Source organism: Vicia villosa, linkage group LG1 (genome assembly GCF_029867415.1).
Source record: "Vicia villosa cultivar HV-30 ecotype Madison, WI linkage group LG1, Vvil1.0, whole genome shotgun sequence".
Taxonomy (NCBI): Eukaryota; Viridiplantae; Streptophyta; class Magnoliopsida; order Fabales; family Fabaceae; genus Vicia; species Vicia villosa.
The window spans coordinates 122,734,123-122,806,211 of record NC_081180.1 but is presented as its reverse complement, the minus strand read 5'-3'; the positions used below and the strand labels follow the sequence as shown (position 1 = coordinate 122,806,211).

Genomic DNA, 72,089 nt, shown 5'->3' with positions numbered 1-72,089 from the left:
CAGTAGGCACGCAGATAAACAAGGTGAAAATTAGAACATGTTTCTCATAAACAACAAAGAAAGGTAAGCTATCAACCAAATTTAAGATAGATGCAGAAATCAAAGAGATGAGAAGTACCAGGGGAAAGATAATAACCACCACAACAAATTGGGAGAAAACCTTGACATCCATGGAACTCACCACAACTACACCAATCTACAAAACAACAAATATAAAAAAAAACCTAAAGTTGACCTTGATGAAAAGAAATCTAATAAGATCAGAGAAAACATGAAAAGAAGTAATAATCTTAAAAATATAATGAGGCATGATCATAAGAGGATAACATACAACAATACTAATGAAAACCTACCAAAAAAAAACAATTGGCATAATAGTAATAACAATATGGTTCACAGTGTTAAAATCCATAACATAGACCATCATCAAAGTACTTGGAGGGATGACAATTTATTTGAAAATCGACCATCTCCAAATTGAGGCTAGGAAAAATGCCTAGTAGAATAGGATTATGGAGTGAGAAGAAAACATAGAGAACAAATATCAAAATTTTAAGACAGAAAATCAAAATAATAAAGAAAATGATAAAGGAAAAAACAAGGTTAACCTTTATGACATAAGTTACCAAGAGCTCTTCAATATTGGCCACATTAATAACCACCTTTAAAATAACATGGAACATGAAATTAATAGAAACAAAAGGCCTTACAAAGTAGACCAGGAAAAAACCCATATTAATACCTCCAAAGACCAAATCGGCTAGCATCAAGACGAAAGCTCTTATAATAGGATTATATTAGAAAATGATAGATACACTATATAAAACAACTACAATCGCAATAATCACAAGGCTCAACTCTTCGATAATAATATCTACAATCGCAATAATCACAAGGCTCAACTCTTCGATAATAATATGCATTAGGAGATCAACCATCTTCATCGTGAAACTAACGTACAAAAAGAGAGCAACCAACTTCACCAGATCAACAATAAAACCTGAAAAAACAACAAAATCACCATAAATACAAACACTAATCTATCTATAGAAAGAGAATGGAACACAAGAGCAATTTTCACAAACGAAGAGAATACCATCATTGCTGAGGTGACCTAGATTCAAAGAGGATATCTCAACTTGATAGCAGCAGAAAGTCAAGCAGTCCTTAATATTATGGAAGGGGCGAAGAAGATAAAACGCACAACATTATATCATTAACTGATTGCAAAATCATTGTTGATAAGGTAGTGAAAGAGATGAAAACCAGAGTTAGGGTTTAGAAGAAAAGAGAAGATAACATGAATATGAAAGGCAATAAAAGAAGTGATGAAGCTAATGTAGATCATTCATACATTGAAAGAATGATTGAAAAAACCAATAAAACTTTAACAGATTTTTCTAATGTTGTGTCACATTCATAGAGAGAAAAACATTAGTGACCGTCCAAAAAGCAATACATGATAAAAATAAAATCTAAATTACTAAAATAATTAAACTTCATATAAAAAGAGTTTAATGGTTATGAACTGACAGTGTAAAAAAGTTTTACACTGTCATCCAATTAGAATATAACGTTCTGCCATGTCATACAAGTTTTTTTTAAATTTTCAGTCTAACTTGTCCTGATTCATGATCGTCATTGGTTGACAGTGTAAAATTATTTTACACTATCAGTGCATATTCTTTTTTTTCATATAAAAATTATCAAAATTAATAAATTACTATATTTTAATAATTTTTTAATATTTATAATTTTTTAATAGTTTTGAAAATAATTTTTATACCTATTTTAGGTAGTTAACCATTATAAATTACAACCGTATATCTCACACAATTTTTAAGAACCACAAAAAGCTAGTTATGCTTTTCTTAACTAAGGTCCAATAAAAAAAGTCGGAACCGTGAAAACTTGAACAACATAACTCTATTCTCTCAAATTCATTTCTTTAATATTTTTCTTTCATTTAAAAATCTCTCTCCTCTTTCCAACACAGCATAAGACAAACAACCTTCAAGTGCAGAAAATAAAAACCGACAACGAGACTGGGGCCCCACACTCAAACATCCCGCGCGTGTCATTCACTCTCGAAAGATATCGCGAGAAACCGCGAAAGGCGAGAACATTTAACAGGAGGCAGAGTTAGGTAGACACATCAATTCAAACCGAAAGTGACAGCAACGAAAAAACAAGCGGACGTGTGTGACGAATATTCACTAGATTTGAATTTCTAGTTTCGAATCCGCAATGCTTCTCCTTATCGTATCACTCACGAAATGATAATAAGCTAGTCTGATTATCTGATAAGTTAACGTACTTTTCTCTGAAGGTGTTAAGTAGAAAAAGAAAGACTCTCTCTTCTCTGTACAACGCATCGAGGATAGCGAGTTTCTTTCTTCATTCTCTTTCCTCTTTCTTATTCTTATCCTAAACCTTTCCAAGTTCAAACCCTAGAAATTCTTCGATTTCAACAACCAATAAACTTGATTTTGTAATGTAATCTTCGAGGCTGTGAATCTATTGAGTCTGTGTGAGTTTCGATTGAGTGAGTACTAAGGTGGAGGAAGAGATTCGTTGTGTGGTTTTCAATTTTCTTCTCTGATTTGTCGGTGGTTGGTTGAATTAGAGTTTTGTGGTGGTTTTGTTGGTGTTTGAAGATCGGTGGTGGTAGATCGGAATTATTGGTGTGGTTTTGGATTTGAGGTGGTGAAATGACTTCTTTGAGTAGAGAATTGGTGTTTCTCATACTTCAGTTTCTGGAGGAGGAGAAGTTCAAGGAGTCTGTGCACAAGTGAGTTTTTTTTTTTTTTTACGAACTTTTTTCGTTTTTTCTCTTTGCATGTTGTCTGGTTGGTTGGGATTTGGTATGTGTCAGAGATTAGGAATTTTAGTGCTTTATATTCTGGTTGTTAACAATGTTTATGTCTATAGTTTCAGTGAGCCGAATAAGAATTGGAGTGAACTCATGTTTCAATTTTGCTTGAATGGTTGATTTGTGTTTTTTTTTAAACAGCATATATACTCAAAACAAATGTGACACCTTTTGTAATTAAAAGTGAAAAACAGATAATGAAGCACATTAAATGCTTTAATGAAGCGATGTGCATTTTCAATTTTATGTTTCGATTTCCTATCATGGCACCAAAGTTTTCACGTGTGAGTGGTCATTGGTCATTCCTTGATCGCTTCTTTGCGTTTGAATTGGTGGATCTTAACTTGATAGGCCTTTGATTTATGGGGCTTTGGAGGTTTAGTTGGTTTATAAGAGAATTGGAGCCATTGGACTGTGTTGAACCCTTCTCGTCCATAACGGCTTAGGTTACAATTGATGCACCTCGAGGGACAGTGCAAACAGAACGAGGTGTAAGTAGTTGAGTTAGAGCACAACGTTTGGTTTTGTGTGCTATGTGGTAATCAATACGGACGAACAATTGTGTAATTTTCTATTTTTGGAGGATCGTATGGTTTAATGAATAACAGATTTTAAGTCATTTTTCTATGCTTTACAGTTTATTTTGTCCTGTTCCATGATTGTTTTTAAAATCAAACTCAGAGCAATTGAATTTGTAGTATTTAGACCTTCATTTTCAGCTCAAACTCATCCTAAGTTTAGTAATATTCTTACGTGGAAATTGGAACTTAAAAATAAATTACCTCTGGATGAGGGTTATTTTCCCCCCATCTAGCAGTCGTTTCATTGTCTTTAGGCATCTTTTTGACTTTCAGTTTCACTTTTTTAAATGCCTCTTTTATGCATGCAGGCTCGAGAAAGAATCAGGGTTCTTTTTCAACATGAAGTACTTTGAGGAAAAAGTGCAGGCTGGTGAATGGGAAGAAGTTGAAAAGTATTTATCAGGGTTTACCAAAGTTGACGATAATAGATACTCAATGAAAATATTCTTTGAAATTAGGAAGCAAAAATACCTGGAAGCTCTTGATCGGTATATGGAACTTTCTGTTCTTTTAAGTTCTAAATCTTTTTCTAAATAAATTTGCGCTCATTATAAAACTTTACATTTGTTTTGTCTCTGGTGTTATTTAAATTTTAGGCAAGACAAGCCAAAGGCTGTAGAGATATTAGTGGGTGATTTAAAAGTGTTTTCCACCTTCAATGAGGAGCTATACAAAGAAATCACCCAGCTGTTAATTCTTAATAATTTCAGGTAATATCTATAATATGTAATCTAATGTTTGTTTCATCTGTTGGGTGGATGGGAATGTGCATCTGAATCACACCTCAAATAATCTTGATTCACAACTCAGACTAATTAAGTGGTAATCATGACATCTGAGTTAAATTTTATTTCATATGATAGGGAGAACGAGCAACTGTCCAAATACGGTGACACCAAAACTGCTCGAAGTATTATGTTGATAGAGCTAAAAAAACTCATTGAAGCAAATCCTCTTTTCCGTGATAAGCTTGCCTTTCCGACCCTTAAGTCATCAAGACTGAGAACTTTAATCAATCAGAGGTATGTGATTAAGCAAGTTAAAACCTTCTACTGGTTCTCTCTTTTATTTGATTCACATGTTTCATGATCTTGATGCCATTCTGAGGCAAATGAAAAGTTAATCACATGGCTTTTTCTCTTTGGATGTGTATAACTAGCATATTCGTATTTTGCGTGAGGTCTTAGCTCCCTGTATGCTGTCAGTTTATTTGGTAAAATAAGAAGAATTCAAAATTTTTCTGCACCTATTTCATTGTAAATTTGGATTATTAGTTTGCTATGCATTGCCATTTAATTTTTGATCAGTTAATATATTGGTCTCTCTTTATCAATGCAGTTTGAACTGGCAGCACCAACTTTGTAAAAACCCAAGGCCAAACCCAGATATAAAGACTTTATTTACAGATCACACTTGCTCACCTTCTAATGGCCCACTGGCACCTACACCTGTCAATCTTCCAATTTCTGCAGTTGCAAAACCTGCTGCTTACACTTCACTCGGAGTCCATGGTGTATGATACCTTGCTTTCCAGTCAACTGGTTACTTATGTTTCCAATTGATTAATAATCTAAATGTTATCGTGTTAGTTAATTGATAATTTTTCTGGTATTTATTGTTATAGCCCTTCCCTCCTGCCGTTGCAAATGCCAACGCCAATGCTTTGGCTGGTTGGATGGCCAATGCCTCAGCTTCATCATCTGTTCAAGCAGCTGTTGTCACATCGTCAACCATACCAGTCCCTCAGAATCAAGGTTAAATTACTGCCGATTTTCTCGCAAATGTATTATTCCTGTCTTCATGATTGTTATTGTATTTACATGGCTAAGTAATCAGGAGAATATTTTCTTGATGTGGAATTTCACTTAAATAATTTCATAAGATGTCATGTCTTAAACACTCTACTCATACTTTTTGAAACAGTATCTATCTTGAAACGTCCTAGAACACCTCCGGCAACTCCAGGGATCGTTGACTATCAAAATGCAGATCATGATCAGTTAATGAAAAGGCTTCGTCCCGTTCATTCTGTGGAGGAGGTAATTTCGTTTGATTTCTGTTCAATTAAGATGTTTATTCACATATTTCACGACATCTAGATTTTTTGTTGTTTCTGACTATGTAATGGTTGGTGACCCATATGACTACAGTTCATTTATATAATTTCAGGTTTCATATCCTGTGGCTCGACAAACCTCCTGGTCACTGGATGATCTCCCAAGAACAGTGGCTATGACTTTGCATCAAGGATCCTCTGTGACAAGCATGGATTTTCATCCCTTGCACCACACCTTACTTCTTGGTATTGTTTATTATGATTGCTTCATGTATAGTACGCGACTAATATCTCAGTTGCTAAAATACCAACAAAAAAATATATTTTTTCTTCTAACACTGTTTATTCTGAATGAGCAGTTGGTTCTAATAATGGTGAAATAACCCTCTGGGAACTCAGTTTACGGGAAAGGTTGGTCTCAAAGCCGTTCAAGATATGGGATGTGTCGGCGTGCTCATTACCATTTCAGGTTTCATATAGTGCAATATTTCTTGTTCTACCGTATTGTCTGTTGTCAATCGGAACTAGTGTATGCTATAATGGCCACCGTATTATTATGTTTGGCCATTAGTCTTGATGATTGAAAACTCAAAACCTTTGGAATTTATAGTTCAGAAATTTGCAGGCAGCTGCAGCCAAGGAGGCTCCTATTTCTGTTAGTCGTGTCACATGGAGCCCTGATGGAAGTTTTATTGGTATGTAACTTAATGTGTCTGAAACCATTTTGAAGCTTTTAGCAGGATATCTAACTGTTTGCTTTGTTTTAGGTGTTGCGTTTACTAAACATCTGATTCATTTATATTCATACACCGGCTCAAATGAGCTAACCCAGCGTATAGAGGTGACATTCTTCTCATGATGAACAAACCAAAATTTTGATTCCAGTTTGTTTTACATTTCTTTGTTGATGCAGGTTGATGCCCATGTTGGTGGTGTGAATGATTTGTCATTTGCTCTTCCTAATAAACAGCTGTGCATTGTAACTTGTGGAGATGATAAGTTGATAAAGGTGCATAAAATCTAGTAATCATCTTGTTGCAATTTCGGTTTTAAAAAAGTTATCTATTTTTCAGAAGATGAAACTCTCAAGTCTTAATAGGTGTGGGATGCAAATGGACGAAGACTATTCACTTTTGAGGGGCATGAGGCACCGGTATATTCAATCTGCCCTCATCACAAAGAGAACATTCAGGTAATAAAGTAGATATCATTATTGAGGTACTTAATAAATTTCAATGTTTTTCTTTGGAAGTTTAGATGTAGATTTCACTTACTATAATTTGTAAGATCTATATAAGCCACAGCTGAAGTAGAAAAAATAAGAACTTGAATGCCGGTTGTAAATAATCAAAGGAACATAACAGGTATAGGAACTACACAAGGTACCAACAAAACAACAACAACTAATTCATGAGCTAATATATGTATGCACAGTTATTTTTGCATTATTATTTATAATGGTGGTGATAGAACTCAGAAAAATAAACACTGTATTATTTACTGCAAATGATTGAGCTTAAAGCTCTTAGTATGGTGGGAAAGTGGCAAAGGAAAACAGAGAATGTCACCGGAGTTGCAAGAACTCCTAGACCAGAGCAGAATTGCTACTAAGCCAGAGAGAGTCTCTCTTAACACTGATTCTAACAAATTTTCTAAATGAATTACTCCTTACCCTTCCCTTTTATATCAGAAAATTTCCTAGAAATCAGCAGTACTAATTAACTCCTAATCTCTCAGCTTCTACAACCTAGAAGCTGTAAATGTGTGAGGTGTGACTTGGGCCCAACGAACGAGTCATCAAATCTATTGGGCCGTGGTGTTCTATCATGTGGCTTTCAGTTATTGTAGTCTTAGAAAAGTACAGCTCCCATACTATTACACATATATTGGCCCTTTTACATAAGCATGTGAACTGTTCATCTTCTTGCAAGCTATATGTACATATATACGAACACACACACACTAAAGGTTGTTAATGTATCTTTGCAGTTCATATTTTCAACAGCCATTGATGGGAAAATAAAGGCCTGGTTATACGATAACATGGGTTCTAGGGTGGACTATGATGCTCCTGGTCATTGGTGTACTACAATGCTTTACAGTGCTGACGGAAGTAGGTAGGTTCGACTTTGAAAAGAGTGATTATTCATGAAGTGGCATGTTTATTTTCTAAAAGTATCTTATCACACTTGCTGATGTATTTTCCTCATCTTTCCCAGATTGTTTTCTTGTGGGACAAGTAAAGATGGAGAGTCTTTCCTCGTTGAATGGAATGAGAGTGAAGGAGCCATTAAGAGAACATACAATGGATTTAGAAAGAAATCTACTGGTGTTGTGCAGTTTGACACAACCCAAAACCGCTTTTTGGTTGCCGGTGAAGATGGCCAAGTGAAGTTTTGGGACATGGACAATATTAATCCTCTAACAAGCACTGATGCAGATGGTGGATTACAGGTCAGGATTTAATAGTTAACTGTTTGAGGTCTTCTGGAGTATAACCACACGCTACAAAACATCCCTTATCTGATTGTATGAATCTATTCAGGGCCTTCCACGCTTGAAATTCAATAAGGAAGGAAATATTCTCGCAGTCACTACTGTGGACAATGGATTCAAAATACTGGCAAATGCTACTGGTCTTAGATCCTTAAGAACAATTGAAACTCCAGCATCATTTGAAGCATTGAGGTCACCTATTGAATCTGCTGCAATCAAGGTAGTAATATAGTTCTTTAAACTTTTGAGTGGTTCCTTAAGTTAAGATCAAAATGTGTACCGTCCACATTGTTTATGCTTTACAGGTATCTGGCTCTTCTACTGTTAATGTTAATCCGGTCAACTGTAAAGTGGAAAGAAGCTCTCCTGTCAGGCCGCCTCCAATTCTTGTAAGAACCTGACCCTGTAAATTACTCCTTCTATATTTTGATGTTAGCATGATGGCACTGATATATTCATTTTTGCACACAGTAGACACACTTGACACTTGCATACTAGCATGTAGACTATTTTGGTTCTTTTATTCTTATGTAGTTTGCTTAATTCTTTTATGCAATACCTTTGCATTACCATAAAGGACCAACAATTTAATTCTTATGCTTTCCACTTTATGGTGAGTTTTCATATTATAAGCTTACTATTAGATTCAAAAGGTGTACGTAAATCTATTTTACTTTATAATCTGGTGTTTGTTTTTCCGTTTTGGATTAACTTTATTAGCTGTCATTCTATAAAGGACTAACAATAGTACTTTTGCTTACTATTAGATCCAAAAGGTATACATGAATCTATTTTACTTTATAATCTGGTGTTTGTTTTCTGTTATGGGTCAAGTTTGTTAGCTGTCATTTATCTCTTGTAAGTTACTTATGAATTATTTACTATATCATAATACTTATTTGAATCATATGGAATGGTTTTGGCTTTTTCAATCAAGAATGGAGTTGATCCCATGAGTCGAAGTGTAGAGAAATCAAGAACTGTGGAAGATGCATCTGATAGAACTAAACCATGGCAATTGTCTGAAATTCTAGATCCTGTCCAATGTCGGTCAGTTACCTTGCCTGACAACACAGACTCTTTCAGCAAGGTCTGTATACTGCTGAATTTATTAGATTACCATTATTCTATTGCAAACTTTGTATTCTTCTATTCTTTAATTTAATGTTCTGATTGGTGTATAGGTTGTACGACTTCTATATACAAATTCTGCTGTTGGTGTTTTGGCCCTTGGTTCAAATGGCGTTCAGAAGCTTTGGAAATGGGCTCGCAATGAACAGAATCCTACTGGGAAGGTTGTTTTAAGCAAATAAATTATTTTATATATTTCCTGGTTCAATATTTTTTTTTATTTAAAATTTATACTTTTCGTTAGCCTTTTACCTTTCAATAGAATACAGAAGTCTGAAGTTAACGTTATTACAGGCAACTGCCAGTGTTGTTCCACAACGTTGGCAACCTAACAGTGGTCTTCTTATGACTAATGATATTGCGGGTGTCAACCTTGAAGAAGCTGTCCCTTGCATTGCACTCTCAAAAAACGACTCATACGTAATGTCTGCCTGTGGTGGAAAAGTTTCACTGTTTAACATGATGACATTCAAGGTGTGTTTCCAGTTATACGGCCCGATTTTTGATTAAGAAGCTAGTTTATTAGTTATTGATAATCTACCTTTTTTTAGGTAATGACAACATTCATGTCACCACCTCCTGCCTCTACCTTCCTAGCATTTCATCCCCAAGATAACAACATTATATCCATTGGGATGGAGGATTCAACCATTCATATCTATAATGTTAGAGTCGATGAGGTGATTCCCCACTATTGCTAATTTTTATTTAAATAATTGCATTATTTTTTAAAAATATTTATCTCTCAAGCAATTTTTTTTCCTTCTTTTGGGGGTATTTTCCAGGTGAAATCAAAATTGAAGGGTCACCAGAGACGAATTACTGGTTTAGCTTTTTCAACCAATCTTAACATACTGGTTTCATCTGGTGCTGATGCTCACGTAAGTCCTTTAGCCATCTTTCTGAAAAGATTCTGAGTGGCATGGGAAATCTTTTATGTAAATCAGTTTCGTGCCTTATAATTTGTTTTGGAGATTTGATCCAAAAAAATTGTTTTGGAGATTGTTTTGTTGGTTATCCTACTTCCCACCGTTTGTAATTATCCTTCTTTTGCTAGATATACTTTTCAATTTAAAGACTATATTGCTCGCAAATTTGGACTATTAGATAACAAAAAATAGGAAGGTTGGCTTCATTGGAATTATTTTTCTTATTCAGTTCTAAATGTCTCTCCTATAAGAATTTTATGATTAGCTGAGAAAAGGTTGAAGAGTTCTGAATGATGACTGGATGTACATACTCTTGAGTTGCTAGATTGTTGAACTTAAATTTGAGGATTTTTATTTGGCCTCTGTGGTGCTTAAGTTGAAGTATCTGCCTTTTACAGATATTTGTGCCTCCACCAATCACTTTTAGCAATTGCTTTGTTCTCCCATTAGGAAATGTGGCCTTTTGCTATGTTTTTGCCTTTTTTTTTTTTTTAAGAATTTCTACGTGTTGTACAGCTGTGTGTATGGAGCATTGATACATGGGAGAAAAGAAAATCAATCCCAATTCAACTACCTGCGGGAAAGCCACCTGTTGGTGATACACGTGTTCAGTTCCATTCTGACCAACTTCGCTTATTGGTAGTCCATGAGACTCAATTGGCAATATATGATGCCTCCAAGATGGAACGCATTCGGCAGGTAAGATTTTTCTCTCCATATTCGTAAAGAACTGCTGGTTGCTGACAAAATTGGAATCAAGAAATGCTCATAAATTCTTTTGCTGCAGTGGATTCCCCAAGATGTTCTGCCTGCTCCCATATCATATGCTGCGTATTCCTGCAACAGTCAGTTAATATTTGCTTCATTCTGTGATGCAAACATTGGGGTTTTTGATGCGGAGAGCTTGAAACTAAGATGTCGTATTGCCCCGTCAATATGCTTGTCATCAGCCGCTTTAAATAGGTAAGTTTCAGCTTAGTGGACTGCACTCTTTAATGTTTTGTAATAAATGTTAAATATTTTTTTCGAGAATTGGGAAAAAAATATCTATGTAACTTGATGCTTGCTGGTGTGGTTGTGTATTGCAGAAGCCAAGCTGTGTATCCTCTTGTGATTGCGGCTCATCCACTAGAACCTAACCAGTTTGCTGTTGGGTTGAGTGATGGGTCTGTCAAAGTGATAGAACCAAGTGAATCAGAGGGTAAGTGGGGATCTTCTCCGCCTATGGACAACGGAGTCTTGAATGGTAAGGCACCATCCTCATCTGCAACTAGCAACCACACTGCCGATCAGGCCCAACGATGAGATTCATTCTATTTAATTATGTAGCATAGTTCTTTCTATTTGTAATTTTATCAGCCTAGGTTTTTAGGTTTTGATTCACCAATTTGTCCATCGTCTATATCTGGTCGTTGGACATATACCTTTCTGTATACCTTAATTAATTCTAGTTAACCCAAATTATGTTTATATTTCGTTGTAATGTTATCAGTTCTTGCAAACAATGGGCGTGTCCCAACCACCCTCTCATTATGGTATGTATAAAATCTGTTGACAATTTGTCACTAATGAATTGGAATTAGATGTCTGAGAACTCCACCCCCAAATTGAAGACTCAATATTTATATATTGTTGGTAATCCTGTTATTGGTGGTAAGTATCCATCGATTTTGTATGCTACTCTTTCGCAGTTGGTTGAATATCTTTATTGGGGTTTCCTCTTTCGACTATTTTTTTTTTAAATCTTCATAAGGAGTACTTTTATCTTGTACAAAGGTAAGTTGTGCTACCTTGATACGAAAAGAAAATTTCTTTATAGACTCCCATGCCTTGTTGCCAACCCCTAGCGAAATTTGATAAATGTCTCTATAATTCGGAGATGCATATCTAAAAAAGAATTAGTAGATGCATTTACGAAATTAATTTTTTTTTGAAAAAAAAAGTGTCTTCGGAGATGTATCTCCGAAATAATGCAATCAATTTTTTTTTGAAAAAAAAGGTGTCTTCGAAGATGTATCTCCGAAATAACCCTTTTTAATGTCTTCGGAGATGCATCTTCGAAATATGCTGCGTTTTTATGTTATTTCAAAACAGCCACCCCCTTCATTTCATTCTACTCAAAACATCAAAATTTCATCACCACACCCATTTTTCCAAATTTTTTACACAATCTAAAGTTGCTCTACAATATCAAAGGACTCAAAGACTTATTCAAAGGCACATTAAAAGCTTCAAACAAATTGGAAGTTTCTAAACTTTAAACTCTATCATTGATAATCTTGTTAGGGCTGTTAGAAATTAACAGAATGTAGTTAGTTGAAGTTATTAGCAATATGTAATAGTGTTTGGTTGGTAAAAATTGGATTTTTAATAGCTTAGGGCAAGAAATTGGGATTGCAAAAATGGAGAATCGCAGGCGTTTTTGAAAGTGCATTTACAAAATCACCTCTGACCAGTTTCAGAAATGCACTTCCGAATTTAGTCTGAATTGTTTTTTTTTATTTTCTGAATTGTTTCAACGTCTTACCTGGTGCAATTTTTTTCCAGGAAAATGTCAGGAAAATCAGGCACGACTTAGACAGGGTAGGGAGACCCAGATGGTATCGGCTCGACGCGAGCGTGCTGCACAGTTAGTAGCGACACGATGACGGGGTCGAGTACGAGTACCCGTCCAAATGGATGAGGCGCATGCAGGTTCCTCATCTGAATCGAGGAGTAGGCTGACTCGGGCGTCTTCTTCCCGTGAGGTTGAAGAGGATGGGGTGGAGGAACACCAGGAGTTCGACGTGTTTGAGATGGAGAGGTAGTTTTAATTACACTTTTTTATTTAACGGTTTTAATTACAAATAGTCGAAAACATTAACTAGCATTGTTATTTTTTTTTTTGTGACAGGAGAGGGCGACCATAAAATCCGTAAACCACGCGCATAAAATATTTGATATCGAGATACCGGAGGCTCAGGGGTTTAGCGATGTCGTAGCTGCCTCCGGTCTTAGCGGGTTATACATGACCGAATATGGTACCGTTAGCCACAAAATGCTAGGGGAATTCGTCGAAAGGTGGCACAAGGAGACGTCGTCTTTCCACCTTCTTGTTGGGGAGTTGACGATCAAGTGGATGGTGGATTTTTTGGGCATGGACCCATTTATGGTCGAGAGGGAGTGCCAAGCAACGAGTGGAGCACATTTCTGGTTCTCTAGCCTGAGAGCTGTCCGAGAATCATTTGGTGGTGGCAGCTGAGGTTGAGGAGGAAGGTGACGCTTTTTTTATTGAGTACCACCGAGGCTGCGCTTTGCGGTGTTGGTTTATGTTCTTGGTTGACACGACGCTTTTTGTGGACAAAAGTGCCAACTATGTGGACATGACCTACCTCCGATACTTTATGGATTTAAGTCGAGTGCAAGAGCGAAACTGGGAGCCCGCTATTCTGGTATACCTTTACCAGAAGTTGAATGAAGCCTGCTTATGGAGGACTTGACAGCTGACTGGCTCTTGCACACTTCTCACGGTACAATTATTTTTAATTATATCACATTTAATACGTTATTTCCCAATATGTACTAACATATTATCGTATTTGTGTTTCAGGGCTGAATCATCTCATACTTCCACCGCATCCACGGCTACGACATTGATCATGTGTACACTGACGCCATGCCCAGGGTCGCACGATACATCCTCTAAAGGGGGAATAATAAGGTGGGTTCATATCGCGTGTACCTCGACCGCAGTGTTCTCGATGACATTCAGTGGACGCCCTTCATTGATTACGGTGATGTTCAGGGCCGGCCTTTAGCAGGCGCAGCAAGAGCTATAGCTCTGGGCCCCAAAATTTAGGGGGCCCCATTTTTTTTAATTATTCAAACAATACATTTTACACCAATTTTCTTAAATGCTGGTATTAAATAGTTACTTTCAAAAACATTTTACACCTAATTTTTAAATATAGGTGTAAAATCATTTTTTTTTCAAAACTTCCATTTTTTCAAAATTTCCATATAAATTTTTATTTTTTGGGCCTATTTTTTTTTATTTAAAACAGGGCCTCCATATTGATTGGACCGGCCCTGGTGATGTTGTCCCCTCCAACCGTATTACATTATATTCCTGATGGTTGGCATGTGGGTCCAACACCATGGTCAGATACCTGCCGGAGCAGTGCAAGCAATAGTTTGGGCGTGTGCAAATGATTCTGAGATCTCCATTCCAAATTGCTCCGGACACCGTTACCCGTCGAGAGCTCACTGCTATATTTGAGGATTGGCCCATCATTTAGTTCCGGAGGAGTATAAGAGTATGGTGGTCACCGAGAGCTAGGGGTGGAAAAACGGGTCGTGGCCCGCCGGGCCGGTCCGCGCGCCCGCCGGAAAATGGCAGGTTGGGTTGACATTTTAGGTCCGCCGTCCGTCATAGCCCGCCCCTCTAAAACCCGCCGCCCGTCATAGCATGTTTTGATATTAATACTTGTTGCTATATGATGAATACATATTAGAATGCTTCTATTTTATGAATTTAGACTATTTGGATGGATTTTGGGATGAAAAATCGTGTAGGACAAAATCTGTTCCGTAACAAATTTTTCTGCATAATCGCAAGGGCGCTTAGCGCGGTAGGCTAGGCTTAGAACGGTCTGCTTTTCAAAATTTTATATTTTGGGAAACTGAACTAGATCATGTATGCTATTGATTTATCATGAATTATGGTGAATTTTTTGAAAATGTTTGGATGGTTTTTGAGACAATTATTTGTGAAAACATAATACTTGAATTTAGTGATTATGTGTTTCATGAATTGAAATTGGTTGAGAATATCATTGTTGAGTATTGTTTGCTATATGTTATTTGTGGTGTGTTGATTTAGTGAGTGTTATAAAGATGTTTTCATGCGTGATTGATAATATGAATATGTGTATGTTTGTGCAAATGTGAGGTGAATTCATGTGTGATGAATGATGGGATATATGCTTGTATGATTAAGATTTGGAGATGGTGGTCTTAATTGTATATGATTGTCGATATTTGCACTTGCATTCATTTATCAGGTGAGAAAGTGGTGAGGTTCGTTAGTTTCAAGGAAACTAGTGACTTGTCCCAAACCTTGGAGATGGGTTTGAAGCCTAGAGGACGGGCTTATTTTTTGTGGTTATTTGTCTTGGAGATGGACGCGATTCCCGCTAAGGATAACATTGGTACCACATGCATTTGCGTTGAGTCGCATTGGAGTCACATGTGTCAATGTGAATCGTGTTTGGTGTGATTATGTGATAACTGTGTGATTCTTACTTTGGTGATAATTGTGAATGATTTACTTGATTATCTTGAATCTATTGAGCCATGTTGTATATGCAAACATGTAATATGTATTTATAAAGTGTTGAATACATGTATATGTGAAGTGTGTAGAATTCTTTGTTGTATGTTGTTATACATTGCTTATTATTATATATTTCTATAATGATATGAATTGTCACCCTTCTATTAAAATGATGTTTTGTATGACATCGCTTAGGTACCGAGGAGTAGAGGTGCTTGCTTACGAGGATTTATTCGATGAGCTATTCCTTCATTTATTGCATTTCTAGGTAGAGAGTTTATGCTCTGGTTGTGTAACACGGGGATCGTTTGACTCATGTTTATTGTCTATGTTTTGAGAGATGTTCTTATGCTCTCTTTATATTTTGGATATGTTGAGATTATGTGATGTGGCCTTGGTGCCTAATACTTTTACGTATGACTTTATGTTATGATATTTCATTGTTGGTATCGCTTTATTATTCCGTTGTGATTGAAGGATAGAAAAACACTTAGAAAGGGGGGGTTTGAATAAGTGTAGCTTTAAAACTTGTAAGATAAAAACAGTTTGCACAATGATTTTTATCCTGGTTCGTTGTTAACTAAACTACTCCAGTCCACCCCCTTGGAGTGATTTACCTCACCTGAGGATTTAATCCACTAATCACACGAGATTACAATGGTTTTCCACTTAGACAACTTCTAAGTCTTCTAGAGTATACTGATCACAACCTGATCACTCTAGGAACAATCTGCTTAGATACCCTCTAAGACTTTCTAGAGTATTCTGATCAACAACCTGATCACTCTAGTTCTTACAACTTAATGTAAACAAATTCTAAGAGTTACAATGCTTCTAATAAAGCTATTATCACAACTGTGATTTTCTGTTAAGTTTAAGCTTAATCTCACTAAAGTATTACAACAACAATGTAGTGAGTTTGATGAAGTTTGAGAGCTTTTGATTTGAATAGCGTTTCAGCAAGTTGGTTCAGAGTTCGTGATTCGTAAAATCGTAATTTGTAACATAGCTTCTCATTAGAACTTCATATTTATAGGCGTTTGAGAAGATGACCGTTGAGAGCATTTAATGCTTTGCGTATTCTGTACAGCATTGCATTTAATGTTTCACTCTTTTGTCAACTACCTCGAGCCTTGCTTTCGCTGTGTCTATTGACGTTGCCTTTAATAGCTTTCAACGTTCCTTTTGTCAGTCAGCGTAGCCTACCAGCTAGTACTTGCTTCTGATCTGATGTTTGTGTGAACAACGTTTGAATGTCATCAGAGTCAAACAGCTTGGTGCAGAGCATCTTCTTGTCTTCTGACCTTGAAGTGCTTCTGAGCGTGATACCATGAGAACTTCAGTGCTTCTGCTTCTGATCTCAAGTCCTTCTGATGCTTCCATAGACCATGTTCTGATTATGCTTGACCATCTTCTGATGTCTTGCCAGACCATGTTCTGATGTTGCATGCTGAACCTTCTGAGTCAGTGCTTCTTGCGCTGATTTTGTGCATACTCTTTATATAATTCCTGAAATGGAAATTGCATAGTATTAGAGTACCACATTATCTCATACAAAATTCATATTCATTGTTATCATCAAAACTAAGAATATTGATCAGAACAAATCTTGTTCTAACAATCTCCCCCTTTTTGATGATGACAAAAACATACATAAATGATATGAATTTGCGATCAGAATATCAGACGGCTAAAGACAATTACACAGCTATAGCATAAGCATATAAATATAGTGTGTGAATATGTCTCCCCCTGAGATTAACAATCTCCCCCTGAGATAAATAATCCCCCCTGAAATAAATACTGGAAGAAATTTATAAATAAAGGACTTCCCTGAGTATTTTCCATTTCAGTTGAGACGATCACATATGCTTAGATCTTCAGAACATTCATAGCTTCTGATTCTTGCTTCCAAAGGACAACTTCAGAGCTTGAATTTCTTCTCGAATCATTGCATGCTAGATTGTATCAGAACATTGTTGAATGTACCAGAGCATCATCATAGCATCTCTACATCCTGAAATGTTACAGAACAAACTAAACGACAACAGTCAGAGCATGAATGAATCAAAACATAAAATATGTATCAGAACATATAATATGTATCAGAGCAAAAACAATAATGTTTCAGAGCATATTTAGAACTAAAACATGCATCAGAACATATAAGGAATAAGAATGTGTTAGAGCATATTCTATCATCAGAATATCAGAACATTCTTCCTTCTTGCTTCTGATGTTGAAGCTTTATAGCACTCAGCTTGCTTCAATTTTCATGAGCTTGATTCTTGCTTTTCCTCATGTCTTTGCTTCTCATGTTGAGCTTTTAAGAAGATCTTCACTTCCTGCAAAACACTCAAAGACACAGAAACTTGCAATTTCTTGTTAGAAATGTGGAGACTTTCTCTCAGCAACTGATAATATAAATCAGATCATTTATCACATTTTCTCCCCCCTTTTGTCACAACATCAAAAAACATAAAAGATTTCGATGAAAAACAAACAATATGAGAGAAGGAAGGATAAATTTCATTGATTAGCAAAGGAGAATCATCAGAAAATACAAAAGAGGATGCATAGAAGACAGATGCAAGAAACAAAGAGAAACTACTAAGACACAAAGACTAAGACGACCCTAGCTTAGACATAATCTTGGCCAGCATGTCATGAATCCCAACATTGCTCTCAGTCTGCCTCTCCATGAAAGTGCAGAACTCAACATTGGTAGTATCTTGCGCGTCCATGTGAGAAGATAGCCCAGCTTGGTTCTTCTGAATAACCTCTAGAGTCTTCACCAGAAGAGAGGGTTCACCAGAAGAAGCTTCACAACTTCTGTTCAGAGGGACAACATTCTGAACCGCAGCTTCCATAGTCAGATCATCACCTTGATGTTCCTCAACAGGAATAGTCCCAGCAGGATGATCTTCAGCATCAGCTTCTTCCATAGAAGCATCTCCTTCATATTCTGCAGCAGGAAGATCAGAATCTCCATTCTCAAGAGCTTGAAGAATGGCAGCAAGATTCCTTGGAGCAGAAGGACCTTCAAATTCTGGCGGGTCAACAACTTCTGGAATGACCAAATTGGGGTCTTCCTCAGAAGGATTTTCCCTCAGAAAGTCAAACAAGGACTTGAAGTCTCCAGTCAGAATTGGATACTTAGGTCTCCATACCACAATATCTCTGCAAGGATTGTCCAGCAGCTCATCAACAAACATCTTCTCCTCAAGAATTCTCATGTTTCTGATAGGATGATAATATACACCATTATCAACCTCAAGAAGATAGCCAGCATAACCAGGAGCAGCAGCCACTAGTCTCTTCTGAACAACCATAGCTCCCACTTGAAAATCTTGGCGAAAGCTTCTCCAGAGGTTTCTAGTGGAAACATCATCAAGGTCATTGAAGAAGGCATCCTTCAAGAGATCCAGCCTACTGATAACTTCATTTCTGAACAACTCCAGGTAAATATGAGGTTCAGGTTCAGGAGGGTTGAAGGTGAATTTGTAGTCAGGGTAGAGAAGGCAGTATGGGTTGGATTTTCTGGTAGGAAAGGGATGGGATATAGAAGGTGGAGGTGCTGCGGTTGAAGAAGATGGAATATCTGTGGAGATGATTGATGAGGATGGTATATCAGTGGGGAGGGTTGATGATGATGGGATATCAGAAGGTGTGGGAGGACAAACATTTAGTGGAGTGGGGTTCAAAACAAGTGTAGAAAGAGATGGTTGAGAAGGATTTGGAATGGTGAAGGTGTTTTGAGGTTCAGATGGAGGAGGTTGGATAGAAGATTGAGATTCAGAAGGAGGTGGTTGATATACTTGCCTGGAGAAGTTACCCGTTCTTATTGCTTGAAAAGAATTTACTTTAAGAGGGTCATAAGTAACCTTCTGCCTCTTGGCTTCTTTAGCAGCTTCTTCTGCAGCCTTTCTCTTCAGCCTTGCTTCTTGCTTCTTCTGAGCCTTCTTCTGAAGATCAGCTTGAGAAGGAAGCACTCTTCCACGAATCCACGTAGGATCAACAGAAGATTGAGTTCTAACAGAAGCTTCCAAGTAATGCTTAACGGCCTTGTGAAGTTCTGCTTGGAACAATGTAGCAAAGCCTTCCACAGGAGTTCTTCTAGACAGAATATCTGTGGGGATCACAGGAGCAGAAGTTGTCTCCCTGATAAGTTGCAATCTTAACAAATCAACACCATTGATGACAGGGCCATGAATCATTCCAAAGAACCTGGACGTTCCAATAGTCCTTAGAGAGTCCATCAAATCACTTTCTATTAGAATATCTGAGATCATTCTGGCGAAAGGAATAGTATATGGGAAGGTGAGGGTACTTCTCACGTTCTTCATCTCTTGACTCTTCAATAGCCAACTTCAGATTCTGAAACAGAATGTTAGAGATATTCAGTTCAATTCTTCTTCCAATGCAGAAGAGAGTGTATTTGTGATCAGGACTGATGTAAGAGGAGGAGAACGATTGCCTTCTTTGATGGAGAGAACCCAGAATAATTTCAGCCCAAACTTGATAGAACGCCCTCAATGTACCAGTTTTATGAGATTCAGTACCAGTAGCAAACGAGATTTGTTTTTCAACCTGTAGCCAACTAACTCTACCATGAAGAGGACCAGTGCATCCTTCTTCATCATCCAAGTTATACAGTTTCCTGATCAGTTTGTCAGTTATCACAACTTCATGCCCTAGCACGAAGGAGATGATAGCAGTTGGAGTAACGGTTGCATGAGCCCAGAAGTCTTTCACAAGAGTCGGATAAATTGGTCCAACCAATCTACCAAGATAGTTTGACCAGCCTTGTGCCAAGATCCTTGCATCAGGATGGAAACCATTTGCTTTCAGATTTTCAAAGTCAACATACGACTCACAAAGAACTTCCATCTCTTCAGTAGGAATGGAACAGGTCTTCAACAGAGCAAAACCACGCTTGCTCAGAACCAGTTGAGTGGAAGAAACTTCTGTTGGGCTTGAATAACTTGATGTAGGATTCATGGTGAAATGCTTAGTTACAGACACAAGCTAGAGTTAATGCGATGAATGCAGAAAGAGAGAGACGAATGAAGAGAGAGAGCGAAAAAGATGAAACGAAGATGAAGCGGGGTATTTAAAAGATGAATAAAAGAAAATAATAAATGCAATATGGTTTAAGTGAAATGATTACAGAAAAACATGACATCAATTTGCATTTAATGAGAAATGACGTTAGGAGAGATAAAGTGACAAAATGAAATGATTTGCACAGTTACCTAGGGCGGCGTCTCCTCAACTGCACGCATGCTTGTCTAGAAATAGTAAACATGTGTTCGTTTTTTGGAAAACTGGTGACAGCTGTTTTACTTTAAAGAGATTCTGAATCAACTTAGATAATGAAACGTTAGTAATAACAGAATCAGAACTTCTAACTGATCATTATCAGACCTTCTTATATGCACATAATCCCAACACATTTCAGAAGTTAACCATACATAAGATCTTCTCATCTTCTCATTCTGGGCATAAATCATACTGATATTCTTTAGAATGAACTTAAACCTATCTTCAGCAAGGGGTTTTGTAAAGATATCAGCCCATTTGTGGTCTGTATCCACAAAGTTTAAAGAGAGAACACCCTTCTGAACATAGTCCCTAATGAAATGATGTTTAATCTCAATATGTTTAGCTTTGGAATGTAAGATAGGATTCTTAGATAAACATATGGCAGAAGTATTATCACAGAAGATAGGAATGTTACTCTCATATATTTGATAATCTTCTAGCTGACTCTTCATCCAGAGCATTTGTATGCTACAACCAGCAGCAGCAACATATTCTGCTTCTGTTGTTGAGAGGGCAATGGTAGCTTGCTTCTTGCTGTACCAGGAGATCAGATGACTTCCTAGAAATTGACAACTTCCAGAAGTACTCTTCCTTTCAATTCTATCTCCAGTATAGTCAGCATCACAAAATCCTACTAAGTTGTACTCTTTAGATCTTCTGTAGACTAAACCAACATTAGTAGTACCTTTCAGATACCTCAGAATTCTCTTAACAGCATTTAAGTGAGATTCTCTAGGATCTGATTGGAATCTAGCACACAGACAAACACTGAATAGAATATCAGGTCTAGAAGCAGTAAGATATAAAAGAGATCCCATCATACCTCTGTACAACTTCTGATCTACCTTCTTACTTACCTCATCCTTACCTAGAACACACGTTGGATGCATAGGAGTTTTGGCTTCTTTGCTTTCAGAAAGATTAGACTTCTTCAGAAGTTCTTTCACATACTTCGTTTGATGAACATAAGTTCTATCAGAAGTTTGATTGATTTGAATCCCAAGAAAGTACTTGAGTTCACCCATCATACTCATTTCAAATTCAGCCTGCATAGACTTAGCAAACTCCTTTCCATGTGAAGCATTAGATGTTCCAAAAATAATATCATCAACATAAATTTGACAAATTAAAATGTCCTTCTTAGATGTTTTACAGAAGAGAATCGTATCCACTTGTCCTCTAGTGAAACCATTGTCCAGAAGGAAAGAACTTAATCTTTCGTACCAAGCTCTAGGAGCTTGCTTCAATCCATACAATGATTTCTTCAGTTTGAAAACATGTTCTGGAGACTTAGAGTCTTCAAAATCAGGAGGTTGGTGGACATAGACTTCCTCATCTATATAACCATTTAAGAAGGCACTCTTAACATCCATCTGATACAGAGTGATGTTATGCTGAGTGGCAAAAGAAGTTAATAAGCGAATAGATTCTAACTTGGCCACTGATGCAAAGGTTTCTGTATAGTTAATCCCTTCTTACTGACTGTATCCCTAAGCCACCAGTCTGGCTTTGTTTCTAACCACTTCTCCCTTCTCACTGAGCTTGTTTCTTAAAACCCACTTTGTACCAATGATGTTGAATCCTTTTGGTCTAGGAACAAGATCCCATACATCATTCCTTGTAAACTGATTAAGTTCTTCTTGCATGGCAATTATCCAGTCTGGATCTTCTAGAGCTTGATCAACAGAAGTTGGCTCGATCAAAGAAACAAGACCTAATTGACATTCTGCATTGTTCTTAAGGAATGCTCTTGTTTTGATAGGATCATCTTTCTTCCCAAGGATCACATCTTCTGAGTGAGCTGAGGTGAGTCTCGAAGATCTTCTGACTGTTGGCTCTTCAGAAATTCTGAGATTCTCTAAAGATGCAGCAACTTGATCTTCTGATTCTTTGCTTCTGAGATTTTTCAGCTTCTGAAACTTTGCTTCTTGGTTCTACAGCTTCTGATATATCAATATCTATATCTGCAAAATTCTCAAACTGCTTTGGCTTTTCAAGACCAAGCTTATCATCAAATCTGATATTGATTGATTCTTCTACAACCAATGTTTCAGTATTGTATACTCTGTAGCCTTTAGAGCGTTCAGAATATCCAAGAAGGAAACATTTTTGTGCCTTAGAATCAAACTTACCAAGATGATCTTTAGTATTCAGAATGAAACAAACACATCCAAAAGGATGAAAATATGAAATGTTGGGCTTTCTGTTCTTCCACAATTCATAAGGAGTCTTATTTAGAATATATCTTATAAAGATTCTATTCTGAATATAACATGCAGTGTTTATTGCTTCTGCCCAGAAGTGCTTAGCCATATTGGTTTCATTGATCATGGTTCTGGCCATTTCTTGTAGAGTCCTATTCTTTCGCTCTACAAATCCATTTTGTTGTGGAGTTCTAGGGCAAGAGAAATCATGGGCAATACCATTTTCTTTGAAGAACTCCTCAAAGAATCTGTTCTCAAATTCACCACCATGATCACTTCTGACCTTTATGATTTTGCACTCCTTCTCAGATTGAATCTGAGTGCAGAATTCAAAGAACACTGAATGAGACTCATCCTTGTGTTTTAAGAACTTTACCCGTGTCCAGCGGCTATAATCATCTACGATGACTAATCCATATTTCTTCCCTCTGACAGATGCTGTTTTGACTGGTCCAAACAGATCAATGTGCAGAAGTTCTAACGGCCTTGAGGAAGAGACAACATTCTTAGATTTGAATGCAGGTCTGGAGAACTTGCCATTCTGACATGCTTCACAAAGAGCATCTGATTTGTATTTCAGATTTAGGAGTCCTCTGACCATATTTAGTTTGTTAATCTGAGAAATCTTTCTCAAACTAGCATGTCCTAATCTTCTGTGCCAGACCCATTGCTCTTCGGAAACAGACATAAGGCAAGTCACCTTCTGCTTATCAAGATCTGAAAGATCAATCTTATAAATGTTCTTTCTCTTGCCTGAAAATAGGATTGAGCCATCCTTCTGACTTACAGCCTTGCAAGACTTTTGATTGAAGATTATGTCATAACCATTGTCACTTAATTGACTTATGGACAATAAGTTATGCGCTAATCCTTCTACAAGAAGTACATTAGTTATGGAAGGAGAGTAACCAATACTTATGGTTCCAGAGCCAATAATCTTGCCCTTCTGATCTCCTCTAAACTTGACTTCTCCGCCAGATTTAAGCACCAGGTCTTGGAACATAGACCTTCTTCCCGTCATGTGTCGCGAGCACCCAGAGTCATTGTCTTCTTTGCTGCTAAGGATATTTGCAACAGAAATTATCTTCTCCTTAGGTACCCACAATTTCTTGGGTCTTTTCTTGTTAGTTTTCCTCAAGTTCTGATTGAACTTGGGTTTAGCATGATAAGTAACAAGAGGAACAACATGATATTCTTTAGGTTTGGCAGCATGATATTTTTTAGGTTGTGTCACTTGCTTTTTGGTGTGTGTAGTGTTAAAGCTTTTGGCATGTGAAGTGAGCCTAATATCATGTGCGTGGCCATATTTGAACTGATCATACAATGGCTTGTATGTGATTTTCAAATCATCAACAGGTTCAAATTTGTGTGAGGTATCACCCTCATAGCCAAAACCAAACCTTTTGTTTCCAGAAACACCATATATCATAGAAGCAAGATGACTTCTGCCAATACTTCTAGATAGGAACTTTCTGAAGCTCGAGTCATATTCTTTCAAAATATGATTGAGACTAGGAATGAATTTTTCTGATTCAGAAGGAGATTCAATATCTTTGGATAATTTTAAAACTTTTTCCTTCAGTTCAGAATTTTCCACTTCCAGCTTCTTAGTTTCAAATTCAAATTGCTTTTTCAGCTTTTTGTATTTGATACTAAGATGAGCCTTGAGTTCCAGAAGTTCAGTTAAACTGGAAACTAACTATTCTCTAGATAGTTCAGAAAATACCTCTTCAGAATCTGATTCTGATGTAGATTCTGATCCATCATCCACTGTGGTCATTAGTGCAAGATTTGCTTGCTCTCCTTCAGAGTCTGATTCTGATTCTGATTCAGAATCATCCCATGTCGCCATAAGACCTTTCTTCTTATGAAACTTCTTCTTGGGATTCTCCTTCTGAAGTTTTGGACATTCATTCTTGAAGTGTCCAGGCTCATTGCACTCATAGCTTATGACCTTCTTCTTGTCAGATCTTCTGCCTCCAGAAGATTCTCCTCTTTCAGGCTTCTTTGAACTTCTGAAGCTCTTGAACTTCCTTTGCTTGCTCTTCCAAAGATGGTTTACCCTTCTGGAGATCATGGACAGTTCATCTTCTTCTTCTGATTCTGATTCTTCAGAATCTACTTCTTCAGCCTGAAAAGCGTTAGTGCATTTTTTATAATTAGATTTTAATGCAATAGACTTACCTTTCTTCTGAGGCTCATTTGCATCCAGCTCCATCTCATGGCTTCTTAAGGCACTGATTAGCTCTTCCAAAGAGACTTCATTCAGATTCTTTGCTATCTTGAATGCAGTCACCATTGGACCCCATCTTCTGGGCAAGCTTCTGATGATCTTCTTTACATGATCAGCCTTGGTGTAGCCTTTGTCCAGAACTCTTAATCCAGTAGTTAGCGTTTGAAATCTTGAAAACATCTTCTCAATATTTTCATCATCCTCTATCTTGAAGGCTTCATATTTCTAGATTAGGGCAAGAGCTTTGGTCTCCTTGACATACTGGTTTCATCTGGTGCTGATGCTCACGTAAGTCCTTTAGCCATCTTTCTGACAAGATTCTGAGTGGCATGGGAAATCTTTTATGTAAATCAGTTTAGTGCCTTATAATTTGTTTTGGAGATTTGATCCAAAAAAATTGTTTTGTTGGTTATCCTACTTCCCACCGTTTGTAATTATCCTTCTTTTGCTAGATATACTTTTCAATTTAAAGACTATATTGCTCCCAAATTTGGACTATTAGATAACAAAAAATAGGAAGGTTGGCTTCATTAGAATTATTTTTCTTATTCAGTTCTAAATGTCTATCCTTTAAGAATTTTATGATTAGCTGAGAAAAGGTTGAAGAGTTCTGAATGATGACTGGATGTACATACTCTTGAGTTGCTAGATTGTTGGACTTAAGTTTGAGGATTTTTATTTGGCTTTATAATTTTCTTCTCTGTGGTGCTTAAGTTGAAGTATCTGCCTTTTACAGATATTTGTGCCTCCACCAACCACTTTTAGCAATTGCATTATTCTCCCATTAGGAAATGTGGCATTTTGCTTTGCTATGTTTTTGCCTTTTTTTTGTTTTGAGAATTTCTACGTGTTGTACAGCTGTGTGTATGAAGCATTGATACATGGGAGAAAAGAAAATCAATCCCAATTCAACTACCTGCTGGAAAGCCACCTGTTGGTGATACACGTGTTCAGTTCCATTCTGACCAACTTCGTTTATTGGTAGTCCATGAGACTCAATTGGCAATATATGATGCCTCCAAGATGGAACGCATTCGGCAGGTAAGATTTTTCTCTCCATATTCGTAAAGAACTGCTGGTTGCTGACAAAATTGGAATCAAGAAATGCTCATAAATTCTTTTGCTGCAGTGGATTCCCCAAGATGTTCTGCCTGCTCCCATATCATATGCGGCGTAATCCTGCAACAGTCAGTTAATATTTGCTTCATTCTGTGATGCAAACATTGGGGTTTTTGATGCGGAGAGCTTGAAACTAAGATGTCGTATTGCCCCGTCAATATGCTTGTCATCAGCCGCTTTAAATATGTAAGTTTCAGTTTTTGTGGATTGCACTCTTTAATGTTTGTAATAAATGTTCAATATTTTTTTCAAGGATTGGGAAAAAAATATCTATGTAACTTGATGCTTGCTGGTGTTGTTGTGTATTGCAGAAGCCAAGCTGTGTATCTTCTTGTGATTGCGGCTCATCCACTAGAACCTAACCAGTTTGCTGTTGGGTTGAGTGATGGGTCTGTCAAAGTGATAGAACCAAGTGAATCAGAGGGTAAGTGGGGATCTTCTCCGCCTATGGACAACGGAGTCTTGAATGGTAAGGCACCATCCTCATCTGCAACTAGCAACCACACTGCCGATCAGGCCCAACGATGAGATTCATTCTATTAATTATGTAGCATAGTTCTTTCTATTTGTAATTTTATCAGCCTAGGTTTTTAGGTTTTGACTCACCAATTTGTCCATCGACTATATCTGGTCGTTGGACATATACCTTCCTGTATACCTTAATTAATTCTAGTTAACCCAAATTATGTTTATATTTCGTTGTAATGTTATCGGTTCTTGCAAACAATGGTGGTGTCCCAACCACCCTCTCATTATGGTATGTATAAAATCTGTTGACAATTTGTCACTAATGAATTGGAATTAGATGTCTGAGAACTCCACCCCCAAATTGAAGACTCAATATTTATATATTGTTGGTAATCCTGTTATTGGTGGTAAGTATCCATCGATTTTGTATGCGACTCTTTCGCAGTTGGTTGAATATCTTTATTGGGGTTTCCTCTTTCGACTATTTTTTTTAAATCTTCATAAGGAGTACTAACATATTATCGTATTTGTGTTTCAGGGCTGAATCATCTCATACTTCCACCGCATCCACGACTACGACATTGATCATGTGTACACTGATGCCATACCCAGGGTCGCACGATACATCCTCCAAAGGGGGAATAATAAGGTGGGTCCATATCGCGTGTACCTCGACCGCAGTATTCTCGATGACATTCAGTGGACGCCCTCGGTTACGGTGATGTTCAGGGCCGACCTTTAGCAGGCGCAACAAGAGCTATAGCTATGGGCCCCAAAATTTAGGGGCCCCATTTTTTTTAATTATTCAAACAATACATTTTACACCTATTTTCTTAAATACAAGTATTAAATAGTTACTTTCAAAAACATTTTACACCTAATTTTTAAATATAGGCATAAAATCATGTTTTTTTTCAAAACATCCGAATTTTTTCAAAATTTCCATATAAATTTTTATTTTTTGGGCCTATTTTTTTATTTAAAACAGAGCCTCCATATTGATTGGACCGGCCCTGGTGATGTTGTCCCCTCCAACCGTATTACATTATATTCCTGATGGTTGGCATGTGGGTCCAACACCATGGTCAGATACCTGCCGGAGCAGTGCAAGCAATAGTTTGGGCGTGTGCAAATGATTCTGAGATCTCCATTCCAAATTGCTCCGGACACCGTTACTCGTCGAGAGCTCACTGCTATATTTGAGGATTGGCCCATCATTTAGTTCGGGAGGAGTATCAGAGTATGGTGGTCACCGAGAGCTAGGGGTGGCAAAACGGGTCGTAGCCCGCCGGGCCGACCCGCGCACCCGCCAAAGAATGACAGGTTGGGTTGACATTTTAGGTCCGTCGTCCGTCATAGCCCGCCCCTCCAAAACCGCCGCCCGCCTTAGCATGTTTTGATGTTAATACTTGTTGCTATATGATGAATACATGTTAGAATACTTCTATTTCATGAATTTTGACTGTTTGGATGGATTTTGGGATGAAAAATCGTGTGGGACAAAATCTGTTTCGTAACAGATTTTTCTGCATAATCGCAAGGGCGCTTAGCGCGGTAGGCCAGGCTTAGGACGATCTGCTTTTCAAAATTTTATATTTTGGGAAACTGAACTAGATCATGTATGCTATTGATTTATCATGAATTATGGTGAATTTTCTGAAAATGTTTGGATGGTTTTTGAGACAATTCTTTGTGAAAACATTATACTTGAATTTAGTGATTATGTGTTTCATGAATTGAAATTGGTTGAGAATATCATTGTTGGGTATTGTTTGCTATATGTTATTTGTGGTGTGTTGATTTAGTGAGTGTTATAAAGATGTTTTCATGCGTGATTGATAATATGAATATGTGTATGTTTGTGCAAATGTGAGGTGAGTTCATATGTGATGAATGATGGGATATATGCTTGTATGATTACTATTTGGAGATGGTGGTCTTAATTGTATATGATTGTCGATATTTGCACTTGCATTCATTTATCAGGTGAGAAAGTGGTGAGGTTCGTTAGTTTCATGGAAACTAGTGACTTGTCCCAAACCTTGGAGATGGGTTTGAAGCCTAGAGGACGAACTTATTTTTTTTGGTTATTTGTCTTGGAGATGGACGCGATTCCCGCTAAGGATGACATTGGTACCACATGCATTTGTATTGAGTCGCATTGGAGTCACATGTGTCAATGTGAATCGTGTTTGGTGTTATTATGTGATAATTGAGTAATTCTTATTTTGGTGATAATTGTGAATGATTTACTTGATTATCTTGAATCTATTGAGCCATGTCGTATATGCAAACATGTAATATGTATTTATAAAGTGTTGAATACATGTATATGTGAAGTGTGTAGAATTCTTTGTTGTATGTTGTTATACATTGCTTATTATTATTATATATTTCTATAATGATATGAATTGTCACCCTTCTATTGAAATGATGTTTTGTATGACATCGCTTAGGTACCGAGGAGTAGAGGTGATTGCTTACGAGGATTTGTTTGATGAGCTATTCCTTCGTTTATTGCATTTCTAGGTAGAAAGTTTATGCTCTGGTTGTGTAACACGGGGATCGTTTGACTCATGTTTATTGTCTATGTTTTGAGAGATGTTCTTATGCTCTCTTTATATTTTGGATACGTTGAGATTATGTGATGTGGCCTTGGTGCCTAATACTTTTATGACGTTATGTTATGATATTTCATTATTGGTATCGCTTTATTATTCCGTTGTGATGTGCATATGAAACATGATATTAAAATGTGTGATGAACATGACCAGATGCATTTATGTTGTTTTATTTTGTTGTATATTTTGAAATACATGTGACGCCCTCTTGATATGCATTCTATTTTACTATGATTATGCAATATATTTTCCGTGGGGTTAGAGGTGTTACACTATCAACAAACTGCACCATTTAGGATCTTCACTGCTTCAATACACTTCTCTCGAGTTAAGATCGCTTGCATATTCACTTTACACAAACCAAAATTGTTGTCTTTAAAAAAACATCTCAATCTACCTTTTAGAACCTATCTTGCTCACTTATAAATAAAATCTCTTTGCCCCATCGTGAAAACAGAGAACAATGACAACCAAAATAAAGAATCTTCAACAAAGTAACTCTCTTTGCAATAAGACAATAACTTAACTTGACAAAAGAAGATAAAAGACCGGAAACACAATGTTTTGTTTATCCAATTCGATCAAACAATCTACTTTAAAGGAGTGAACACCTCTCTTATTCACTATACTTCAAAGAGTTGTTACAAAATATTAGAAATGAGTTACAAGAAAATAGTAACAAGTGTTTCCAATAACAAACACTATTTTCACCTAAGTGTTCTACAAATTTTCCAACTCTATATTTGAATCACACAAACTCAATGATTTAGAAGTTTTTACCAATTCCCTTTAAATATCTTTAAGAGTGTGTTTGGATGAGGTAATTGAAATATTTTAAGGAATTTAAAATTCAAAGAAATTCAAATGATTCAATTGAAATCCATTCATTTTTAAAATATTTTGTTTGGATGGAGTATTAAGATAATTCATTGATAGATTTTTGGATATTTTTTATAAAATTAAAATTTTTTGGACTAAATTAAAAAATTGAATAGTAAGGACCAATTTGCAATTTTTAAAAATTTAAAGGACCAAATTGTAAATTTTAAAAATTATTAAGGATCAATTTGCAATTTTTGAAAATTTTTGGGGTTAATTTTGTAATTTTAGAAAATATGAGGACCAATTTGCAAAATTTGAAGAAATAATAGTAACAAATACATTCTATGAAGTATTAGAGGAATTTCAAATTCTTTGTTTTTTGGTGTTATTTCAAAATGATTAAATTTAACTTAGATGAAATACTCCATAAAATTCCATCATTTTAACAATTCTTCATTTTTGTATCCAAACAATAAATTTTGTGCAAATTATTTTAAATTCCCTCAAAACATTACATTACCTCATTAAAATACTTCATCCAAACACACTCAAAGGGTTTCCCAAATTCCAAGAACAAACTCTAAGAAATTTACCATTATTTCTCTAAGATTACCACTGGGATTCTCAAACGGCCAAACCCTTATTTTTGTCTTCAACTCTAAAGTTCTGAAGGTTGTAAAAACAGAATGATAAAGATACATATTTATTACTGCTAAAATCCAACATATCCATAACAAGCACAAAACATAATTCATTAACGAACGAATCCACAAACTACTTTAAAGTCTTAAAAGTTACTTTAAAGTTAAAGTTAAAAATAAGAGCTTTTAAAATAAATTTAAAGTTGTTTGGTTATGATTATTTTTTAAATTTTAAAATTAATTTTAATTTAAAAGTTGTTTCGTAATATATATATATATATATATATATATATATATATATATATATATATATATATATATATATATATATATATATATATATATATATATATATATATATATATATATATATATATATATATATATATATATATATGTGAGACATGATCAAATGACACAAATGCATATATATATATATATATATCTTTTGAGTGATGTTCATGATTTCTTCACTCTTTCTATTTTTTTTCCACGAAGGTGATAAACTAGTTTGAGTATATTTTACTCGAGCTTTGTTTGAGAGTTTGGAAATGAGGGGAATAGAGAGTTTTGGAAAAAGAATCTTTTTAAAAATTATAATTTTTTAAAATATTTTTGAAATAATGAATTTGTATAGAATGATAAAAAAATGTATATCATTAAGTTACTACTCCCTCCGTCACAATGAGTGACCCAGCCCACCATTTCACACAGATTAAGAAAACTGGTTGAAAGTAAGAGAGAGAATAATATTTTTACTTTAATACCTTTATTATGTATTGGAAATGATAAAACTTTTATTAATTAAAGGATAAAATTGGAAAAAAGTGTATTTCAAATTGAAATAGATCATTCATTTTGGGACACCAATTTATTTCAAATGAATCACTCATTGTGGGACCGAGGGAGTATATGATATGACAGAATAAAATGTTTCGATTTGACGACAGCGTAAAGATTTTTTACAGTGTACTATCTTTTAAGTAAAAAAAAATACTACATCAAAAACATATTATAATAAATATATAATATATTTAGAGAAAATGGAAGGTGCACTGACAGGGTAAACTATTTTTACACTGTCAACCAATAACGATAATGTAAAGCGCCAAATCATACTGAAATTTAAAATACTATTTGACATTTTAAAATATTGTAATTGGATGTATGTGTAATTTTTAATTACACTATATTTATAAAATTTTTAAAAAAAGTATATCTATAAAATCGAACAACTGCGTTTTGATGAGCTCTGATTCTTCCTCCCCCGTGGAGAGGATTTAGGGTTTTTGAAATCCAATCTCATCTTTCAATAATCACTAGCATGGCGAATCGTACGGATCCAGCAGCGAAGAGCATAAGAGGAACGAACCCTCAGAACCTAGTGGAGAAGATTCTCCGCTCAAAGATCTACCAGAACACATATTGGAAGGAACAATGCTTCGGTTTAACGGCGGAGACCTTAGTCGACAAGGCCATGGAGCTCGACCACCTCGGCGGTACCTATGGTGGCAACCGCAAACCCACTCCCTTCATGTGCCTTGTCATGAAAATGCTCCAGATTCAGCCCGAGAAAGAAATCGTCATCGAGTTCATAAAAAACGATGATTACAAGTATTCACTTTAACCCTAGGCTTATTATGAATACATTAATACATTAATTAATGTATTCGATTTGGATTATACTTTTATTGAGTAACCTGATTTGTTAATGTTTAATTTTCAAAATGAAATGCAGGTATGTGAGGATACTTGGTGCTTTTTATTTGCGGCTTACTGGATCTGATACTGATGTGTACCATTATCTGGAACCGTTGTATAATGATTATAGAAAACTGAGGCGAAAATTAGCTGATGGACGTAAGTTTTTGAGTGTTATTGTGACCTAAAAATTATGGTTGTGTTTTGTATTCTACTTGCAATGTAATTATCTATTACCTATTTGTTAAGGTTACATGTTGCTCTTGATTTTGCAGAGTTTTGTTTGACGCATGTTGATGAGGTCATTGATGAACTTCTCACAACGGATTATTCCTGTGATATTGCTATGCCACGTATTAAGAAAAGGTATTGTTTTATTGTTCTTTCTCTTTTCTCTATTGGAACGTTTAGTATATACTTGCATGATATGTTTATGTGTCTTTTTGTTCCGTCTGTTAGTATTTTGAGTAGTGGGCACTTGTGGTGTGGAGTAATTTAGTATTTTTAATCTGTTTCTGTAGGTGGACTCTTGAATCTCTTGGTTCATTAGAACCTAGACAAAGTGCACTTGAAGAGGATTTTGAGGAGGAAGAGGAGAATGAGGATAATGAACAACCTGCCGATGAGCTTGAAGAAAAGACCCATGAGAAGGTGCTTTGCTTTTTTTAAGCAAACTACTTTTCATATTGTTTTTTGATATTAATGCAAGTGGTCATGATATATTCGTTTGATTGTAATAATTTGCAGGATTATTATCGTGGGAGAAGCCCTGCAAGTGAAAGAGATAGGGATAGAAGACGCGAAAGTCATAGACACAGGTCAAAGTTCTCACCTTGCAAATGTTTTCTAACTTCGTATGAATTGTGTTAATATGAATGTTGTCATTTAAATAGCTTTCCACTTGTACTTTTAAATTGCTGTTTTGGGTTATAGTTGACTTTGTGCATGAGTGTATCTTTTGGATTTATATTGGAAGCTGTTTTTGAATGTGCACAGAGCCCTGCTCTCACACCACACACACACTACATATGCATATATAACTTAACTAAGTTATACTTCTGTTTCCACTATGGCATTAAAATCCATTTGTGGTATACAACCGCTTCCTATAGTAAAATTAAATGATCCTGCCAGGTTTCTCTGCACTGACAGTGTGCAGTTGAGAAGTATGATGGGTCAAACAGCTTTGTTGCATTGTTAAATATTCTTCATGATCATGGTCATGTATATTTAGGATTAGATTTGGCCTCTTAAATAAATGTTTGGTTATCTCATTACCTATTTTTTTAATCTGAGTTTAATACGAATAATTCTCCACATGGTTATAACTTATAAGTTATGGCTACTGAACATCTACAAGAGAGTTTAAATTTTATGCGAAGCTTTTATATAACGTAAGAAAATTCATTAGTCTAGAACAAAACTATACTGCGAGGGAAAATCTTCCTTCTGGAGTTTTTAATAAAGAAAACATAAAACATTTACAAGACTGGGAAGAACATACACAGAAACTTTCATAGCGTTGCAGTCCTCGAACATTTACAAAAAATGTTGTAGTATTTCCCCTGTCTTTTCAGCATGTTAGTATGTGATTCAATTAAATATGTAACTGAGATATCTGAAAAGGAGACAGTTGTTACTTTCTTGTTGGGGAGGGCATTGTTGTGGTGAAGTGACAATTATTATGTCATTTTAAGAACTGCATTGCATGCACATACATCTAAATGGTGGTAAAGTTGTTGCTGATGGTTAAAGCATTTGATATATTGACCTATAGATGGCCTTTTATCCTTGGTGCTGTTATGGACTTCAAAATATTTTGTTGGCTTATGAAGTTTACTAATCATTTGATTTTTTGATGTGCTTTTCATAGGGATCGTGACTATGACAGAGAATATGATAGAGATTATGACAGAGAGCGTGGTCGTGGCCGAGATAGAGACAGAGATAGGGAAAAGGAAAGGGACAGAGATAGGGAGAGGGACAGAGACCGATATCGTGTGAGGGAAGAAAAGGATTATGGTCGTGAGAGAGAGGGCAGGGAGCGAGAGAGGAGAGACAGAGATCGCGACCGTGGTAGGAGGAGGAGCTACTCAAGGAGTCGAAGTAGAAGCAGGGATCGCAAGGAACATGATGGTGGGGACTACAGGAAGAGACATGCTCGTAGTAGCGTTAGTCCTAGAAGGCATGGAGATGGAGCTGAAGATGGGGAGCCAAAGAGGAAGAAGGAGAAGAAAGAAAAGAAGGAAAAGAAGGATGACGGAACTGACCATCCAGATCCAGAGATTGCCGAAGCAAACAGGATACGAGCTTCACTGGGTTTGAAACCACTGAGGATGTGATCTGAATGGTATGGCATAAATTTGAACTGGGTTTTAAATGAAGAATCAATAGCATGTTACATTGTGATTTGTGACAGTGACACTTGATGCTGCTTTCTGTTCCCGTACCATGTACTTCCCTGAGTGGCAATTATCAACTCAATAGGAATAGTTTTTCAGACAAGTATGTATTCATGTAGCTGCACCGGTATGAGCTAGGATGTCCATAGCTTTTGTTTTGTTTGCCTTTTTCTCATTACTATACATGAATCCGAACAGGCAAGTGTTATGTTCAATTCATGTAATGCTGGAGTCTATTAGTGTTTGATGAATGGAAAAAATCAATGTGATTTCTCTTGTAATAGGCATGGTGAAATTATACAAATCTTTTCTTCAGAATACAAAATAGAAAATTTCAGAATTTAAAAGAATAGAAAAAAATGTGATGATGATTAAGCAACACTACCTAGTTGCAAAGTTCAAAATGGAACCTATGCAAAAACTAAAAGATATGTAATATTCATATTTAAAAGGATTGGCAGTATGGCACCATGGATTTGTCAGGAAGTAATTTTTGGCAAGAGAAACCTGTCTTCATCATAACTCAGGTACCGCGGGCTAGGAGAAAACAAGGGTCTGCATCTTCGTCCCATGAGAATCCTTTTTTTGCACAGTTCTCTCTCATTATCCTCATCATCACTTTCACGTTTAAATTGCTTTGTCACTTTCTTTTTCCCAGGAGACCTAATCATCTTCAACTTGAGGCCAATGACCACAAGTTTGGAGGGAATCTTGACCAAATTCCACGAACTAATCTTCCTCCTAACTTGTCCAAACCGGGCTACCACACAATACAAATTGTTTTTACCAGTCCTCCATTTTGATGCAATGAAACTATTCAACTCTTTTCTCTTCTCTAAAAACCCCAATAAAAATTTCAGAAGCTGCTTGTCCATTCTGCTCTGCTTTCCTTCACCTCTTTGACCGTTCTCCAATGCCTGCTCAAGTAAAAGAAGCTGATATAATGCAGTTACATCCGGTTTTGGTTCAAACTCATTTGGCATTGCCATTGCAGTGATATCATGCCTCTCTTTCCCATTTTTCTTCTCTTTAATTGGACATTTGGGAAGTGAAAATCTCTTGTTTCCAAGGAAACTAGAGAAGACTGAACCAAGTGATGATGTCCTTGGCTTAGCCATTATGCTCACATTTTCTATGTCACTAGCAATGGCTTTGTCTTTGAAGTAGAAGTGAAAGTTTTTCTGCATGGTTGTTGGCACCGGTGAGTTGGGGACCTTAATCCTCAACTTTGGATGATCATTCATGGTAACTATGGCTAGAACAGAAGAGAAGACGTACGAGGTAGCAGTTAATCTGTTATTATGATAAAGAAGGACAATTTGTAGCAGAATATGGGGGAAGTGGGGTACAAAATTTAACTTCCAACATAGGAGTGGGGACGTGGACGTGAAGCGAAAAACATAGGCTCTATTATGTAATTTAAAGATAGTAATGCTAGAATTATATTTTTAAGTTAGTAAGTCACTCTAAAAAATATTCTTACCATCTCTTCTCTTATTATATCCATGTAAACTTAAATTACAAAACTCATAATTTTTCCTTTTTCTTTTGTAAATTAATCTATCTACCTATTAGCTATGTCTATATATCTAGATAAACTAAACTTATGTGATTTTTAAGTTAAAATTATACCTATGTGTGACTCTAAAAAAACTTATTATCATCTCCTATAGTAAGCTAGAATTATGCTTGTGTCATCCTAAAAATAAATTACTATCTCTTATAACTTTTCATCTCGTCTTATTATATCTTATACTACAACTAATTACGTTTAAGTTACAAATTTCATAATCATTCTTTTTTGAGTTAATTAATAAAAATAAATATATAAGTGTAGTACAATAATAATACGGTATTCAACTTTTTGTATTATATAATACTCTATAGTGTACGCTTCACCACATGTTACAAGTTCAATTTTTGTATACTCATTTCTTAATTTGAAAAAATTATGTAGCTCTTTTTAATATATTTTGTAAACGTGTAATATCATATAAAAATATAAAATAAGAAATATGATTATAGCATATCTAAAGTTAAGGAGTCATGTTTAAGATTTACAATGGTTTGGTTACATAATTTATAGCATAATGCTAGGCGTCTGATAAGTCTTGGATAAAACCAGAACGAAATAGAAGAATTACTGTTTGTGAGATATTGGATCGAACTCTAGTATAGTTGAAGGGTAGCTTCTTGGTTCGACAGTTCGACAGGGTTAAGCATGACGTCGAAGGTTGCTCACATGCTGGTGTCGAAGTGTGCATGTTGTAGTCGAAGATGGGTCGAGCATGCAGGTGTCGAAGATGCTAGGGTTGTTAGCATGTTAAATTAGGTTTTAGTGTTTAAACCCTAATTTGTTAAGTTAGCTTGTTTATTAAGTTGGCTTGTGTAATGGGCCTTGCTGAAAAAGCCCATTAGTTAGTATGTTAGGTTTTATTATAAATAACATACTAGTCTCTCATCATTGCTAAGCTGTAAATCCTAATTTAGGGTGAGAGAGGTTATTTGTTATTCTTGTAAACTTGTAATCTTGTTTTAAGAGAAAGTAAAAGAATAGCAGTTATAACCAATTCTTGTGTTCTTCTTCTTCCTTGTTCTTTTCTTCCCTAATTCCTATTATACTTTGTTTTTGACATCGTTTTTGACAACAAATTGGTGCGGTGAGCGTGGATAAGATGCCTTCAACAAAGTATGAGATTGAAAAGTTCACCAGAGTGAATGATTTCGGTCTGTGGCGCTTGAAGATGAAAGCCCTACTGGTTCAGCAGGATTGTTTGGAAGCGTTGAAGGGAGAGGCAGCCATGAATGTTGCATTAACGGCAGCGGAGAAGACGAATATGATCGAGAAAGCACACAACGCAATTTTGTTGAGCCTTGGTGATAAGGTTCTTTGGCAGGTATCAAAGGAGACGACGACATCATGGTTATGGGTGAAACTTGAAAGTTTGTACATGACTAAATCGCTGGTAAATCGACTCTACCTAAAGCAAGCTTTGTATTCATTCAAGATGATTGAAGACAAAGTGTTGGCTGAGCAGTTGGATATGTTCAACAAGCTGATTCTTGATCTTGAAAATATTGATGTGAAGATCGATGATGAAGATCAAGCGCTGTTACTATTGTGTTCTTTGCCTCGATCACATGCTCACTTCAAAGAAACTCTCTTGTATGGAAGGGAGTCCCTGACGCTTGAAGAAGTTCAATCAGCCTTGTATTCAAAGGACCTGAACGAACGAAAGGAGCATAAACCTTCGACTGTTGGCGAAGGTTTGGCCGCCAAAGGAAAACTCTTACGAAAGGATGGTAAGTTTGACAAGAAGAAGGGCAAAAGCCAGTCGAAGTCTTACAGTGGCGAAGCATCTGGAATTCGATGCTATCATTGTAAGAAGGAGGGTCACACAAGAAAGGAGTGCCCTGAACGCCTGAAAGATCATGGAGGTAAGGATAATGGCAATGCAGCCATTGTTCAAGATGATTTCGAATCATCTGATGTTCTTGTGGTTTCAAGCAGTGACTCGAGAAGAGAGTGGATTATGGATTCAGGTTGCACTTGGCACATGACTCCAAACAAAGACTTGTTCGAGGAATTATGTGATCAAGATGGTGGATCAGTATTGCTGGGAAACAACAAGGCTTGCAAGATTGCAGGTGTTGGATCTGTGAGGTTCAAACTTCATGATGAGTCAATAAGGTTGTTGACTGAAGTCAGGTATGTTCCTGATTTGAAGAGAAATCTACTTTCTCTTGGTGAATTCGACAAGAAAGAATATGTTTTCCAAGGAGAGAAGAGTATCCTAAGAGTCATGAAGGGTTCGAAGGAAGTCTTGAGAGGCGTGAAGAAACAAGGCTTGTATACCCTTGAGGCTGAAGTTGTAAGTGGTTCGACAAATGTTGCATCCACGAAACCTTTGTCGAAGACAGAAATCTGGCACATGAGATTGGGCCATGTCAGTGAAAGGGGTCTGGTCGAATTAGGGAAACAAAATCTGCTTGGTGGAGACAAAGTCGAAAAGCTGAAGTTTTGTGAACCCTGTGTACTTGGAAAATCTTGCAAAGTGAAGTTCAACAAAGGCAAACAAAGAACACATGGATCCCTTGACTACATCCATGCTGATCTTTGGGGGCCTGCAAGGTGTGCATCACATTCTGGGGCGAGGTATTTTCTATCCATAGTAGATGATTATTCCAGAAAATTATGGGTATTCATCCAGAAGACTAAGGATGAAAATTTTGAGAATTTTAAAAGTTGGAAGACTCTGGTTGAAAATCAGACTGGCAGAAAGGTCAAGAGGTTGAGAACCGACAATGGCCTTGAATTTTGCAATGAGGCATTCGAAAGCTTTTGTGCTGCCTCTGGTATTGCAAGGCACAGAACTACTGCAGGCACTCCACAGCAAAATGGTTTAGCTGAAAGGTTTAATCGAACTATTTTGGAGAGAGTCAGATGCATGTTGACTAGTGCTGGACTAAAGAAGGTGTTCTGGGCTGAGGCTGTTTCGACAGCAACATATCTGATAAACAAATGTCCTTCGACAGCGTTAGATATGAAGACACCTGAAGAAGTTTGGTCGAGACATCCACCAAATCTCGACAAACTGAGAGTATTTGGCTGCGTAGCCTATGCTCACATTAGGTAAGACAAGGTCGAACCTAGAGCTCTGAAATGCATGTTCATGGGATACCCTGAAGGAGTCAAAGCTTATAGGCTATGGTGCCTAGAGCCAGGTCACAGGAGGTGTATCACCAGTCGAGATGTAGTTTTCAATGAAGCTGAAATGGCTTTTAAGAAAACTGATGATGTTGGTCGAAGTACAGAAACATTTGACGAAGAGGTGGAACAGGTAGAGATTCCTGTTGAGGTGGAGCATGTTGATGCTGAAGTGCATATCCCAGATGAAGTCGAAGAAGAAGCAGAAGATGCTGAGGAAGTTGAGGAAACTGACGATGACTACCTATTGTCGAGAGATAGGTCGAGAAGAGTCATCAAGGCACCTCAGAGACTTGGGTATGCAGATCTTATAGCTTATGCCTTAATCTCTGCAAGTGAGGTTCTAGACGAAGAACCTAGAGACTACAAGGAAGTTATGAGGAGTCGAAATAAGACTGAATGGCTGAAGGCCATGGATGATAAGATGAAACCTCTTCATGATAATCATACTTGGGAACTGATCAAGAAACCTGCTGGGGTAAGGCTAGTCAGCTGTAAATGGATTTTCAAAGTTAAGGAAGGAATTGAAGGAGTGACGTCGAAAAGATATAAGGCAAGGTTAGTTGCAAGGGGTTTCACTCAGAAAGAAGGCGTCGACTTCAATGATGTGTTTTCTCCTGTTGTGAAGCATAGGTCCATTCGAATGTTGCTTGCCATGGTGGCACAGTTCGATCTTGAACTGGAACAGATGGATGTGAAGATTGCGTTCTTGTATGGTGATCTAGATGAAACGATCCTGATGAGGCAACCTGAAGGGTATGTCGAAAAGGGGAAGGAAGATTATGTGTGCAAGTTAAAGAGATCTTTGTATGGGCTGAAACAATCTCCTCGACAGTGGAATAGGAGATTCGACAATTTCATGGCACGCATAAGTTTCATTAGAAGTCAGTTCGACCACTGCGTTTACTTTAGATTTCGACCTGGTAATTCATTTGTTATTTTGTTGCTTTATGTGGATGATATTCTCATAGCAAGCAACAATGTTGAAGATGTGACGAGGGTGAAGGCTGAACTCAATAAGGAGTTCGATATGAAGGATCTGGGAGCTGCTTCCAGGATTCTTGGAATTGACATTCGAAGAGATAGAAAGAAGTCGAAATTATGCTTATCTCAAGAGGCATATCTACGGAAGATTCTCGAAAAATTTGGTATGTCGAATTCGAAGCCAGTTGTGACTCCAACAAACCCTCAATTCAAGCTGAGTATTGATCAGTGTCCCAATACTGATGTCGAAAGAGCCTATATGAATAGCATCCCATATGCTAATATAGTTGGTTCTTTGATGTATGCTATGGTCTGTACTAGACCCGACATAGCATATGCAGTAAGTCTTGTAAGCAGGTACATGGCGAACCCTGGAAAGGCTCACTGGCAAGCATTGAAGTGGATTTTAAGGTACATAAATGGGTCTCTAAATAGAGTCCTAATTTATGATGGAGCCTTGGGTGAAGATAGTAAAGCAGTAATAGGAGGATATGTCGACTCTGATTATGCAGGTTGTATGGATTCTAGAAAATCTATTTCTAGATATGTTTTCACTATGTTTGGCACTGCAATTAGTTGGAAAGCAACACTTCAGAAGGTTGTTGCTCTATCAACCATTGAAGCGGAGTATATTGCCCTAACTAAAGCTGTGAAAGAAGCATTGTGGCTTGAAGGTTTTGCGAAGGAGCTGAAACTTCAAGGTCGAGGTATCACTGTTAAATGTGATAGTCAAAGTGCAATACACCTGTCGAAGAATTCAGCCTATCATGAGCGAACATAGCACATTGATGTGAGGCTGCATTTCGTCAGAGGAGTAATCGAGCGTGGAGAAGTCCAAGTGCTGAAGGTTTCGACTGAAGACAATGCTACTGATATGACCACCAAGACATTGCCGAGTTGCAAGTTTTTCCACTGTATGCAGTTGATAAAGCTGCATGAAGAAAGCTAGTTTGTTCCCTTGACGTTGTAGAGTTAGGTCCAAGGTGGAGATTTGTGAGATATTGGATCGAACTCTAGTATAGTCGAAGGGTAGCTTCTTGGTTCAACAGTTCGACAGGGTTAAGCATGACGTCGAAGGTTGCTCACATGCTGGTGTCGAAGTGTGCATGCTGTAGTCGAAGATGGGTCGAGCATGCAGGTGTCGAAGATGCTAGGGTTGTTAGCATGTTAAATTAGGTTTTAGTGTTTAAACCCTAATTTGTTAAGTTAGCTTGTTTATTAAGTTGGCTTGTGTAATGGGCCTTGCTGAAAAAGCCCATTAGTTAGTATGTTAGGTTTTATTATAAATAGCATACTAGTCTCTCATCATTGCTAAGCTGTAAATCCTAATTTAGGGTGAGAGAGGTTATTTGTTATTCTTGTAAACTTGTAATCTTGTTTTAAGAGAAAGTAAAAGAATAGAAGTTATAACCAATTCTTGTGTTCTTCTTCTTCCTTGTTCTTTTCTTCCCTAATTCCTATTATACTTTGTTTTTGACATCGTTTTTCACAACACTGTTGTTAATATTCTTTGAAGGGTTCGATTGAGTTAGATGCGAAACTTCAAAGATCGGGAGAAGATGTTATCAAAATGTTGTATCGTCCTCAACTACCCGTCCTAAACATTGTATTGAAACTTTACCTCAAATTGTTCCATCTCTCATTTCAATAGTAATTCTCCTCATTTCAACAGTAAAGTTTCATAGATAGCAAACGGCTGAATATTCAATACAATGTATTTATAATATTCAGGATAAACAATTTAACCATTTTTATATATTTTTTTACTCTACCCTCTCGGTTGTTTTAAAAACCGAGATGATAGTTAAGTGTCTTTTCCACTGTTTTCAATCAACGACCTTAAAAAAATCTTTGTCGTCCATTTAAAGGTTATCAGCGCTCAAGAATCCACCATTAGTGATCCGCGTGAAACTTAAGGGACTTCTATTATATAAGTTCTCTTACGATATTGGAAATCTAAATGAAACATATGAAGCACTTGAAACCTAAGGAAATTAGGAAAATTTCTCTATGATGGATTGCAAGAGCAGAAAATCATCCAGGTTCAAGGTTTGTTTTATTAAATTTTGATTTGTACCGAAAATATTTTTGATTATTGATATTAATTATCTTACCCTTTTTTCACCAGAAACAAGTACATGCAAGATCCGTAGAGAATATCCTTTAATAACCCTTTTTGTTTTGTTTTGTTTTGAGAAAAGAGTTTCCTAATATTTGATCTTGCCCAGAATATCAAGGAATTAAAGATCCAACATATGATCTTCATGGACAATTAATGTAATATTCTGGATAAACACTGTAACGAGTTTTATTTAAAAAATGTAATATTCTGGTAAGCACTGTAACATGATTTATTTATAAAAAAATTAAGGATCCCTCGGTTTTTATGATAAACCGAGATAAAAAAGGTGCTAGTTTTTGTAAAGAATAAAAGTGCAGAAACTGTGTTTCAAACCCATGCGATAATAAACCTTTACCTAGATGTTTTAATCACCGAGGTGTTAAGGCTTTAATTTTTATGACAACCTTATTTACCTCGCTTCTATTGTCGAGGTAAAACGCATTTCACGTCCGACGTTAGAAGCGTTATTTATAGTAGTGGCTGTTCCCGACTGTCTTGCCTCAGCTCATCAGAATTAACCTAGAAACATGCAACAAATACCTCAGATCTACAAAAGAGAGCATCTATTGTGCTCCATGCAAGTTACTATTAAAACATATAAAATGCAATAAGATAACTACCGAATGATAAATCAACTAGCTAAAAACAACGATTAGGATATGTAATAACTCACAAAATATGGATTATCAGTCATGGTATGCATTTTCTGCTGCAATTGCAACTTGTTGAATTTTCTCTCTACAAACCACATCTTCATGACCCGTCTCGTTGCACTTTGCATTAGTCCTTATCCAATATTTAAATGGTAGAGAACCTATTTTTCCACAGTGTTGACAAGATGGGTAACTTTTCTTTTTACCCTTTCCTTTGTCGTAACTATTTGCAGCATTTTCACTACTTGCTGGATGGTTCTTCATAGAATTTGATTGGTGGCTCTTGGATGGTAAAACACCTTCAACCATAGGATATTGCCTCATGAGCTTTCTTTTATTTTGGGCTTGCAAGACATGTATGGCCATGGCTTATACTAAAGCGATCTTACAAAATATCCTTCGTGTTCTCTAAAGAGGCTAGAGATGTCTCATATCTTTCTAGCACTAAATCACAAAAAAATCTATAATTATGGAATCAACAAAGTTAGTACCGAGTAATCTAACTTTATTTGCAATGGAAACGAATTTGTCTGAGTAATTTTTTATCGTCTCAGACACTTTCATTCTTTGGAGTTCAAATTCTCCCATAAAATTCAGAATTTGCATGCTTAAAATTCTTTCATCTCCTGCATATTCTTCTTTCAAATAATCTCACATAACTTTTGGTGTTTTGATGGTCATGATTCTAGTGAAAACTGATTCTAAAACACTAGAAAAAGACATGATCTTGCCTTTGTCTTCTTGTTTTCTTTTCTTCTTGTGATATTTTATCTGAGCCATAGTAGGAATATTCGACACTAAAAACACTTCATAGCCCTCTTCTATAACTTCCCAAAGGTCTAACACTTCAAGGTAAGACTCCATTCTTACTGTCCAAGATATTGTCCCCATCAAAAAGTTTTGCTTCAACTTTTAAAAAACTTGACTCTATATTCATTTGATATGTCCCTCAAGAAAAGAGCTCTGTCTGATATTAATTGTAGGTTTTTGTTTTGAGTAAGAAAAGTAAAATGATATAGAAGGAGCTTGCCGAAAGTATTGATGCAAAGCTTACTTATAATGTTTAAATACAAGAAAAATTAATAATTAAAGAATAAATAGTACTCAATAATTCTAGCAACCACTAAGTGGAAAATAAATAAAAAATTAACTAGTAAGTTGAAAAATAAGAATTTAATTTATTCATTAACAATAAATTAATATATATTCTTCCTTAACTTATTCAAACTAAAAAAATACAATATCAACAAATCCCCCAATGTATATTGTACATTCTAATTGTATTGTTAGCCATAAAATTATGTTGTTTGGTTGTTGTCTTTTGTGTTACATTTTCTGACTCTATGAACCACAACTTTTATTTCACAACTAGATATTACAATATTTAAATTTTCATTCACCCCTAAATTGTAAACCCTAATCCCTAATTTAAATTCATGAATTCAAATGATTATTTTTTAATGAAGACATTGCTGCAAAAAATTATATACTCTTTTGAAGTTTTTGTATTTAAAATTTTAAACTTAAGCGATGTGATTATTTTAAAATGAACGGAGCAGAATAACCAGAGTAAAGTGAAATAAATATCTCTTATTAATGTTGTTTGGATATTTTACGATAGAATCAAACAAAATTTATATTTCGCAAGGTACACAAATGAAGATAGTTGATAGAATTAAATGAAATATATTTCATCATTTTCCACTTTGTTTCATTCTCTTTTTCCCAATCTAGAACACAATCTTATTATATTCTGCTTCTTTCTTTCATATTCCATCTATCTAAATATAACTTAAATAATAAAGAAACAAAAGAATGAACCTAACATATATATATATATATATATATATATATATATATATATATATATATATATATATATATATATATATATATATATATATATATATATATATATATATATATATATATATATATATATATATATATATATATATATATATATATATATATATGGACCAAATTATGGTCGGTTAAGTTTTGAAAGAATAGCTTATGTTTGGACAATCAGCTTAACATTTGTCAAGAAGTAATTTCTGGTAAGAGAAGCCTATCTTTATTATAGCTCAAGTAGCGTGGGCTAGGAGAAAACAGAGGCCTGCATCTTCGTCCCATCAGAATCCTTTTTTTGCACAGTTCTCTCTCATTATCCTCATCACCACTTTCATGCATAAATTGCGTTGTAACTTTCTTTTTTCCAAGAGACCTTATCTTCTTCATCTTGAGACCAATGACCACAAATTTAGAGGGAATCTTGACCAAGTGCCACGAACTAATCTTCTCCCTACTAGCCCTCCATTTGGCTGTAACGAAACTATTCCACTCTTTCTTCTTCTCTAGAAAACTGGTTAAAATTTTCAGACGCTGCTTAACCATTCTACTTTTCTTTTCATTGCCTCTTTGATCGTTTTCAAAAGCTTGCTCAAGTGCAAGAAGATGAGACAATGCAGCTACAACTGGTTTTGGTTCAGACTCATTCGGCCTTGTCTTAGCTCTTATGTCCTTGTCTTTGCAGTGGAAGTGAAACATTCTATGCATCGTTATGGTTGTGGCAATCTTGTCTTTCATACAAGGTAGAAGTTTTCTGATATTATGATTGAGGGAACAATTTGGAGTACAAAACGTAACTTGTATATAGGAGTGGAGAAGTGGACGTGTGTTGCGAAAGACATAGATTTTACCCGTGCGTGTGCTATGTAATGGCATGTTTTAGAATTACTGTTGATGAATTGCATAGCATGTGCTATTAAATTCTTATTTATTCAAAATTACATAAAATTAATAGACGTGTATATGTGTCATACCCATGCATGCTAGTTTTGATTTGCTTCATATAAACATTTGGGTCCTTTTTTATTTCTCCACTACATGGTCATAGGCTTCTTCGCAACCCTAACGAAATTTCATAAATGCTCTTAGAAAATAGTTTTTTCAGAGATGCATATCCGAAATAGTACAATTTTTAGTCTTAGAATTTTTAGGACATCAATATCCGAAAAAACTCAATAATTATTAAAAAATTAAAATCAAAGTGAATCAATAAAATTAATTGTATTAATTAAAATATAGGCTTAATTGCAGTTTTGGTCCCCTATTATTCTTTTTTTTGAGTTTTGGTCCCCCTATTTTAGAATCCGGAATTTTAGTCCCTATATTTTAGTTTTTTGAGGATTTTGGTCCCCCTGCAAATTCGAAGGCAATTTTAAATGAAATGATGCTCACATTAATGACGTGTCAATGTCAATTCAGCAGTGATATGTTCAAAAAAACTATTTTTATTTAAGATTTATGTTAAACATGTCATCAATGTGAGGTTTATTTCATTAAAAATTGCCTTCGGATTTGCAGGGGGACCAAAATCCTCTAAAAACTAAAATAGAGGGACTAAAATTCCGAATTTTAAAATAGGGGGACCAAAACTCATAAAAAAGAATAATAGGGGGACCAAAACTGCAATTAAGCCTAAAATATATTATTAAATATATATCATTATAATAAAGATATAATAATAATATTTGCCTAATAAATATTTAAATCAACACCTTCTTTTTATATAAAATTAATAATAATAAAGATATTTATTTATTATTTTTATGATACATACAAAAATCATTTTATAAACTAATTTTCAAAAACAATTTTATAGTTAAAAAAGTTTATTTTATAAATAAAATTTCCAAAATAATTTTAAAGTTAAAAATTATTTTATATATAAATTACTTTCAATTATAGTTAATTATTAATTTTTTTTATATTTATGATTTTTATTTATTATTTTGAAAAACTATGTAATTTGAAATTTATATTAAAATAGGAATAAAATAGTACTCCCTCCGTTCCTTTTTAAGTGTCATTTTAGCAAAAAGCTCTTCAACCAAGATAGTGGATTATTAGAGTTACTTTTCCTATCGTACCCTTATTTATTTTTCTCTTTCCAAATAAATTCATTCATACACTCTCTTTTTCCAATAACTAGTTGAAAAATGTGAGGTGGAGTTATTGAGAAAATAAGGGTATAATTGACAAATTATAACATTAAATTATAAAACGACACTTAAATAGGAACAAAAAAATTCTTCTAAAACGACACTTAAAAAGGAACGGAGGGAGTATATAATTTATTTCTTTTTTGACCTCTTTTATTTTAAATTTTTGTTGAATAATTATTAATGTATTTATTTTCTTATGTAATCATAATTGTTGTGTATTAGTTATAATTTTAGTAATTATTAATATAAAATTTATAAAAAAATAATAATTTTTTTATGAGTTTTATTTTTTAATTTATAATTAGAATTAGAATAGAAATATGAACAATATAATTACTATTATCATTTATAACTTATAAATTATATTAATTTTAAGGTATCCGAATTAATCAATATCGTAAAATTTTTAATTTTTTGGAATTTTTTCGGCTATTCATATCCCAAAAATCTCTGACAATTTTTTGGGGTGTTTTCGGAGATGCATCTCCGAATTAACGAAAATCTTAATTTTTTGGGTGTTTTCGAAGATGCATCTCCGAAGAGTATTTTGGAGTTTTCAGCAGGGGTTTTCACCCCATGGGGTCTATGAAGAAATTGTCTATATTATTAGTATGTTATTGGGCTTTTTTTGTATTTGGGCTTTTAACTGAACATCCATTATGAGAACTATATATGTAGTGTCTTTGACACATTGGGGAATCGATCAAAGAAATCAATGAAGTTTATTTTTATTAGTTTATCTTTTCTCTAGTGTATAACTTTAAAGCTTTCTTAGGGTTTTGATAGTGTTCATCCATGTACTCAAATCCTCCTATGGATTCCTTATCATCCATGGAGCATTCCTCCTACCTATCCCACGAACCCCTCTTTTACATCTCCAATCACTCCCTCCTTTCCATCTTTTCCATGGGAAATGTTTACACCTTATTACACTCATGTTGGATCATCATCACCAAATTGTATCTAAATCATGAGTATTCACCACATACACCTAATCCTAACCCATATTCATCTTATAAAATATCTCATGATTGATACCACTACAACAACTCCTCTCTAGTAAAAGAAGAGATTTTGAGAAGCACTTACAAGTGTCTCATCCTGTTTTAAGAAAACATCTCACAAAACTATATCACCTACATTTCATTACCAACAAAAACCTAAAATCTCTGCGACATATAAACAAACATCTCCGACCTTCACTCTTCCTCACTCACCTCGTGGAAACACATATCTAGGGTTTTGGAACCCAAATCGAACTAGAACCAAGATTTTCGATGACGAGATCGAGAAGACGTAAGAAGAGCGCAAAATGATGCAGAAACAACCTGAATCTCTCACTAAACGCACCTTCGACAGTGATCTATATGGCTCAAGAGATAAATACTTATACCTCACTTCAATCCCCGCTACCGAATACGAAAAGAATCTCAACGTAGACAACAAGGCTGCTCGCAGAATGCCTTCATACACCGCCACAAAATCTGTATTGAAAGACATGCCTTCCGCCAGTAATGATCCCGAGGAGATCGAGTTTCAGAAGCCGCATAGGATTATTGATAGGGAAGATGATTACCGGAAGCGGATGTTGAATCAACTTCTTTCGTCGGATAGGCATGATGCTTTTGTGGTTGGAGAGAAGATGTTGGATCCGTTAGTGAGAACTTATGCCGATATTATGAGAGAGGAAGCGTTGAAGAGAGATATTGAGGAGTCGAATCGTCCTTTGACGGATGAGGAGCTTAATGCTATGTTTCCGTAAGAAGGGAATAGGGTTTTGGACCTTCCTACTTCTTATGTGCAAATTAGAAATCTTGCTAGGAAGCTTCTTTCTATGCCTACACCTATGGGGACTCCGCTTTATCAAATTCCTGAAGAGAATCGTGGTCAGCAGTTTGATGTTCCTAAAGAAGCTCATGGTGTTTTGCCTTCCATGAAGCCTGAAGATTATCAGTATTTTGGGGCTTTGTGAAGGATAGAAAAACACTTAGAAGGGGGGGGGGGTTTGAATAAGTGTAGCTTTAAAACTTGTAAGATAAAAACTATTTGCACAAAGATTTTTATCCTGGTTCGTTGTTAACTAAACTACTCCAGTTCACCCCCTTGGAGTGATTTACCTCACCTGAGGATTTAATCCACTAATCACACTTGATTACAATGGTTTTCCACTTAGAAACACTCTAAGTCTTCTAGAGTATCCTGATCACAACCTAATCACTCTAGGAACAAACTGCTTAGACAACTTCTAAGACTTGCTAGAGTATACTGATCAACAACCTGATCACTCTAGAACTTACAACTTAATGTAAACAAATTCTTTTAAGAGTTACAATGCTTCTTATAAAGCTATTATCACAACTGTGATTTTCTCTTAAGTTTAAGCTTAAATCTCACTAAGATATTACAACAGCAATGTAGTGAGCTTGATGATGAAGTTTGAGAGCTTTTGATTTGAACAGCGTTTCTGCAAGTTGGTTCAGAGTTTGTAATTCGTTCGTTAACCTTTGCTTCTCATCAGAACTTCATATTTATAGGCGTTTGAGAAGATGACCGTTGGGAGCATTTAATGCTTTGCGTAATCCGTACAGCATTGCATTTAATGTTTCACTCTTTTGTCAACTACCTCGAGCCTTGTTTCCGCTGTGTCTACTGACGTTGCCTTTAATAGCTTCTAACGTTCCTTTTGTCAGTCAGCGTAGCCTGCCAGTCTAGTACTTGCTTCTGATCTGATGTTTGTGTAAACAACGTTTGAAGTGCTTCTGACCTTGAAGTGCTTCTGAGCGTGATACCATGAGAACTTCAGTGCTTCTGCTTCTGATCTAAAGTTCTTCTGATGCTTCCATAGACCCATGTTCTGATTCTGCTTGACCATCTTCTGATGTCTTGCCAGACCATGTTCTGATGTTGCATGCTGAACCTTCTGAGTGAGTGCTTCCTGCGCTGATTTTGTGCATACTCTTTGTATAATTCCTGAAACAGAAATTGCATAGTATTAGAGTACCACATTATCTCATACAAAATTCATATCCTTGTTATCATCAAAACTAAGAATATTGATCAGAACAAATCTTGTTCTAACACTTTGTTGAATGAAGAAAATAAAGAGAATTTTAACAACAACTCAGCAACTTACCTCACTGTAATCGACGATGCCGATGACGTTTCGGATGAAGCTTCCTCTATTGAATCATCTCAATACAATTTGTTCAGTGAAATCGACAAAGCAACTGCTCTCAATTGCAAAGAGTTCGTTAACCAATGTCTTCTCAAACCTAGTCCCGTCAAAGAGGATATTTCCGAAGTCATTCACGAAGAGCTTCAACCAAATGAAGTAGTCAATGCCGAAGAAATTGAGTGACTCAAGGGACTTGTAGTGAATTCTGATGAAACTCCGGGAGATTTCACCGAAGATGGTGATTTAGGGGCTTACCAAATAAACCAATTGCTTGTACTGGATCACCATGACCCATTATTTCCATATTTGAGGAAAATAAGTGCAACAGAGACAAAGGTATATGGTATAAGAATTGTCCCTTTCTTGCAAGATAATGGAACTTTGAAGCCATTGGCTATTGAGCTGAGTGCACCACATCCTGATGCTGATAGTTTTGGTCCTGTTAGTAAAGTTTACTTGCCTACAAATGAAGGTATTGAAGCTTCAATTTGGCTTCTTTCCAAGGCTTTTGTTGTTGTAAATGACTTGTGTTATCACCAACTTGTTAGCCATTGGTTGAACACTCATGTTGTTGTTTACAAGGATTGGGTTTTCAATGACCAAGGACTACCTAATGTTCTCATCAGAAGAGGAGAGGCGATTAAGGATCCAACTTCTCTGCACGATCTTTGTCTTTTGATAGAGGACTGTCCTTATGTTTTTGATGGGCTAGAGATTTGGGCTGCTATTAAGACATGGGTTCAAGAATATGTGAATTTCTATTACAAATCAGTTGAAGTTGTTGCACAAGATGATGAACTCCAAGCATTCTGGAAAGAACTTGTAGAGTCTTTGGCTCTGTCATCGTTGTCATTGGTGTCTTTGTCGGTTGTTACAAGTCTTGTTTATGATGTTTTGAATGGGAAGCCGTCCAATAAAAACCGTCCAACACAGCAGAAGGAGGTGCACTGCATAATATTGTTGATATGAAATCATTATTTCTATTGACATGGTCAAATGGTGGTAATAAATCAAGTTTGCTTCGGTCAATTCGTGTTGATGCATTGCTTGGAATATGTGGACTTATAGTTCCTACTGAATCAACCCTGATCCCATATTTTGACTCCATCATGTTTCATATGAAGGCATATGATAGTCCAGCTGATCACAAAAGTTCATTTAGGCTTATCAGGTCTACATATTTTTTTGGCGCTACCGATATCGTTTTATGCGCCAAGAATTCAGCTCCATTAAGCGGAGTCATGAGCAGTGACTATTCTTCCGTTGATGGTCCACCGACTATTCTTGTTTTGTATAGTGAAGGCACTGGTTTGAGGCCTTTGGTAGAGAGATCATGCATTCAGTTGGTTAAACTTGCTTGTATGATTGTTCAGTTTAAGTAATGGGATCCAGGAGTAGTTTTAGAACCTTGAGGACAATGTTCAAGTGAACCTCGCGAAAATTATAGAAGGATATTATATGATTTATATTTGTAGTATTGTTATTGATAGGGGGTAATAATAGAACTTATATTTTTAGTATGTTATTGGCCTTTTGTGTATTTGGGCTTTTAATCGAACATCCATTATGGAAACTATATATGTCTTTGACACATCGGGGAATCAATCAAAAAAATCAATGAAATTTATTTTTATTAGTTTATTTTTTCTCTAGGGTAAAATTTTAAAGTTTTCTTAGAGTTTTGACAGTGTTCTCTTTTAGAACCTATCATCTACATTGCAGTAGGATATCGAATAATATATCTAAGTTATTTTATCCTAGAAATTTTGTAGTGAATAGTCTACTTACACAATTTTAAAGTGTTGCCAAATATTTTAAAAGAAAATAATCTAGTATGGGACTCAACCAATAATCTCGCTAGTAGTAAAAAAAACATTTTTTCAAAATTATTTTAAACACGAAAACAACCATTTTAAGACGGGTCCTTTGTTCATTTCTATCGAAGATATTATTGATATTGATATAATTGTTTCTAACTTAAATAAACCTCTTAAGTTTGAAGGAAGCGATTTCAAATGACAACAATATAAAATGTTATTTTTTTTTAAGAATGAAAGAGATTAGTTGTCATAATCTTGACTAAAGACACATCAACCATGGCTCAAAGAGTTTGCCAAGGCGAAAAATGATAAAATGACTAAATAATTAACCTTGTGACACCTGAATGATTTATCTTAGTAAAAAAAAGTTTTGAATGGTCTTATTGATCATTTATATGGTTATTGTGAGATATTGGATCGAACTCTAGTATGGCTGAAGGGTAGCTTCTTGGTTCGACAGGGTTAAGCATGAAGTCGAAGGTTGTTCACATGCTTGTGTCGAAGATGCTAGGGTTGTTAGCATGTTAAATTAGGTTTTAGTGTTTAAACCCTAATTTGTTAAGTTAGCTTATTTATTAAGTTGGCTTGTGTAATGGGCCTTGTGGAAAAAACCCATTAGTTAGTATGTTAGGTTTTATTATAAATAGCATACTAGTCTCTCATCATTGCTAAGCTGCAAATCCTAATTTAGGGTGAGAGAGGTTATTTGTTATTCTTGTACACTTGTAATCTTGTTTTAAGAGAAAGTAAAAGAATAGCAGTTATAACCAATATTTGTGTTCTCCTCTTCTTCCTTGTCCTTTATTCATCCCTTATTTTATACTTTGTTCTTGGCATTGAATTCACAACAGTTATAAAAGTGCCTCCATGACTAGGGAAGAAATGTTGGATGCTTTGAAAAGAAGTACGGCAATATGGACTAGTGCGGGGTTAACGAAGGTGTTATGGGCTGAGGCTGTTTCGACAGCAACATATCTGATAAACAGATGTCCTTCGACAGCGTTAGATATGAAGACACCTGAAGAAGTTTGGTCGGGACATCCACCAGATCTCAACAAACTGAGAGTATTTGGCTGCGTAGCCTATGCTCACATTAGGCAAGACAAGGTCAAACCTAGAGCTCTCAAATGCATGTTCATGGGATACCCAAAAGGAGTCAAAGCTTATAGGCTATGGTGCCTAGAGCCAGGTCACAGGAGGTGTATCACCAGTCGAGATGTAGTTTTCAATGAAGCTGAAATAGCTTTTAAGAAAACTGATGATGTTGGCCGAAGTACAGAAACATCTGACGAAGAGTTGGAACAGGTAGAGATTCCTGTTGAGGTGGAGCATGTTGATGCTGAATTGCATATCCCTGATGAAGTCGAAGAAGAAGCAGAAGATTATGTGTGCAAGTTAAAGAGATCTTTGTATGGGCTGAAACAATCTCCTCGACAGTGGAATAGGAGATTCGACAAGTTCATGGCACGCATAAGTTTCATTAGAAGTCAGTTCGACCACTGCGTTTACTTCAGATTTCGACCTGGTAATTCATTTGTTATTTTGTTGCTTTATGTGGATGATATTCTCATAGCAAGCAACAATGTTGAAGATGTGATGAGGGTGAAGGCTGTCATACCCCAAAATTTGCCCATGCTATTTTTCATACACAAAACCAAATCAAAAGACAAAGCTCCAAAACACAGTCTCCCACACAGAAGTTCTAAACTAGGGTTTGAATAATTCAGAGGAAAATCATCGAATCAATGGCTCAAGGTGGTTCCATAAGGTCACTAACATCCCAAAGCATCTCCATATAAAGTTTCAAGGCAAACAGAGCAAACTTAGTCCCTCAAATCATGATTAGGTCAACAGTCGACTCTCAAGGGCAAAACAGTCATTTCAAGCCAAAATACAGTCAAAGTTCAAGATATTTGGTCAACAACCTCCTCATAACCCTAAAATCATCATTTGATCAAGGGTTGATCATGATGATGCAAGAAAGGATCAGAGAAGTCAAAAGTCAAAAGTTACTATTTTGGGCATGAACTGGAAAGAGTCAACCAAACTTTGAAAATTCACCAAATATTCATGCTTCATCAGAAAAATTCCCACCAAAGCTCATTTTGAAGGGAATTCATTCCTCTATCCAATGGTCTAAGAATGAAAGCCCATAGGTCAATGGTTTAAGAGATATGGTTTCATACATTATAGGTCCTTTTCAAAAGTCAACAAAAAGGCATGTTTTTCAAAAGGTCATAAAATAAAAATGGAAAATAATTTTGATATGAGACCAAAGGCATTGGATAAAGGACTCTCTAAGGTTTCCAAAATGTCCTAGAACACCCCCATACCTCAAAAATTGAGAGAGATACACCTTGTCAAAGTTAGGCTATTTTAGAAGGGAAAGTGTGAAGGAATTTTGGATTTCTTGCTAATGGGCCTATTCTTTTTCTTCCAAACTTGGTCCTTATGATATTAGGGGCCCATAAATCATTATCCACGAATTTACTTGATTTAAATTAATTTTATAGAATTTTTTATTCATTTAAAATTCAATAAAATTAAAGAAAATCAAAAGATTGAAAAGAAAATTTGATTAGAATCAAATCTAATCACAATGATGCTTCATTATACATATATTTTCGTGCAAAATAAATATGTGAAGGAAAGATTGAGTTTGGATCAAATTAGAAAACATATTTTCCAAAGAATTTTCAATCAAATTTTCTTAAATGGCAATCAAAGATTTATCAAGATTTCCCTCAGTTTTATTGACCTAATAGCACCTCTATAAGTAGAAAAACAAATTCAGATGCAGGGTTTCAAGTTTTTGCAGCCAAAGAAACCCAAACCCGAGTGCAAAAAAATCAAAGAAAACTTCAAAGGTGTTCTTGAGTTTAAGACAAATTCAAGGTGTTCTAAGTGTTCTAAAACCTTCTTGGAGGATCATTGAAGGGATTCAAATCAAGCACGAAGGCCGAAGCTCTCAGAATCGCTCTCGATTTGTCACGGTGTGATAAATCCAAGCTTTCACAGCTAACATAAAAAGGGCGCTGTAAAAGGTGAGTTTCAGTTTTTGGGTGAAAGAGACGAAGAGGTGGCGACCGATGATTGGCTGGTTCGAATCTCTTTTTGGCGCGTCTTCTGGGAATGGACGAAAAGATCTGGTGCGCGCCTGTCCATGTGAGCATGATACAACCTCGTCCAATTAGCCATCTGATCATCCTCCCCGCGGATCTAACGCACACGAAGCTGCGGGTGTATTGTAGTCCATATACACGCGCAACACTGGATTAAAAGCTAAGATTTTTAATTTTTTTTAATTTATTATTATACAAACCTATTTACACTTATTTATATATATATATTTGTTTTTATTTGTTTTTTTAATTAATTTTCCTCTAACCTTTTATAATAATAATAATGTTTATATATTATTTAATAATATCTTTTTATAATATATTTACTTATTTTCTTTTGTATCATTTATTTTATTAATTTAATTTAATTATTAAAATACTTTTAAAATTCACATGTATTTTATTTAAATGCTAAAAAATTTTTCAAAAATTTATTTTTACTCAATTAAGTCTTTTGCCTCGATTTAATTAATTAGGTCGCAAGACCAATGATTAATTAAATCGATTTATCATTATGTCTCATTTGAATTTTAATCAGGACTGATTCTACACTGAAGAATTCTTTTGCCATGCCTTTTTCAGGGTTACCAACAGGGTTTCTCCCGATAACGCGCCACGTCGAATTCAAAAGCTAAGTCCCGATTCAACCCTTATTATTTTGACTCTTTTTGGGTTTACCTTCCCTATTTTTATAATTAGGGTTTATTATTAAATATCAATGGGCTGCCTATACATTCACGCCTGGTTGTTTCTTCTTTCAGTTTTCATTCAGTTTTCAATGGTCAGAGTCAATGCTTCAAGGCAAACCTTTGCCCATTAACCCTGCCAGAGTAAATGCCAAGCTAAGTGTCCTTTCTCTATTTTACTTTTAATTTCATTAGTCTATTTTTTATGGTTAATAAAGTTCGCTTTCGAACCTGATAACGCACTCACCCTCCTTTGTTTGCCATTTTTCCTTTTCAGGGTTGGTCGAATGCCAAAGCCACGTCGTTGGTAACCCTAAACCTCATTTTATTTTATGCCTTTTATTATTATTACTTGTGTCAAACCCCATTGGGGATCCGCTGGTTTCATTGTCCCCTTCCCCTTTATTACTTTATATACTGCGTGGTTAGTAATTTAGGGAGTGCAACTCTGAATCAATTAGAATAACTAATTACAAGATAAATAACTGAATCAAACCACGTGATTGTGCACACACGCACGCTTTTGGGGTAACCCTCTCTGTTGCCTTGTTGCCTTGTTGCCTGTTGCCTTTGTGTTTTTGCAGAATAAGCCGCGTCCCTCGAATTCGAAGATACCTCAGCCATGTTGCCTCGATAAAAAGGTCACGACCCTAATGATGCTGCCTTCGATACACAAATGACCTCGACCCTCGGATGTTGCCTACGAAAAAAGGCTGAGGTATCTTCTGGTTGCCTACGAAAAGGCTTATTCTGATCCTTACCATAGACTACCTGCCCTTCTATGGCATGGGACAGTCTTATGGCAAAGGATGCTTCGATGACCCTTCAACCTCCAAACGAAAGGCTTCCTGCCCTCTTATGGCAAGGATAGACCCTTTCATTCTGAAAGGCAAAAAGAGACCTATCATCTGAGTTTAAGGTAATTGCCCCTAATTGCCTTGCAATGCTCAAACCTTTTTATTATATTCTTTCTCATAATTTCTCAAAAGGGCAACACTTATTCACAAGCTAAAGTCCCTATTTCTTTCATCTACATTTTCTAAACAAACGAGCAAGCAAAGCAATTAAGAGCCCATGGAAAACCGTGGATGCAAAGGGTGCCTTACACCTTCCCTTTGCATAAATTACCCCCCGAACTTAGATTTCTTAAAAGGTTTTTTTCTATTTCTTTTTGCCTTTCCGAATATTGTTTGGATAAAATAAAAGTCGGTGGCGACTCTTGCTTACCGCGACATTTTCGATCGATAAAAAGTCAGTTCACCGTATTACTAAGGCTGAACTCAATAAGGAGTTCGATATGAAGGATCTGGGAGTTGCTTCCAGAATTCTTGGAATTGACATTCGAAGAGATAGAAAGAAGTCTAAGTTATGTTTATCTCAAGAGGCATACCTACGGAAGATTCTTGAAAAGTTTGGTATGTCGAATTCGAAGCCAGTTGTGACTCCAACAAACCCTCAATTCAAGCTGAGTATTGATCAGTGTCCCAATACTGATGTCGAAAGAGCCTATATGAATAGCATCCCATATGCTAATATAGTTAGTTCTTTGATGTATGCTATGGTTTGTACTAGACCCGACATAGCATATGCAGTAAGTCTTGTAAGCAGGTACATAGCGAACCCTGGAAAGGCTCACTAGCAAGCATTGAAGTGGATTTTAAGGTACATAAATGGGTCTCTGAATAGAGTCCTAATTTATGGTGGAGCCTTGGGTGAAGATAGTAAAGCAATAATAGAAGTCTCAGATTGATGGCTTATCTATGAGTAGATTTTATAGATTTCTTATATCAACAAATTGATGTGGTTAGTGGTCATGCAGTAACCAAAAAGTTATCATTGTCGTCTTATCTAACCATTTAGAATGATGAACTGTCGTCTTATCTCACCTGATAAAGGAATGCAAGTGCAAACATTGACAATCATATACAATTAAGACCACCATCTCCAAATCTTAATCATATATATCCCATTATTCATCACATATGAATTCACCTCACATTTGCACAAACATACACATATTCATATTGTGAGATATTGGATCGAACTCTAGTATGGCCGAAGGGTAGCTTCTTGGTTCAACAGGGTTAAGCATGAAGTCGAAGGTTGTTCACATGATTGTGTCGAAGATGCTAGGGTTGTTAGCATGTTAAATTAGGTTTTAGTGTTTAAACCCTAATTTGTTAAGTTAGCTTATTTATTAAGTTGGCTTGTGTAATGGGCCTTGTGGAAAAAGCCCATTAGTTAGTATGTTAGGTTTTATTATAAATAGCATACTAGTCTCTCATCATTGCTAAGCTGCAAATCCTAATTTAGGGTGAGAGAGGTTATTTGTTATTCTTGTAAACTTGTAATCTTGTTTTAAGAGAAAGTAAAAGAATAGCAGTTATAACCAATATTTGTGTTCTCCTCTTCTTCCTTGTCCTTTATTCATCCCTTATTTTATACTTTGTTCTTGGCATTGAATTCACAACAGTTATAAAAGTGCCTCCATGACTAGGGAAGAAATGTTGGATGCTTTGAAAAGAAGTACGGCAATACGGAAGTTGATGTGGGAAAAATATGTTGTGTTGGATGCTTTGAAAAGAAGTACGGCAATATGGAAGCTGATATGGAAAAAATATGTTGTATTGTGAACCACCAATCTCATGAAATCCAGAAGAAAGCAAATGAAACACAAGGTATGGTTTTAAACAAATATTTTTTTTGAATAGTTGTTATGATTGATAAACTGTCATCATTTTAAAAGGATTTTAAAAACCTTTTAAGTCATAAGACGAAAGAATTTTTTCTAGATAGTCTGATTACTCATTTATATCATGAAGATGAATCCTTAAAATAAAATTAGAAAGAAAAATATTGTAAACAAACAATAAAATAAAAAAAAATTTATGTGTTTTTCTAAAGCCAATAGGAAAACCTCTCAAGAATAATAATCATAAGAATTTCAACAGCAACAAGGCGGAGTTACTAAAAAATGTCATGCACACTTCAGATATTTAGGAGATTTTTGTTTCTAGATTTCATTTGAGTAAGGCAGAGTTACTCAAAAATGTCATGCACACTTCAAATACTAAGAAGATTTTTGTTTCTGGATTTCTTTTTAGTAAGGCTGAGTTACTTAACTGCATATTTGTACACCATTACCAAAATGATATTTTGTTAGAAAAGTGTGAGAATTGGATCAAACTCTAGTGTGTTGAAGGGTAGTTTCTGCTTCGACAGAGATTGTGTCGAAGACCTACATACTGTAGTCGAAATGTGTTCTAGTATGTGAGTGTTGAAATGTTAGGGTTGTTAGTATTTCGAATCAGGTCTGTTTGTTATGTCCAATTGTTTAAGTTAAATTGTACTCTAAGTTGGCTTGTAATAGGTATTTGTGAAAAAGTCCATTAGTTTAGTATGTTAGGTTTTATTATAAATAGCTAGGGGTGGGAGTCAATGCTTCAAGGCAAACCTTTGCCCATTAACCCTGCCAGAGTAAATGCCAAGCTAAGTGTCCTTTCTCTATTTTACTTTTAATTTCATTAGTCTATTTTTTATGGTTAATAAAGTTCGCTTTCGAACCTGATAACGCACTCACCCTCCTTTGTTTGCCATTTTTCCTTTTCAGGGTTGGTCGAATGCCAAAGCCACGTCGTTGGTAACCCTAAACCTCATTTTATTTTATGCCTTTTATTATTATTACTTGTGTCAAACCCCATTGGGGATCCGCTGGTTTCATTGTCCCCTTCCCCTTTATTACTTTATATACTGCGTGGTTAGTAATTTAGGGAGTGCAACTCTGAATCAATTAGAATAACTAATTACAAGATAAATAACTGAATCAAACCACGTGATTGTGCACACACGCACGCTTTTGGGGTAACCCTCTCTGTTGCCTTGTTGCCTTGTTGCCTGTTGCCTTTGTGTTTTTGCAGAATAAGCCGCGTCCCTCGAATTCGAAGATACCTCAGCCATGTTGCCTCGATAAAAAGGTCACGACCCTAATGATGCTGCCTTCGATACACAAATGACCTCGACCCTCGGATGTTGCCTACGAAAAAAGGCTGAGGTATCTTCTGGTTGCCTACGAAAAGGCTTATTCTGATCCTTACCTTAGACTACCTGCCCTTCTATGGCATGGGACAGTCTTATGGCAAAGGATGCTTCGATGACCCTTCAACCTCCAAACGAAAGGCTTCCTGCCCTCTTATGGCAAGGATAGACCCTTTCATTCTGAAAGGCAAAAAGAGACCTATCATCTGAGTTTAAGGTAATTGCCCCTAATTGCCTTGCAATGCTCAAACCTTTTTATTATATTCTTTCTCATAATTTCTCAAAAGGGCAACGCTTATTCACAAGCTAAAGTCCCTATTTCTTTCATCTACATTTTCTAAACAAACGAGCAAGCAAAGCAATTAAGAGCCCATGGAAAACCATGGATGCAAAGGGTGCCTTACACCTTCCCTTTGCATAAATTACCCCCCGAACTTAGATTTCTTAAAAGGTTTTTTTCTGTTTCTTTTTGCCTTTCCGAATATTGTTTGGATAAAATAAAAGTCGGTGGCGACTCTTGCTTACCGCGACATTTTCGATCGATAAAAAGTCAGTTCACCGTATTACTGAACTGGCGACTCTGCTGGGGATGATTTCGATTAAGAGGGGTTACCTTAAAAGTTTAGGATTCATTTTAAATGTTTTCTATTGTTTGCTTTGTTTGTTTTATTTTTCAGGGGCGTTTTGGGAATTAACTGAAGGACGAATCCTATTCCCGGATTCAAGTACATCTAAGATAGGAAGTGGCATAGTCATGGCGACCTCCTTCATGTATGTGGAGGATTGGTCAATATGAGAGTTCACGCTTGAGTTAGGCCTCTATAGGTGTTTACATGCTTCTCTTGTATGAGGGAGGTTCGTGTGGATACCTGTGGGTGAGTCGGAGCTCAAGGACCGTTAGTAACCTTTAACCCATCCTGACTTTTAGGAACGTAGTGGGGGGACTACTCTTGATGTATGTTGAGAGCATAGTCGCTACCCGATACTACAGCTCAGATAGGCTCTTTCTCAAAGTATCATTGCATGGTATGTATGTATCATGTTCGAGGGTGCTTTAGGAGGGTCGACAATTCTGAGTCACTTGGTAGAACCCGTTGCTGAAATTTCCTTATCCGTAGAAATACCCTTGGGAAGGACACTTGATCAAACTCCACGCAAGCCTTAATACAAAAATTGTGTGATTTGTGTGGATTTACCTGTGTATGTGCATCATGCATACATGCATCATTCATACATGGCATGACTAACCCATTTTAAGGAATTGGAGGTTTTTTAACCGTATGTTGTTTTGTAGGTTGTTTGAATATGGAAACAAAAGGCCGTAAACCGTTCTTCCTCAATTTCAAGAAAGTGCCAACACAATTGAAGATTTTCTGCGACAACATCTCTGGTTCTCTCAAATTCAGTGATTCTCTCAATACACTCATAAGTTTGGTACGAACTAATGTGGATGAAGTTCTTCTCAACACCATGGTTCAATTCTATGATCCGTTACTACATTGCTTCACTTATAGAGATTTTCAGTTAGTACCATCCTTGGAAGAATTCTCCTACTTGCTTGGACTCCCTGTGCTTAATAAAATTCCTTATACTGGTAAAGAAGAAGAGCCTAAGTTGGAAGTCATTGCTGCTGCCCTGCACTTGCCAAGATCAGAAATTGAGAAGGTTTGGATTAGTAAGAAAGAGTATTCTGGATTACCCCTTGATTTCCTCTACGAAAAAGCGGAGATTCTTGCTAAAGCTTCAAGTATGGATGCCTTGGAAGCTGTGTTGTCTCTCTTAATTTATGGACAAGTTTTGTTTTTCCATTATGACAAAATTGTTGATGTGGCTGCTATCAATATATTCCTTAGCAAGAATCCGGTTCCTACTTTACTTGGTGACTTACTACATTCTATTCATTTCCGAGTATCAAAAAGGAAAGGTTGTGTCCTAGGATGTGCTTCTCTATTGCATAAGTGGTTTATTTCGCACTTACCTCTCTCCGTAAGAAAGAATGAAGAAGGATTAACTTGGGCTCAGAGAATTATGAAGCTTTCTTTCGACGACATCCTATGGTACCAAAAGAAGTTCGAGGGAACCTTGCTATTTGATAGTTGTGGAGATTTCCCTAATATACCTCTTCTTGGTGTTCGTGGAGGAATATCTTATAATCCCATTCTAGCTCGACATCAGTTTGGCTTTGCCTTGAAGGACAAACCGCGTTCTTTGTATCTTAGTGCAGAATATTTCCATTATGATTCCGACAAAGAGAAGAAGAGAGACCTTTTCATCAAAGCTTGGATGAAAGTAAAGAAGGTTGGCGCAAAGGATATAGGAAGGAGAAATTATATGCCATGGGATCCATATTTCCAATGGGTTTATGATCGAGTTATGGAATTTGGGATGCCTTATCCATCTGATACACCCATAGTTCCAAGGGTAGCTCCTCATGCTGCCCCAATTGCATTTGAGCCATATATTCCTGCTCCAAATGAAGACCTGGTTGCAACTGTTAACCGACTGAAAAGGGAAAGGGAAGACTTTGAGAGACGCTTACTAAAAGTGGAAGCTGAAAAAGAGGTGTTAGTACAAGATGCCAAAGAACGAGAGACTTTACTTGATTACTTTTCCCGCAAATGGAAGATTGAAGATTTTGTTTCTCCAGATCAGATTAATTCATGGGAAAACGAAATTTCTAGGCTTGTTCAAGAAAGAGAGGAAATGATCAAGGCACACAAGGAAGAAGTCCGGGTCCTAAAGAGGAAGCGTCGTCAGGAAGACAAAAATCCTGGAATTTAGTGTCTTTATTTATTATTAATTTCTTTTATTTTAATGTAACTTTTGGGGTTATGACCTTACAATTTAATTAATAAATAATGTTTTTTTCTTTGTTTCAACACGAGTTAAAATTCTTTCAATTCCTTGAAAACATTGCATATGCATAATCATATCATTCATAAACATTACATCACAGGTTCATAAAAGCCAATACCTCATCTTTCCGCTGTTTATTTCAGTAAGAAAGATGGATCTCGAACAATCTGTCAAAAATCTTCAGGCTCAGAATAACCAGTTCCAGAAAATAATCTTTCACTTAGCCAAGGGGCAAGAAGAATTAAAGGCACTTCTGTCCGAGAAGGAGAAGGACCAACAAAGGGAGCAAGGTGTGCAAGATAAATGGAAATCCAAACCTAAGCGATCATTCACTCCGTTGCACATGCCGATGTCTCAAGTTCTGCAACAACTGCTCAACCAGAACTTGATAACCTTATTACCTTCATATTCAATCCCTACAAATCCTGCTCCTGGGTATAAGTACCATGCGAGATGTGCTTATCATTCGAATAGCCCTGGCCATGACACAGAGGATTGTGGACCATTGAAGCATAAGATCCAAGACTTAATTGACAACAAGATCATTGACTTCAATTCAACTGGGGGGCCTTACATGGCTAATACCCTGTGTAAACAACAAGTTGGGGAAGCTCTGATCTCCACATCAGCATCACAACCACAACATAAGCATAACGCGCCTAAAAGACAATCCACAAAGATCAACATGACTTTGGCTGAAGCGTTGCAAAAGATGCTGAGGAAAGGGCTAATGACTTTGAGGGATCCTCCTCGGAATCCTAATATTTCGTCTCATCAGTATAATCCTAATGCAAGATGTGCTTACCACTCCGACAGCATCGGACATGACACTAACGATTGTTGGCTACTGAAGAATAAAATCCAAGACCTCATTGATGATAAGATGATTGATTTCAATTCACCCGAGGAATCTCATGTGGCTAATGCTGGGAACAATCGGAAAGGTCACAATGAACCCAACCAATCTGTAGGGACAATTCTGATCTCTACACTAGTTCCACAACAAAGATGCAAGTCAGGAGCACCTAGGCGTCAGTTCACGAAGATCAACATGTCACTGGCTCAGGCATTACAACATTTGTTGAAAGCAAACTTGATCACTGTGAGGGGTCCTCCTGTAAAGCCCAACACTTCCGCCCCCAGCTATAAGCCCAATGCGAGGTGCGCATACCACTCCAATAGCCCTGGACATGATACAAATGATTGTTGGCCATTGAAGAACAAGATTCAAGACATGATCGATGCTGGTGAAATTGAATTCCCTCATCCCCAGACTCCTATAGTGATCCCTGCTCCCAGGCACAATCACGACAAGAATGATTAATGTCATAGTGGATGAACTTTAGATTATTAGATTTACTTTCATTTGCAATTTCTATTCTGTTTGTTTAAACATTCAAATTATGATAGACATTATTTGTTTTAATAATCATCATCAGTGCATTGCATATATTTGTCTTGAATAAATTATTTCGTTATCACTCATTTTAAATTATGTCTTTATTCTGCATATGTTTTTGTGATACTCAACTCCTGCTAAAGTTGTATACCTTTTGAGGGAGGATGACGAAAATGATACCGCAACCTCATACAATATGCTTTTGAACGGACTATGCTGACGATGTACAGGCATTGTTTCAACTCCTAAACAGTGGAGATATAAGGATGGTAATCCCTCGTCAACCCCTTTGAGCCTAAGGAGTAGAAGTTTCTTTTTGTACGAAACACCCGCATTTTTAACCTGGGGCAGGGTAGTTCTCAGTTATTTTGGCTGTGCATTCTATTTTAAGAGAATCACTCTGTACACCTTTCAACAAAGGTTTCAATCATAAGCGTTCATCCGTACACATCAAAGAAGTGTTGGAGATGTCAATCAAAAGCCAATGATGGTTCATCAATCATTAAGCAAGGCAGTCAATATCTTTCAAAAAAAAAATGAATAAATATATGTACAAAGAAAAGCCTGCTAAGTCAAAAAACAAAAAGATGACTTAGGCAAAAATCGAGGCATCCCGCTGACTGTAAGCTTAAAATAGACAGTTCAGGCAAAAGTTAGGGATATCAAAAGATGAAAAAAGAGAAGTCAATAAATTCCTGAACGACACAATGTTGTGACTACCGAAAGGAAGAAGTGACTGCCATCTCAAAAGTTCTCTTTGCTTGCGAATCATCATCATTATCAAAGGTGCAAACCCAAAAGTCTCTTGGAACCTGAATGCATAAGCCGAATTTACTGAGTTTAGGACTGAAGATCATCACGAAGAGGGGTGGGGATAAATAAACTTTGAGCCTTTATCCTTTGTTTCTTAAACCATGAACCAAGCCACGTTACAACCCTTGAAAGTCCTAATTGAAGCATGGTTAGTTCGAAAGCATACTGTCACCAAAAAAAAAAAAAAGGTATCCTGACTCCTTAAGGTTTACCAAAAACGAGGAGTCGGTATTTCATTCTTACAAACATTATTGCAAATATCATTTTTTTACAAGTGTCGTGTTTTTGCATCTCATGTTTTAAAGGTTTTTCAAAAATTCAAGACAAACGTATGCATTGCATCTCATGAATTCATTATTAAACATATTCTGCTACATAATTTCAAATGTTAGCATCAGAAAGAACTTGCACAGGGTACAACTAATGACTGAAAGTTATCCCGACAGACAAGATTACGCCGAGAAGCAATGTATCCTACGTATACAAGGGGCATGGCATGCTTTGCCCAACCAATCTGGGGAAATCCAGTCAAGATTATAAGAATCTCTCAAAAGCCAAACAATCAAAGGCATACACCTCAAGTGGGTTTCAAACTATTTGTCCAAACAATCTGGGGCAATCAAGTCAAGATTCCGAGAACCTCTCAAGGATGCCAAAATAATCAGGGGCACGCATCCAAGAAAATCTGAAGCTACTTCTCAACCAACATAGGACATCATATTGGGCATATGATTACTAGGGGCATGTCTCCTAAAGTGCACATCTTATAAAGGCCTCGCAAGGCGAATCTTTCCAAAGTTCCTGCTAACTGGGGGCAAATCTATACAAGTCCAGTTTGACATTTTAAGTGACGTGTCCTAAATCAAGTAGTAGTTACTATAATACTGGGGGCAACTTTCACCCATGTCTCCCCACAAAGCCGGGTTCACAAGATCATATCCCCACAGAGTAATCATTAAGAAGATATCTTCAAACGCTCCCGATAGAGACATGGCTGCCCAACAGAGTTTACATCTTCAACACTGTCGCTTTCCTCCAACATGATTTATCAATATCTTTATCACCAATCAGGGAACATCAAGTCACTGATCATCTCCAAGCAGAAATCATAAATTCCCAGCTGAGCATCTTCAAGACAAGATCAGACAGTACAATTACAAGGACATAAAGATCTACTTTCTTAATCAAAGACAACATAAATCATATTCACATATCATATGTCATAAACATGTTCATACACTGCATACATTACCTCATAATGAACTCATACATAACATGCAAAAGCTCTCATTTATTTTGAGGGATTCATTACATAACCCATGCATCATGACATTGCATAAAGATTAACCTTACCTTTTTCAGAATACAGGTACCGACAAATGAACGAAATCTCCAACTTTCCAAGATCTAATTCAGCTACTACGAATGGTACTGACACGATCAACGCTCGAAGATCTAATTCATTTACCACGAACGGTAATGACACGATCACTTTCAAAGTCTAATTCAGCTACTACGAACAGTACTGACACGACAAAAGATCTAATTCGGTTACTACGAACGGTACTGACACGGTCAACTCTCAGAGATCTAATTCTATCATCACGAACGGTGTAGACACGGTCACTGACCTTCTCAGTCTAATTCAGCTACTACGAACGGTACTGACACGACAGAAGATCTAATTCAGATACTACGAACGGTACTGACACGATCAAATTTCAGAGGTCTAAGTCTATCATCACGAACGGTGTGGACACGATCACTGGCCTTCCCAGTCTAATTCAGTCACTACGAACGGTGCTGACACGACAAGAGAATCTAATTCTATCATCACGAACGATGAAGACACGATTATCTCCTCAGATCTAATTCTATCATCACGAACGATGAAGACACGATCATCTTTCCAAGGTCTAATTCAAGTATCACGAACGATACTGACACGATCAATTCCCAAGGATCTAATTCATCTACCACGAACGATAATGACACGATCAACGCGCAAACAACATCTTCTCAAAATTCAACTACCAGATGGCATCCACAAGCCCATCTCCGACAAAAGTCCCAACTTCAAATAGGGCAAATTTCTTGGTATTCTTATGTTCAATCATCTTCCACCTTCAGATACCGACTGGCGCGCAAACCACTCTACATCTTCAGGTTTAAGATAATTGAACAGGGGCAGATGTCATACCCCAAAATTTGCCCATGCTATTTTTCATACACAAAACCAAATCAAAAGACAAAGCTCCAAAACACAGTCTCCCACACAGAAGTTCTAAACTAGGGTTTGAATAATTCAGAGGAAAATCATCGAATCAATGGCTCAAGGTGGTTCCATAAGGTCACTAACATCCCAAAGCATCTCCATATAAAGTTTCAAGGCAAACAGAGCAAACTTAGTCCCTCAAATCATGATTAGGTCAACAGTCGACTCTCAAGGGCAAAACAGTCATTTCAAGCCAAAATACAGTCAAAGTTCAAGATATTTGGTCAACAACCTCCTCATAACCCTAAAATCATCATTTGATCAAGGGTTGATCATGATGATGCAAGAAAGGATCAGAGAAGTCAAAAGTCAAAAGTTACTATTTTGGGCATGAACTGGAAAGAGTCAACCAAACTTTGAAAATTCACCAAATATTCATGCTTCATCAGAAAAATTCCCACCAAAGCTCATTTTGAAGGGAATTCATTCCTCTATCCAATGGTCCAAGAATGAAAGCCCATAGGTCAATGGTTTAAGAGATATGGTTTCATACATTATAGGTCCTTTTCAAAAGTCAACAAAAAGGCATGTTTTTCAAAAGGTCATAAAATAAAAATGGAAAATAATTTTGATATGAGACCAAAGGCATTGGATAAAGGACTCTCTAAGGTTTCCAAAATGTCCTAGAACACCCCCATACCTCAAAAATTGAGAGAGATACACCTTGTCAAAGTTAGGCTATTTTAGAAGGGAAAGTGTGAAGGAATTTTGGATTTCTTGCTAATGGGCCTATTCTTTTTCTTCCAAACTTGGTCCTTATGATATTAGGGGCCCATAAATCATTATCCACGAATTTACTTGATTTAAATTAATTTTATAGAATTTTTTATTCATTTAAAATTCAATAAAATTAAAGAAAATCAAAAGATTGAAAAGAAAATTTGATTAGAATCAAATCTAATCACAATGATGCTTCATTATACATATATTTTCGTGCAAAATAAATATGTGAAGGAAAGATTGAGTTTGGATCAAATTAGAAAACATATTTTTCAAAGAATTTTCAATCAAATTTTCTTAAATGGCAATCAAAGATTTATCAAGATTTCCCTCAGTTTTATTGACCTAATAGCACCTCTATAAGTAGAAAAACAAATTCAGATGCAGGGTTTCAAGTTTTTGCAGCCAAAGAAACCCAAACCCGAGTGCAAAAAAATCAAAGAAAACTTCAAAGGTGTTCTTGAGTTTAAGACAAATTCAAGGTGTTCTAAGTGTTCTAAAACCTTCTTGGAGGATCATTGAAGGGATTCAAATCAAGCACGAAGGCCGAAGCTCTCAGAATCGCTCTCGATTTGTCACGGTGTGATAAATCCAAGCTTTCACAGCTAACATAAAAAGGGCGCTGTAAAAGGTGAGTTTCAGTTTTTGGGTGAAAGAGACGAAGAGGTGGCGACCGATGATTGGCTGGTTCGAATCTCTTTTTGGCGCGTCTTCTGGGAATGGACGAAAAGATCTGGTGCGCGCCTGTCCATGTGAGCATGATACAACCTCGTCCAATTAGCCATCTGATCATCCTCCCCGCGGATCTAACGCACGCGAAGCTGCGGGTGTATTGTAGTCCATATACACGCGCAACACTGGATTAAAAGCTAAGATTTTTAATTTTTTTTTATTTATTATTATACAAACCTATTTACACTTATTTATATATATATATATATATTTGTTTTTATTTGTTTTTTTAATTAATTTTCCTCTAACCTTTTATAATAATAATAATGTTTATATATTATTTAATAATATCTTTTTATAATATATTTACTTATTTTCTTTTGTATCATTTATTTTATTAATTTAATTTAATTATTAAAATACTTTTAAAATTCACATGTATTTTATTTAAATGCTAAAAAATTTTTCAAAAATTTATTTTTACTCAATTAAGTCTTTTGCCTCGATTTAATTAATTAGGTCGCAAGACCAATGATTAATTAAATCGATTTATCATTATGTCTCATTTGAATTTTAATCAGGACTGATTCTACACTGAAGAATTCTTTTGCCATGCCTTTTTCAGGGTTACCAACAGGGTTTCTCCCGATAACGCGCCACGTCGAATTCAAAAGCTAAGTCCCGATTCAACCCTTATTATTTTGACTCTTTTTGGGTTTACCTTCCCTATTTTTATAATTAGGGTTTATTATTAAATATCAATGGGCTGCCTATACATTCACGCCTGGTTGTTTCTTCTTTCAGTTTTCATTCAGTTTTCAATGGTCAGAGTCAATGCTTCAAGGCAAACCTTTGCCCATTAACCCTGCCAGAGTAAATGCCAAGCTAAGTGTCCTTTCTCTATTTTACTTTTAATTTCATTAGTCTATTTTTTATGGTTAATAAAGTTCGCTTTCGAACCTGATAACGCACTCACCCTCCTTTGTTTGCCATTTTTCCTTTTCAGGGTTGGTCGAATGCCAAAGCCACGTCGTTGGTAACCCTAAACCTCATTTTATTTTATGCCTTTTATTATTATTACTTGTGTCAAACCCCATTGGGGATCCGCTGGTTTCATTGTCCCCTTCCCCTTTATTACTTTATATACTGCGTGGTTAGTAATTTAGGGAGTGCAACTCTGAATCAATTAGAATAACTAATTACAAGATAAATAACTGAATCAAACCACGTGATTGTGCACACACGCACGCTTTTGGGGTAACCCTCTCTGTTGCCTTGTTGCCTTGTTGCCTGTTGCCTTTGTGTTTTTGCAGAATAAGCCGCGTCCCTCGAATTCGAAGATACCTCAGCCATGTTGCCTCGATAAAAAGGTCACGACCCTAATGATGCTGCCTTCGATACACAAATGACCTCGACCCTCGGATGTTGCCTACGAAAAAAGGCTGAGGTATCTTCTGGTTGCCTACGAAAAGGCTTATTCTGATCCTTACCTTAGACTACCTGCCCTTCTATGGCATGGGACAGTCTTATGGCAAAGGATGCTTCGATGACCCTTCAACCTCCAAACGAAAGGCTTCCTGCCCTCTTATGGCAAGGATAGACCCTTTCATTCTGAAAGGCAAAAAGAGACCTATCATCTGAGTTTAAGGTAATTGCCCCTAATTGCCTTGCAATGCTCAAACCTTTTTATTATATTCTTTCTCATAATTTCTCAAAAGGGCAACGCTTATTCACAAGCTAAAGTCCCTATTTCTTTCATCTACATTTTCTAAACAAACGAGCAAGCAAAGCAATTAAGAGCCCATGGAAAACCATGGATGCAAAGGGTGCCTTACACCTTCCCTTTGCATAAATTACCCCCCGAACTTAGATTTCTTAAAAGGTTTTTTTCTGTTTCTTTTTGCCTTTCCGAATATTGTTTGGATAAAATAAAAGTCGGTGGCGACTCTTGCTTACCGCGACATTTTCGATCGATAAAAAGTCAGTTCACCGTATTACTAAGGCTGAACTCAATAAGGAGTTCGATATGAAGGATCTGGGAGTTGCTTCCAGAATTATTGGAATTGACATTCGAAGAGATAGAAAGAAGTCTAAGTTATGTTTATCTCAAGAGGCATACCTACGGAAGATTCTTGAAAAGTTTGGTATGTCGAATTCGAAGCCAGTTGTGACTCCAACAAACCCTCAATTCAAGCTGAGTATTGATCAGTGTCCCAATACTGATGTCGAAAGAGCCTATATGAATAGCATCCCATATGCTAATATAGTTAGTTCTTTGATGTATGCTATGGTCTGTACTAGACCCGACATAGCATATGCAGTAAGTCTTGTAAGCAGGTACATGGCGAACCCTGGAAAGGCTCACTAGGAAGCATTGAAGTGGATTTTAAGGTACATAAATGGGTCTCTGAATAGAGTCCTAATTTATGGTGGAGCCTTGGGTGAAGATAGTAAAGCAATAATAGAAGTCTCAGATTGATGGCTTATCTATGAGTAGATTTTATAGATTTCTTATATCAACAAATTGATGTGGTTAGTGGTCATGCAGTAACCAAAAAGTTATCATTGTCGTCTTATCTAACCATTTAGAATGATGAACTGTCGTCTTATCTCACCTGATAAAGGAATGCAAGTGCAAACATTGACAATCATATACAATTAAGACCACCATCTCCAAATCTTAATCATATATATCCCATTATTCATCACATATGAATTCACCTCACATTTGCACAAACATACACATATTCATATTGTGAGATATTGGATCGAACTCTAGTATGGCCGAAGGGTAGCTTCTTGGTTCAACAGGGTTAAGCATGAAGTCGAAGGTTGTTCACATGATTGTGTCGAAGATGCTAGGGTTGTTAGCATGTTAAATTAGGTTTTAGTGTTTAAACCCTAATTTGTTAAGTTAGCTTGTTTATTAAGTTGGCTTGTGTAATGGGCCTTGTGGAAAAAGCCCATTAGTTAGTATGTTAGGTTTTATTATAAATAGCATACTAGTCTCTCATCATTGCTAAGCTGCAAATCCTAATTTAGGGTGAGAGAGGTTATTTGTTATTCTTGTAAACTTGTAATCTTGTTTTAAGAGAAAGTAAAAGAATAGCAGTTATAACCAATA

At 36.2% G+C, this 72,089-nt stretch overlaps 2 protein-coding genes and 1 long non-coding RNA gene across 3 annotated transcripts; all 3 read left to right on the top strand.

Annotated features, from left to right (window-relative positions):
* The first annotated feature begins 2,352 nt into the window (after positions 1 to 2,352).
* Positions 2,353 to 11,653, top strand: LOC131644060 (topless-related protein 3-like). The gene is made up of 25 exons (XM_058914454.1): positions 2,353 to 2,791; positions 3,762 to 3,941; positions 4,050 to 4,163; positions 4,317 to 4,475; positions 4,792 to 4,966; positions 5,078 to 5,207; positions 5,377 to 5,492; positions 5,623 to 5,755; positions 5,869 to 5,978; positions 6,135 to 6,204; positions 6,277 to 6,350; positions 6,423 to 6,518; positions 6,609 to 6,701; positions 7,499 to 7,626; positions 7,729 to 7,963; positions 8,055 to 8,225; positions 8,311 to 8,394; positions 8,943 to 9,095; positions 9,190 to 9,300; positions 9,431 to 9,610; positions 9,688 to 9,816; positions 9,922 to 10,017; positions 10,582 to 10,764; positions 10,853 to 11,028; positions 11,154 to 11,653. Exons 1-25 carry the CDS (start codon positions 2,712 to 2,714, stop codon positions 11,368 to 11,370), a joined length of 3,393 nt encoding a protein of 1,130 aa, XP_058770437.1. The 5' UTR covers positions 2,353 to 2,711; the 3' UTR covers positions 11,371 to 11,653.
* Positions 11,654 to 25,389: 13,736 nt separating this feature from the next.
* Positions 25,390 to 27,157, top strand: LOC131615980 (uncharacterized). Its single transcript, XR_009287991.1, has 4 exons — positions 25,390 to 25,429; positions 26,000 to 26,182; positions 26,271 to 26,446; positions 26,572 to 27,157. It is a non-coding gene; the product is annotated as an uncharacterized LOC131615980 (long non-coding RNA).
* A 4,885-nt stretch (positions 27,158 to 32,042) lies between these two features.
* Positions 32,043 to 35,198, top strand: LOC131644059 (pre-mRNA-splicing factor 38-like). Its single transcript, XM_058914453.1, has 6 exons — positions 32,043 to 32,426; positions 32,551 to 32,672; positions 32,789 to 32,879; positions 33,035 to 33,164; positions 33,261 to 33,331; positions 34,387 to 35,198. The coding sequence occupies exons 1-6, from the start codon at positions 32,137 to 32,139 to the stop codon at positions 34,853 to 34,855; spliced, it is 1,173 nt and encodes a 390-aa protein (XP_058770436.1). The 5' UTR covers positions 32,043 to 32,136; the 3' UTR covers positions 34,856 to 35,198.
* Positions 35,199 to 72,089: the final 36,891 nt, after the last annotated feature.

Bases quoted from the DNA above. Each gene is read 5' to 3' on its own strand.
- LOC131644060 (XM_058914454.1), top strand. From the start codon at position 2,712: ATGACTTCTTTGAGTAGAGAATTGGTGTTTCTCATACTTCAGTTTCTG. The intron at 2,792-3,761 runs GTGAGTTTTTTT...TTATGCATGCAG, and splicing joins TTCAAGGAGTCTGTGCACAA to GCTCGAGAAAGAATCAGGGT. The intron at 9,301-9,430 runs GTTGTTTTAAGC...ACGTTATTACAG, and splicing joins AACAGAATCCTACTGGGAAG to GCAACTGCCAGTGTTGTTCC.
- LOC131644059 (XM_058914453.1), top strand. From the start codon at position 32,137: ATGGCGAATCGTACGGATCCAGCAGCGAAGAGCATAAGAGGAACGAAC. The intron at 32,673-32,788 runs GTAAGTTTTTGA...TTGATTTTGCAG, and splicing joins GCGAAAATTAGCTGATGGAC to AGTTTTGTTTGACGCATGTT. The intron at 33,332-34,386 runs GTCAAAGTTCTC...TGCTTTTCATAG, and splicing joins CGCGAAAGTCATAGACACAG to GGATCGTGACTATGACAGAG.